Genomic DNA, 67,849 nt, shown 5'->3' with positions numbered 1-67,849 from the left:
AAGGACCACCATCCCTGTCGCCTGGGAGCGTTGCCCGAGTTCCGGCTCCTTTCTGCCCCTGTGGTCGTTACCCCAGCAGCATCAGCAGCGCCCAAGAACTTGTTTGAAAAGCAGAATCGCGGGCCCCAAACCAGACCTGCTGAATCAAAATCTGCATTTTGTCAAGAGCCCCAGGCAATTTGTGTGCACTTTAAAGTTTGAGGGGCACTCCAGCTCAGTGGTTCTCATCCTTGGCTGCTGTTAGAATCGCCCTAGGAGCTTTAAAAACTCCTGACAAGAGGATACCACCCCCTGGAGGTTCTGATTTGAACAATCCTGGGGTCCGGACTGTTAAAAGGTCTCCTGACGATTTGAATGTGCAGCTAGCATTCAGAATCGCTGCGAGTCTAGCTCATTCCACACTGTAGGAACCTTGCGTATCAATGGAGCTGTGCAATGGTACCGTTCCACAGCCCCCGGGTGTAGACACTGGAGAAGGACATAGAGCCCCACCGTCAGGGATTTTCCCGGAACGCAAGACCCCAGACCTTAGGGGCCTCCCGGTTATGGTAAATCAGGACAAATGTGAGGATGTGAAACACTGAGGGGATGTTACCTCATAGTCAAAGCGCTTCAAAGACCCAGGTCCCACACCCACTCATCACACAGACATTCTAGTTCCCCCGCCCCAGGCGCCCTGATAGTGCTCCCTGGTTCGTGGGTGATGGTGCTCCCTGGCAGGGCAGGTGATGGTGCCCCCTGATCTCCACCTGGGCTCCTCGAGAGCAGCAACTGTGTTAACTCTCCCCTGTAGACAATTGGCTCCAAGAAGCCGCCTCCACAGCTGCTACACGACCCAGGCAGAGTCTAGCCGGTGGTGGAGCCGGCGAGCCAAACTTCAAGAAAGAAGGCCTGGACGACAGAGGAACTCAGCAGTGTCAGGAGAGACTTTAAAAATGTTCATTCTTCCCCATTTATATAGCACTTTGCAGTTCCCAATGCACTTTGCTGTGCATGATTTCACTTCCACAGTCCTCGTCTGCATTAGAGCAGACTGGCACAGACATGGAAAACCGAGTGACAGGGAGGCAATGGTTATGTTGAATTTACAGGATGAGTCAGGCAGAATCAGAACAAGAAATGGCTTTCCTAAATCCTCTGATTTTCCAAGTGCCATTTCCAGGATGTGGCAACATCCATTTCTGACCGCTTTTTCCTCACTGTTTGGGCACATTTCTGGGGATTTTGTGTTTGTTCTTTTTTCTCCGTTCTCCTTCCGAAGCTGAGGCTTTGTTTTGTCATTCTGGAATTCTCATCTCCTACCAGACGTCCACTGACTTACACAACTTCTCATTTTCCATAGAAGATTCACCAGGTATGGAGTAAATTCTCAGTATGTGCCGGCAATGATAATGATTTCACTATACTGTATGTCTCTTGAACGCAAGGAACTTATGTCCTGTGGTTTCTCTAGCACTTAAACAAAATATTTGTGGAATGAATGAATCACGAACAAAGTGAAGGGATTTGCCACGTTATGTCCGAGGGAAGAAGGAGGCAGGCGCAGAAGATGGACCAGCTGCGAGTCTGCGGCGGTGCCATGGGCACGGCTCTAACCTCTGAACCTAGAGCTGTGGAAGGTGATGAGAAACACCTCCAGCACCAGGGGACGGAGTTGGGCTTATCTTCTCAAATGATGGCCGACTCCCCGGCCTCCCATTCCCTCTTCCTGCCCCCCTGTGTGGTGCAGGAGGAGGAAGTGCGAGTCTGGATGTACTTCCTGCTCCAGTGAAATGCTGTATTGGTCTTTGAAGAAGTCAATGAACCCCCAGATGCTGCCTCTCCTCCCCGCTTTCTGCTGTCAAGTGCCCTTACTCCTGTGGGCTCAGAAACCCCTCCTTCCTGGCCCCCAGCAACGCTCCTCCCCCGCTGAGGTGCGGGAAGGCTGTGGCACGACGCGCTCCGCCTTCCGCTCAGTGCCTCTGCCCCACTGCCCCCTCGGGAGGAGCCCGTCCCAGGCCCACCCTCCCTGACCAGCGACCCCTGCGCGCTCTCCGCTTTCCTCCCACCATCGCCCACTTGCTTCCTTGACACCCGGCCGAGGGAGGGCCTGCAGCGCCTGTCCAGGGTGGAGGCCAAGGGGCCCGGCTCCTGCGCAGCCCACTCTGGCCCCGGCACCGAGGATCGGTGTCCGGCATCCACGGCGCAGGAGGCTGTTTACTCTCGTCCACACTTAGGGCCTCGCGAGGGGCAGGCGATGGCGGGGAAGAGGCTGCCACCTGTGGGCGCTCGGGACTGGCGACAGGCAGGCCGAGGGACCGTGAGGGTGACCGGTTGGAGTGCTTCAGGACCTGCGTCCCGCGTAAAGGGAAGGACGACTTCCTTTCTCCATTCTCAGAGCACAGGGAAGAAACCTTCCTGGGTGCGTGGATCAAAAGGAAGAGTGTTCCGACCGGATAAGTTGAGGCCAGTTTGGGGCTGGGCCCCAGGAAAGTGAAGAGGCCATAAGAGACCAAATCTTCCCCTTCATGTTGCCCGCAGGGTATTTAAAATCTGCTTCTTCACCGCCAAGGCCCCTCCCTCAGCTCCTCTGGATCCCATCCCAACGAGGCAGGAGACGTGCATTCAGGATTTTTATACACAACACTCTGGCCACAGGGGAACTTCTGGGGGTCATAGTAGCTACATTTGTCAAAAGTCACTGAAGTGTACACTCAAAACAAGTACCTTTTATTGTGCGTGAATTATACCCCAATAAGTTGATGTTTTTTAAAACTGCATCAGAAGATTGGCAAGAATATTGATAACTGGCAAAGCTGGGTGATGTACACATGACAGTTCATTACGTCTTCTTTGGGGAATATTTGAAAGTATCCATAATAAAATGTGCTAGACACAGTTCAGGGAAACAAAGTCACACTTTAGTTCTTGAATTTAACAAGCAATTTATTGAGCTTCAACTGTGTGTCACACATTGTGCCGGCACCAGGGCTCCGGTCACCAGGGCATTCCTGTCCCTGCCTTGTGGCACAGCCCAGCGGGAGAGACGGGCACTCAGTAAAGAACTGCCCAGATAAACGTTGACTTTCATAACCAAGACAGACTTTTTAAATCCGAATTTTGATCAAAGTTAAACACACACATACTACAAAAGGTTGAATAATTCAACAAACACTCATGTTCTCCACCCCATGCCTTCTCATCCTTGATTCTACTCCCAGAACAGCCTCTCTCTCTTTTCGTGGCTACTTCTATTTTAATCTTCACGATTACAGATAGTAGCTTCATATATAATCTTGGTTCTTCAGTTTTATATGTTAACAGTTACATTTTACTAGATGATGATGAGTTAGCTCCCACCCTTTTCTCCCCCAGACACATTTCCTTCCCCTCCAGCCATCCTCCCAAAGTTATTTCACGATTTTGGTTGAAGCAGTGTTAAGTGGTTATATTATTATTATTATTCAGAAAATATTAGTCAGAGCTGAGCTATACAGTGTGCTGTGATTTGCATTTTTTCTCATGCAATCTTTCTGTTTTTCTTTACAACTGGAGCTAAAATTTGCCTTTTTTCGCTGTGAATAATTTAACCCCCAATATCTCTGTTTTCTGCTCCAATCTGGACTGGCTACTCTTTAAGCCAGCTGCTGAATTCTTAGGCTGGGACTTCTCTTCACCGTGTTATGTTGAGTCCCCCACTTTCTCTCTCCTGGTTTAGTCCCTCGTTTTTTGTCGAAAATATCTTCCAGGAGCTTCTGGAGAAAGAGTGCTTGGGAGGCAATTTTTTGAGACATTGTAGTCTGAAAACATCTATAGCTTAATGTTGGGGACACGTTCTGAGAATCACATCATTAGGTGAATTCATCATTATTCGAACATCATAGAGTGACTTACACAAACCTAGATGGTCTAGCTTACTACACACCTAGGCTCTATGGTACTAGTCTTAGGGGACCACCGTCGTATATGCACCCTGTCGTTGACTGAAACATCGTTATTCGGAGCGTGACTGTAATCTTGTTCCATTTGATTGATAGTTTGATAGAAGTTTAGGTTAAATAGCACTTTTTCCAGAGCTTCCAGTGTCCTTCCAACTATGATCCTTTAACTGTGATTTTTTTTTCTTTCTGGAATCTTTTAGAACTGATTGTTCTGAAGTATCATCATCATATTTTAACAATCATGCTGGACACTTCATAGGCCTCTTCCAATTTCCAGTTTGGGGATTTTTCTTGTAATATTTCTTTAATACTTCCTTCACTACTATGTTTTCTGTTTCCCCTTTTTTGGAACTTCTAGTTTATCTTCTAATTTTCTTATCTTTTCTCTTCTTATCCATTTTGTCTTGTTTGCTACTTTCTAGGATTTTTCTTTTCAGTTTAACACTTTTAGTGCATATACCATCTATCAGTTAAAGGAAACACTCTTCTGTTTCTAGTTTGCTAGGAGTTTTTAATCATGAATCAATATTAAATTTTTTAGAATGCTTTTTTGCATCTTTCAATCTGTTAATAGGTTGAATTACATTTCTTGATTTTCTATGTTAAACCATCCTTGCATTCCTGGCCTAAACCCAACTGCAAGATTCAGTCTGCTGACACTCTGTTTAGGATTTTTTGCATCTATGCTTATGAGTATAATTTTCCTTTCTCATAATGAGATTGTATATTTTGATATCGAGGTAATGCCAGCCTTATGAAATGAGTTGGGAGATCTTCCCTCACTTTTCTTTCTGGAAAACAGTTTGTATAACATTGGAATTACTTTTTCATTGTATGTTTGGCAGAACTCCCTGTTAAAAACCTTTTGTTTTGTGTTTTTGTGTGTATAGTGTGATGGGGGAGCTCAGGGAGCAGAATTTTTAACCAGTAATTCAACTTACTTGATTCACGTGTTATATGACATTTATATTTTGTATTTCTTCTTTACTCCATTGTGGTAAATTATATTTTTTTCCTAGGAATTGGTTTATTGCATCTAAATTTTCAAATATATTGACAAAAGGTTGATCATAATATGCTCGAATTGTCGTTTTAGTATCTGTAGCATCTGTATGTTGGTCTCATTTATTCATTTTTACTTTGGTATGTTTGTGCCTTCTCTTTCTTTTTAAACTTGACCAATCTTTCCAAAGTTTTGTCCATTCACCTTTTCCAAGAACCAACTTTTGACTTTTCCAATCTTCTCTATATCGATATCTTGGTTTTCTACTTTGTTATTTTCTGCTCTTATCGCTACTATTTCCTTCATTGTGTATTCTTAGAATTTATTCTTCTATCCCTTTTCTACCTTTCTAATTTGGTTGCTTACTTCTTTACATAGCATTTAAGGCTATAAGTTTCCTTCAAGTTTTGTAAATGGCATTTTAATTATTGTTAGTCTCATATAGTTTCTAATTTCTATTATGATTTCTTCTTGGACTCACGAGTTATTTAGAAGTGTTTTTTTTTTTTTGAGGAAGATTGGCCCTGAGCTAACATCTGTTGCCAATCTTCCTTCTTTTTCGTTTTTTCTCCCCAAAGCCCCAGTAGATAGCTGTATGTCACAGCTGTACATCCTTCTAGTTGCTGTATGTGGGACTCCGCCTCAGCATGGCTTGATGAGCGGTGTGTAGGTCCGCGCCCAGGATCTGAACCAGCAAACCCAGGGCTGCCGAAGAAGCAGAGCATGCGAACTTAACCACTACGCCACTAGCCTGGCCCCCTAGAAGTATGTTTCTTTTCTTTTCTTTTTTTTTTTTTTGTGAGGAAGATCACCCCTGAGCTAACATCTGCCAGTCCTCCTCTTTTTGCTGAGGAAGACTGGCCCTGGGCTAACATCCGTGCCCATCTTCCTCCACTTTATATGGGATGCTGCCACAGCATGGCTTGAGAAGCGGTGTGTCAGTCCGCGCCCGGATCCGAACCCCGGGCTGCTGCAGCGGAGTGCGCGCACTTAACCGCTATGCCACTGTGCCGGCCCTAGAAGTGTGTTTCTTAACTTCCAAACATGAGTTTTTCTAGTAATCTTTTTGTTATTGATTTCTGACTTAATTTTTTTGTGATCAGAGGATACATGTGTTTGCCATCAAAACCTTTAACAATGCATTGACACTTTCTTTATAGCCTCAACTGTGATGAAATTTTGTAAATATTCCATGTGTGCTTCAAAGAATGCATATTCTTTTCTTATTGGGTACAGTTTGTTCATTAGAGCATGCAAGCTTAGAACTATTACATTTTCCTGGTGACTCGAACTTTTATATTGTTAGGTCATGGCTGTCTTTACCTTTAAAACTTCTCTCAACACCCATTGAGGTGGGCCATAACATTTTCCACACTTCACAGATGAGGGCTGTAAGCTCACCGACCACGGGGACTGTGTCTATCTGTCTGTAGCTCAATTCCCATTTTTCTAGAAGAGCAGCCAACAACGTGTATGTCAGTGGCAAAAGAGACAGCCTAGAAAATCATGATGGTTTATCAAGAGGCTCCCTACCATCACTGCTGAAATGAAGCCTCTAACATCTAGATCCTTGAAGGATTCCCACTCTGTGTGAAATACTGGACGGAAGTTCCACTGGGCATCCTAGAATCTCCAAAACAATTATTTTCTACAAAAAAAAAGTTATGTTTGTTTCTGACAGGTCCTTGTAGAAATGAACTCAGTCAAAAAAAAGTGATTCTTTAGCTTTTGAGAAGCAGAACAGGCCATCCTTTCTTAGACTATGTCTTGGGCACTTCCTTGCAGTTTTTAGGGTGGGAATAAAATACATAAAATTAGAAGGCAAACAGAAAAGCACGTGTGGGGAAGGAACCTGGGTGAAGGAAGAAACCTTTGGGAGGCCCAATCTTGAATGCTCTGGTTGACAAAATGCAAAAAGCCCATCTTCATCCCTCCTGCCCTGTATTTGTCAAGGTGCTGATTCTTTGGGCAACTCAAGGTACGCCAAGCTTTCTCCCCAGACAGCCCCAAGTTTAAGGGCAGGAAATGGTCTTGGACTGGGGTCTTTGCTCTGAGAGCAGTAGCACTAACAAGTTGATCCAAGACGGTGGAGAGACAAAGCAGAATGTCATGAGAAACAGGCCCAACAGCACTCAGTCTGGGAGATCGAGAGGGTGGCTGGGAGGGACCTAACCAACTTGCCCCACAGACAGCCGTTAGCACCTGGGAACGCATCTGTTTTGTAGAAATACAGCTCAGTCTAGCCCAAAGGGAGAATTCTCAGGATGCAAACAAGCAATTGAAGGCGAGGACATCAGAGAAGTGGGGACTTTCCAGGGTGGAGAGTGTGGGAAGGGATTTGTTAAAATCAGACACACTTGGGGAAGAAATCTTATGCATACAGAGAGTGTGGGCGAGATTTGGTAGGAAGTCAAACTTACCAGACCCACGTGGACACTCAGAGAAGAAACCAGAAGTCACAGTTCATTGGAAACAGAAAGATATAGTCAGAAAATCTTGAAGTATCTGGGGAGTGCAAATATCACATTATTGCTCATTGTTTGTCAGAAACACATAAGCCCACACTCTCTTGAGCACCCACACAGAGAGGAAAGTGGAACAGTCAGCACAGACTCTATCTGTGCATTAACTCTTCACACGAAAAAATGCTACAGAAACAGCACAAAATCTGTACTCTTCAACCCACCACTCCACCCCAGCTGGAAGGAGACTCCAGTGGGCAGTCTCATGACCCTGCTACTCCTCGAATGAGGGGAAGGCAAAAATAACGGAATAAGAGACAGGTGGTTTTCGATCCACAGAGCTTTTAGGACAGGGAAACTGGGGGCCTTCAAATGGGGGCCTCACATGGAGCATTCTTAGGCAGCCCTGCTCCGTTTGAGATTCCATTTCCACACACCAGCCCTTCCCATGTTTCCAAGGACCTTAGGTCATAATGAGTTTACTTCTCTCCGCAGCCCTAACGCCAGCCATGATCTTTACTCAGAAATCTGTCCGCAAAGGCAGAGAGCAGAAAAGGTAAAGACAACCCTGACCGTAAGCCCAGTGCCCCATATAACTCAACTCCCAAGGAAGAATCTGGAGTCAACCTTGATGTTTCTTGAAGATAATACTCCTGTTCAGGGAGAGAAGGGTGCGTTCTGGGAAAAGATGTGCCACGTGAGGTGAGGGACATCTTGACAGCTAGACACCTTGGGGTGGGTGATCACCATCAACATGACCAGGACCGCCAGGGCCAGCCCTGATCTCTGTTTGGCCACTTGCCTACTGGACCTCTCCATCTGGAGATTCCATAAGTGCCTCCAACAAGTTTTCCTAAATAGAACTCTTGACGTTTTTCTGCAAAACATTTTCTTCCGTCAGTCTTCCACTGCCCCCCAAGTTGTTAAACCACAGGCTTAGCCTCATTCCCCAGTCCTAAATCCTTGCCCCACTAACAGGCAAGGATCATGCACCTTTGAGGAAAGCCTCTAACATGAAATGCCAAGAGAGTCTTAAAGAAGAGCAAGGTGGGAGGATTTTCCATCCCAGATATCAAGACTAATTGTAAACCCATATATATATAAATTAGGTATATATAATTAGGATAGTGTGGTTTTGTACAAGAGTAGACAAATAGACCAATGAAGCTCTGAAACACCCATGGATGGATGGATAGATGGAGGGATGGATAGATGGAGGGATGGAAAGACAGAGAGATGGATGGATGGATGGATGGATGGATACTTGATGTGCGACAGAGAGGAACACAAGGAGACATGTAAAAGAATGTTCACAGCAACACTATTTTTAACAGTTCAAACTGGGAAGCCGTCAAATGTCCATCCACATAATCGATAAGTAAACAGTGGTATTCATCTACAATTCATTTCATCAGTGGGATACTATACGATATTAAAAATAAACAGATTTCAGTTACACACAATAAAGTGGATGATTCACAGACATCATGTTAAATGGAAAAGGCCAAATACGAAAGAATCAAAGTGTGTTATTCTATTTATATGAAGTTCAGAAACAGGCAAAACTAAACTAGGATGTTGGGGAATACGCACTCAAGTAGTAAAACTCTGAAGAAAAGCAAAGAAGGGATGATCACGGAAGCCAGGGTGCTCTTGTCTTTGGAGGGGAGGAGGGTTTGCAGAGGAGACACTTGGGGCCTCTGGTGTGCCAGCAACGTGCTTTTCCTTGACCGACCTGGGTGGTGGCCCATGGGTGTTTCCTTTCTGTGTTAAGCTGTACATTTATATTTTACTCTCTTTCCTGTATATATTATCTGTCACAAAAAGGTTTTTTAAAAACGTGAAATACCAAAGGAGAAAATCCAACAAAAGATAGGAAAAAACTTTTCAAGAAACTTTATTTTTCAAAAGGACCTGGTGGTGATGGTTGCACAACAGTGTGAATGTACTTAACACGACTGCACTGTACACTTAAACTTGGATACGATGGTAACTTGTATGTTATGTGTATTTTACCACAACATTAAAAAATACCTAAACACACAGAGAGTGACGTTAAAACATACCCAAGTAAATGGAGAGTGACCCGCTGTGGACATTTTGGAAAACTCAAGATCGTAAAGATATCGATTGTTGGTTACAGCATAACAATTCAATTCCCATTGTTGACTTTTCCCCCTGGGAGCTTGACAAGCTGGCTCTGGTGGAAGAGGAACAAGACAGGAAGACTTGCCTCACCAGATATCAAGACTTACTTGAAGGCTGAAGAAATTGAGGCAGAATCCTATAGACCCAGGACAAGACAGACCCATGGAACCAAGCTGAGCACTGAGAGGCAGACCCGCGCAGGTGAGGCACAGGTGGGTGGCCGGCATCAGTGGGACGCCGGCCACCCCAGGATTTACCTGAGAAGCACACCCAGGAACATTCAGGGCAGCTCCGTTCATCGGAGCAGAGAACGGGAAACAACCCCGGGGCAAATGGACAGACAAATTGTGGTATATTCCCACAATGGAATATTGTACAGCAGCAAAAATTGATGGAGTGTAACCACCTGTGCCCCTATGGATGAATCTCAGAAACAATGTTGAGTAGAAAAAGCAACTCATACAACATGACACACGGTATAATTCCATTTTGTAAAGCTCAAAAGCAAGTACAACTAAAAAATATGTTGTTTAGGGATACATACCAATGCGATTAAAAAAAACTATTAAAATGTGAGAGAATGATAACTGACAAATGGTGGTGATGGAAACTTCTGGAAAGGAGGAAGGGTTAGGATGGGGGGGGCCTAAGGCAGTCATGGGGCACTTACCAGTGATGTGTTGGTTCTCAAACTAAGTGTGTGTTGGGGTTACGGGTTCATTTTATTGGTATACTTTGTAATTCACATCTACGATACAGACATCCTTTAGTATATGTCAATTATTATGTAGTAAACACGGAAAAATAAGAGAAAAGTGACAGGACCTAAGCCATAGGGAATACCAGCTTCTACAGATCACTAGAGGAGATGGCGCTGGGCACAAAAGCGAGATGGTGCTGTCAGTGAGTGGCAGGAGAGCCAGAGACTGGGGCATCTCAGAGGCTGAGAGAACCTTCCGGAAGAAAGAGGGGTCTCCCAGCATCAGGCTTCCAAGAACAAAGGGGGCAGATGAGGACTGAAACGTGCCTCGGACTTGGCCACCAGGGGTGACCTCTGGGCTCAGAGGAGCAGTTCTGGGGGAGCAGAGAGGACCGAAGCTACGTGTGGCTGGCTGCCGGCCAGCAGGAGCCGTGGCCAGTGGGGGCCTAGGTGAGGACAGCCCCTTCCTCAACAGGGCAGTCAAGAGGGAAGGACGAGGCTCAGACCTCAGCCCCCACCCCCACCCTGTCCTCTCCCAGGAACAGCTGGCCAGAGGGGAACGCGACTCCAGCGGACATGGACATGCTATTCCTGCTGGCAAGGTCGTGACCCCTGGGTGCAGCCAGGCCTCCTGGGGGGAGGGAAGGCCTGCTCTCCAGCCCTGACGCTGGACGTCCAGACTCCGTGAGGACAGAAGGAGGAGGGAGCCATAAGGTAGGGGTATTGGGGTCCAGGCCTGGCCTGTAAGGGTCAGGGTCTTCCCCAAACCAGGGGAAACCCTCACTGGGTCCCACAGGCCCTCCTTCCCTATTGCCCCGCAGCGGGGCGCCGAGAAGCCCTTGCCGTGTTCTGCTGCGCAGACAGACAGACACTAATCTGATCTCCCCAGACCCGGATGGCCTCCAGTATCAGGCGGCAGCAGCAGGAACCTGCCTGGCTCCCTCCCAGCTGAGCAGGCCGCCCAGCCACCCCACTTTGTTTGTCCTGGGAGGGGCAACTGCCGAGCAAACAGGGAGGGGGAATCCTGGATTCTGCCTCTCTTCTCCGCTTGATCTGCTGTTACCCAGGCCAGAGACCTCTGGGGCCCACACAGGCCTGGTCCCTTCCTGGCAGTGGTGTGGAAGGGAGCTGGGGTGGTGGCGTATAGAAAACCCAGAAGAAATAAACCCCAGCCCAGGGGCTTGAGCAGATGTTCACTGACCACCCACTGAGTGCTGGGCCCCAGCCTCGGTGCTCCACATGTCAGAGTTCTCTGACACCGCCCCGCCGCCCCAGGATGTCAGCATCAGGATCTCCTGTGTCCAGAAGAGGAAACTGAGGCTCAGGGTCATGAGGGAGGACGTTGGCAGAGGTGGGAATCCCACCCAGACCTCTCTGACCCGCACACCGTGCTCTGAACCTCAGCTCCTCTCTCTTCTTGGTGGAGCAGCAGGGGGAGGGGGTGAGGGGCAGGTCATGGACAGGGGCTCTCCCCCTCACCTCTCTTTTTTCTCCCCTAGAGACCTCGCTGCTGCCCAAGGACCCCAGCCAGGGAGGCGGACCCTCCTCATGGCTGAGCTCCTGCCCCTGCTGCCATGGGCGCCCCCGCTGACCGAGGGCAGTGCCCAGGACTCACCTGTCCCCCCAGCCGAGTGGCAGAGCCAGCAGCCACAGGGTGGCAGTGTCAAGGGCCTGGCCCCTGAGCCCTGGAGGCTCCTGGAGGTGCCCTCCATCCTGATAACGCCATCTAGTGATGGGGAGTCACCCCCTGGAACCCCGACCCCCCGGCGCCTGCAGCTGCTGAGGACCCCAGACCTGGAGAGTGTGCCCCAGGACAGGTCAGACCCGGGCGGTGCATTGGGAAAGGGGTTCTCTCTCGCTGGCGACCCATGGTCCAGGGTGGGTTCCTTGTGGCTGTCACTGTCCAGGTCGGGGGCTGAAGGTCAGTTAGAATGTGGCCTCAGCCCCACAGGGGCAGGACTGGAAGTTGAGAAATAGATGCCCAAACAAAAACAAGCAACTAGGAGTCTGCGTGAGGCCAACCTACTCTGAGCTCAGCTGAGCATGGCCCACGGAGCCTGGAGGCGGACACCCCTCCACCCAGCCTGTGTTTTTCAAACAGCGGGTCGTGACCCCTTTAAGGGCCAAGAAACTAACCTCGAGCATTGCAATCAGCACTTTTTTTCAAACAACACTAGGACAGAATTGAAAATAACACAGTGTCTGAGGCATAGCGAATAAGTGTGGTTTCCTGCAACTTTTGTGAGGCTACACGTATTTCTAAGTGTGCCGGAAGCCGATGTGAAAGGTATTTCCTGCTGCAGCTCACAGGCAGCAAAAACAACAAAAAAACTTCTGCAAAGAAACACTGCCTCTGGCACAAGAAGACAGGAACTGGGAGGTTCAAGGTTACGGGGAGCAAGAGGAAAGAACCACGTTGGCCCTGAATAGAAATATCCATTGTGGTTTCTTCCAACAATGATCCTGATAAGTTTACAAAATAAAGCTCTGAATGTCAACGTGGAGAAATCGCGGAAACAGTGACGATGGAGAAAGCGGGTTGCAAAATGATACAGTAGGAGCCTAATTGTGTATCCTTTTAAAAGACATTGGACAATAGGATATATTGTTGGTAGGTGCATTCTTAGGTAGAAAAAGGATAGAAGAGTGCACAGGAAGAACACACACCAACTTCAGGGCCGTGGGTACCTCGGGGGGCAGAGGCAGGGAAAGGAGGGATGGGGAGTTGGCTGAAACTGTATTAGTTTATTTCTCTAAAAACAAAAACAGAAAAAGGATCTGAAGCAAAAATGTTCACATCTGTTATATATGGGTGCTGGGGACATAGATGACTGTTATATTTTTTACTGTTTGAAAGAAATATTCCCTAATTAAAAATTCAAAAGTATTTTAAAAGAAGAAACAGGCGAAGAGAAATATAAAGAAAGAGAGCAGTGAGACATAAAGAGAGTGGAAGGAGGCCTCTTTGAGCTCTGGGAGAGAGGCAGTCAGGCGAAGAACTGGGGGAAGAGCTTCCATGCAGAGGTAACAGCAAGTGCAAAGGCCCTGGGGCAGTAATGTACCTGGGTGAGCTAGAGGGATAGCAGGGAGGCCGGTGGCTGGAGGGAGTGAGCAAGGGGGAGTCTGACAGGAGAGGTCAGAGTGGTGCCCTGGGCACCAAGCTGAGAACTTGGCTTTTACCAGGAATGAGGTGCAGCCAGGGGAGGCTCTGAGCCCGGAGGGCCCTGACCTGACTAGGGTTCACAGGCTCCTTCTGGCTGCGATGGGGAGCGGACTGCAGGGGATGGGGGCAGGAGCAGGGAGACCAAGTGGGAGGCTGCTGTGATGGTCCAGGAGGCAAAGGAAGGATGCTGGAACTGGTTGGGGGCAGTGGGGGAGAAGACTTTAGAGTCTGGATAGATTTTGTAGGTGGCGCCCACAGGGTTTGCTGAGACTGGATGTGGGTGTGAAGGAAAGAGAGGGATCAAGAAAGATTGAAGTTGGGGGCCTGCCATCCACCAAAATGGAGAAGTCGAGGGGGTTTTTTGGAGGGAGAGGGTGTAAGGTGGGGAGAGAGGTGGGAATGGAGTTTTTCAAGAGGCAGGAACAGCCTGTCCTGGAGAGGGGGAGGATCAAATCTGTGCGGGGTGGGGGGCGCCTCCGGCCGGGAGCTGTGAGGCGGGACTCAGTTCTGCGTTCTGGGAGAGGAGTCCAGGACACCGACAGACTCAGGCGGCCCCTGCAGAGACAGGCGTGGGCTATGGCATCAGAGCAGGGTTGCGTCCAGCTCTGCAGCCTAGCGGCTGGGTGACCTCCCAGCAAGTCACTTCCCCTCTCTGAGGCCGGGCTCCCCCGTCTGCAGAAGGGCTGCAGCCGCCCTCCCCGCTGTCCCGTGGGAAAGCCCTGACCACGCAGTTAGTGGGAGCCCAGCTCTGGGGTAGCGTGCCCAAGGTCACAGCACAGACAGGCGCGGGGAGGCTGGCTTCCACCTTGGTCTGGCTGACAGGGACTGGGGCCCCAGAGAGCCGGGCACTGGGACCTCCTGCGGCCGACGGGGGCTCAGAGACGGGGACGGGGAGGGGGGCGGCCTCCGGGCCCCACCCGCTGCCCCTTCCCGCCGGCCGGGGTCCCTCCGGTAACACAGCCCGGCACCTCCGTCCGCTTCCCAGAACCTCCGTCCCACCCCAGCTCCGCCCCCCGCTCAGGGTGGCCGCGGGCGCAGTCGGAGCTAAGGACCCCTTCCCGGTACCAGGGAGAGGGTCGCAGCCCGTGCCAGGGAGCCGCCATGGCGGAGTTCTGTTTTCATCGAGTCTGTCTGTCTCTCTCTGTGTCTCCCTCTCCCCTGTTTCTCTCTCTCGTTAGACTCTCTCTCTCCCTGCATCTCTGGCGTCCCAGCCGCCCCTCTGGATTTCTGGGTCCGGCTCTCCCTCCCCTGCGCCCTCGTCTCTAACCCTCCTCCTGCCTCCTCTCCCCGGGGCCGCACTGTCCCCGCCGCCCCTCCTCTGTCCTGCCCCCCACCCCGTGCGCCCCTGCGCCCCCATGTGTCTCCCTGTCCCCTCCTCCTCCCTGTCCCCGCACCCGACTCCGTCCATCCGGGCCGCCCGGTGCCCGCCGTCCCTCCCCCCTCCCCGGCAGGGGCGGCGCCGTGACGCGCGGGGCGGGCGCGGGGCGCGGGGCGGGGGGCGCTGACGCCGCGGCGGCTCCGGCGGCTCCGGCCTTTTGTGCGGGCGGCGCGGCAGGGGCCCTGCGGGGACGCGGTCAGCCCAGCGCCTCAGCCGGGCCGGCCCTGCCCTGCGGCCGGGCGCGCCCTCCGCGCCGCATCCATGTTCGAGTAAGGCCCGGGCCGGGGCGGGGGCCCGGGGGGGCGCGGCCGGAGCCGGGGTCGGGGAGTCTGTGCACGTGGGGCGGCCGGGGCCTCGGGGACAGGGGCGGCCGGGGCTGAGCGCCGACGGCGGGCCGGCTCGTCACTGCGGGGCGCGGGGCGCGGGGCGCCGGCGTGGCGGGGCTTTGGCCGGGGGTCCCGGCTCATCCCGCGGGGAGCGCGGCCTGGCTCGCCCCGCCCGGGAGCCGAGGTGGGCGCGAGGCTGAGCGGGTCTTCGGGCCCGGGGTGGAGGCCGCGCGGAGACGAGCCCCCGCCGGCCGGCTCGCAGGCCGCGGAGCCCGGGCAGGCCCGGAGCAGCCCCGCCGGGCCGGCCCCCTCCCGCCGACCGCGCCTGTCGCGACTCTGGGGGCTCCTGGGGGTGGGTGCTTGTGCGAGGCCGGCCGACCCCGAGCCTGAGACCCTCTGGGGCCCTGGGCGCCGACTTGACCTCCTACCCGTTTCCTGGGCCCGCTGTGTTTTCTGTTATGAATATGGTGTCTTGGAAGTGTGTGTACGCGTGCCTCCTAGTGTGCAGGCAGCTGTGATCCTTCTTGTCTGTGTGTGTGTCATTTACCTCTGATTCCATCTGTGGCTCCAAGTGTCACTGTAAGTTGCCTGGTGTCCAGCTGGGACTTTACAGTGTGTGTCCATATGTCTGCAGCTCTGTTTGCTCCATGACACTCTGCCTGGGTATGTGCCTGTAATTTACCTCTGAACCTGTTAGCTGTGTGCAAATGTAAGTTACCTGTGTGTGTCCGTGTGTGACGCTGTTGTGTGTCAGGGGCTCAGCATGGGTGACTGAGACCCTGTGGGCTTGTGCCTGTGGTTTACCTCGGATTCCATTTTTGTGTGAGTTCTGCTGTGTGTCCATTTGTGGTGGTGGTGTATGTGCCTGGGCTTCCATGTGTGCAGCTTGGACCCCCTGGGGCTTTGTGTGTGTGAAGAACAAGAGAGAGAGACCCCTTGTGGCTCTTCGTGGGCCTGGGACCTCCCTCCTGGGACCTTGGCTGCACCCTCGACTTTGGAGCAATAATCACAGTTGATATTGTTCCCCTGTCACAGTTTACACAGCATGTCCCATGCATTGTTTCAGTACCTGTCCACTGTGTTGTGGAGGTGTGTCTACACGCCCCTGGGGCTGTGTTATTCCCGAGTCCTTCGTGGCCATGCGAGTGTCCGGGTTCTCTGTCAGCCACTGCAGCCGGCACCTCCATCCCTTCCACGCTGGCACGGGCCTTTGCTTTGTCTTCGCTGCCGTACGGTGACACCACGAGAGCCGAGCTGGCCCTGTGACTTAGTTTGCCTGGGTCGTGCGTGTGTCCCCTGGGGTGCTCTGTGCCTCTTCTGTCGCTGTGTCTCTCTCTGTAGCTGTGGGAATGTTATTTGCTTTCAGTTCTTCTCTGAGACTTTCTTGTGGCTGTAAGTGTGCATGTAATGTATCTGGGACTTTCTGTGTGTTTCTGTGACTCTGCAGCTGCACGTGTGACTGTAACATACCTGTGATACTACTGCTGGGTGTGTGTGGGGGTGTGTGTGGGGGGGAGACTTCTTGCAAACGTGGGGACCTCCAGTTTGCCTGTGACACTGGCTGTGCGTGACCAACACCATTTCCTTTTTATGCCCACCTGTGTGTGCGTCTGCCCGTCTCTGACCAGAGGGAGCTCTGGGCCTCTGCAGGCCCAGGAAGCCGGAGGTGAGGTGTACAGGGTGGCAAACCCCATTCTCTTCCGAGTCCCCGCCCCCCGTAACGGTCCTCCAGCCAGCGTGGGCTCCTCCCTTCCTCCCTTCCCTCTGCGGCAGCCTGCCCGGTTGGGCAGCCTCAGGGCTGGGCCTGCCCTTGAGGACTTCCTCTTCGTCCTGCCAAGGAGTGAGACCTCAGGGTGCGGGCCCTGCCCTGCCCGTGTGCTCGCCCTGTCCTCAGGCGCCCTCCCCCAGACCCACGGCTGCAGGGGAGTGGGACAGGTGGAGGAGGGGTCTGCCTTTCAGGCTAGAGGGGCGGAGGATGTGGTCACCCCCTCCTTCAGAACCCTTCCATAGCTCACCAGTGCCCTCAGGGTGAGGCCCAGATGCCTGGCCAGGGCCCACAGGGCCTGCGGAGGGCCTGTGCCCTCCTGTCCTCCTTCCCCAGCCCCACTGGCCACCTCACTCCTCCTCGGACCTGCCAAGTCAGTCCTGTCCCTGAACTTGCTGTTCCTGCCGGTCTTCCGCCCTTTGCCAGATCTGTGCTTTGTCCTCGGGGCTCAGCTTAAGCGTGCCCTGCGTGCCACCCACCCACCCAGCCATCCTTTGTCTCCATGGTCCTCCAACTTGAGCTTGCTTCCGAACCTCCTGGGCCCGCCCCCAGGGGCTGATTCAGGAGGTCTGCAGTGGGGCCGGAGTCTGCACGTCTGACGGCTTCCGGGGGCTGCTGCTGTGTGAGCAGCCGTAGGGTCCTGACCCGTCCTGAGATCCTCCTCCTCGTGGATGGGTTCTCTTATTGATTATCTCTGTTCCCCACCCGAGTGTCGGGTCCCCGAGGGCGGGGAGCGTGTCTGTCTGGCTCACTTCTGCCAGGCAGGTGCTTGTGCGTACTTAGAGGTAAATGACTGGGGTTTGGGGTCAGTATGGGCTCCGTATGCCAGGCCGAGGTGTCTGGGGTGCCTGTCGGGGTCGGCGTAGGGGTGTGGACACGGGTGCGCTGGGACAGTGCAGGGCCGGGTACTCCGTTTCCGTCTGGCAGCCCCTAGTCCAGCCAGAGTGCCTCCGTGTGCTGGGCTCTGTGTGTATCACCTCACTTTCCCCTCTAGACAGCCCTGTGACTCCATTATGCTCAAGAAGAAACTGAGGCACAGAAAGCCTCAGACACTTGCCCAAGGTCACACAGGGAGGAAGTGGCTGCACTGAGTCCCGGCCCCCTGAGGGTCGGCAAGTCACAGGCCTGGCTGAATCCAAGTTCTGTGAGGGGAGGGGTGGAGGGTCAATCGTTTATTCAGTCCCCAGGACATTCAGTCGCCAGGAGCAAATGCTCGTGGAGCACCTACTGTGTGCCAGGCCCGTTCTAGACCATGGGGATGCAGCGGGGATCAAAACCTCTTCCCATGTGGAGCTCACCCCTGGTGCAGGAGGATAAGAAATGATAACAGAGAGAGGGGCAGGTGGGGAGTGAAGAGAAGGCAGGTTGGGGAGGGGGATCGGGAGAGTGGGTGGTGTGGTTTAAATAGGGGAGTGAGGGAAGGCATCTTGGAGAAGTGTCCCTTGAGCAGAGACCTGAAGGAGTTGAGGGAGCCCCGGAGACTTCTGGGAGGAAGGGCATTTGGGCAGAGGGCACGGCCAGGGCAGGAACCGGGGGAGGGTGAGTGAGGGGCCCTGGGAGGGTCCGACCCTGGGCCATTCCCTGGAGTGAGTGCAGCCAGGGAGGGCTCACCAGGAGGGCCCAACCTGACTGGGTCACAGGCTCCCCGGCTGCGTGTGGAGAGCAGACAGACCAAGGGGGCCAGGGACAGGAGCAGGGGTCCAGGGAGACGTGGACCTTCCATAGTCCAGGGGAGTGGCAGGGGCCCGGGTCACCATCTATTTCATTTGTTTATTTTATTTCACAAAGTATTTATTTCACAAGTATGACATGAATGCCCACCCTGGCATTGTCCTGAGCAATACTGGGGACGGAGCAGTGACCAAGACAACACCAAGCGTGCCACCAGGGAGCTCACAGACCAGTGGGGCAATGGAGTTGTCACCAGACAGTGACTGCCCAGAGCAGTCAGGTCTGGTCGGGGCAGCCTCGGCCGAGTGGTGGCCGAGGGGTTAGGGATGGGCTGGGCGCTGCCTGGGAACGTGGGCACCCACAGAAGGGAGCTGGTGTCCCGGAGGGAGGCGGTGTGCGAGCAAGGGTCCTGAAGGATGCAGAAGAATTTGCTGGACAAGGAAGAAAAAGGCCAGTCTGGACAGAGGGCACAGCCTGTGCTAAAGCTCGGAGGCGAGAGAGATATGTGGGTGGCCCCGAGTGCCCGAGGGACTCCTGCCTCCGCCCCAGAGGAGCTCACGGCCCCCAGTTTGTAATAAAACCAGCCATGCATCCTGGACAAGTGGCTCAGGGCTTTGCGCCTCAGTTTCCTCGTCTGTAAAGCAGGAATGGTAATAGTATCAGATGCACAGGAGTGTGTAAGAAATAAGACTGATCAGAGGGAGAGCTTGCCACAGTTCCCAGTATAGTCAACAATGAATGTCCCCTTCAAGTTCCCGATACTTACCCCACGGCCCTATTACACTTCATGTTATTCAGTCCTCTGAGTGTTCTGTTGTTCCTGTCTGCCTTCCCACCTGAAGCTGGGTTCCCCAAGGCAAGAGTCGTGTCTGGTGGCCTCTGTTGCTCCCAGCTGGGACTAGCGCACGGATGATTCCTGTGGCCACCAGTGTTCACTGAGCGTCCACTGCGCGCCAGGTGCAGTGTTGGGTGCTGGGAACTCGTGGCAGCCAGGACCTCCTAAAGTTCACAATCTGGGGCAGACAGTAAACCGAAGAAGTCAACAGGATGAATTGAGATGGTGTGAGGTGGGACTGGTGGCTGGGGGGCTCCTTCAGGCTGAGGACCAGGCTGGGAGAAGCATTTGAGCTGAATGAGATGGAGCCCGTCATGCTGGGGCTGTGGAAGGACATCCTGGCAGAGGGACAGCAAGTGGAGAGGCCTTGGTGCAGGAGTGCAGCTCGTGAGCTTAAGGGACAAAAGGAGGCTGGAATGGCTGGAGTGGAGAGAGTGACGAAGAGAGAGGGCATGAGGTCACAGTGGGGATGGGGGCCACACGAGGGCCTTGGGCGCCCAGGTGAAGACTTTGCTTCTACAGGAGCGAGGTGCAGCCAGGGGAGGCTCTGAGCCAGGAGGGCCTGACCTGACTCGGGTTCACAGGCTCCCTCTGGCTGTGCGTGGAGCGGACTGTAGGGGGCGGGGACGGGAGCAGGGAGACTGGGAGGAGGCTGCTGAGATGGTCCAGGAGGCAGAGGATGGAGGCCGGGCCAGGGCACTGGAGCAGGGGAGGTGGGTGTAATAGAAACAATGGAAATAGATTTGGGAGGTGGAGCGGGTGGGACTTGCTAACAGGCTAGAAATGAGGGATGAGGGAAGGAAAGACATTAGGAAGATACAAGCTCAAGCAACTAAGTGGGAAGTGGCTGCTCGATAAATATTTATTGTATGAGTGAATTAATAAGTGAGCTTAAAAAACAGCAGGCACTGGGGCCGGCCCCATGGCCTAGTGGTTAAGTTTGGCATGCTCCGCTTCAGTGGCCTGGGTTTGGTTCCTGGGCATGGACCTACACCACTTGTCAGTAGCCATGCTGTGGCGGCAGCCCACACACAAAATAGAGGAAGATTCGCACAGTTGTTAGCTCAGGGCGAATTTTTCTCAGCAAAAACAAAAAAACCCCAGCAGGCATTACTGAGAGCTCGCTATACGCAGGCTCTGTGAGAAGCACTTTCCACGCACTGATTTGTTTAACTCTCCAAACAACAGATGGGGACCTGTACTCATCACCCCCCGGCTTACAGAGGAAGTACTCGGGGACTGAGAGTCAGGGACGCTGCTCCGGCCACACTGCTAGGAAATGGAGTAGAACGGGTGGGTGGGGATCAGTGGGCTGATGCGTGGGCCTCCCAAAATAGGCCTGTCACCATGCCCCAGCCTGATTTCCCATAATGCCCCTCCTCTCCCCCCAGCACCACCCCCCACTCTGGCCGGAGCACGCCGAGCAGCTCCCCATCTCTCCGTAAGCGGCTGCAGCTCTTGCCCACAAGCCGACCGCCGCCTGAGCCAGAACCGGGCACCATGGTAGAGAAGGGGTCGGACAGCTCCTCAGAGAAGGGCGGGGTGCCCGGGACACCCAGCACCCAGAGCCTGGGCAGCCGGAACTTCATCCGCAACAGCAAGGTTGGTGCATGCCCAGGTGGAGTGGGTGGGGGAGATGTGGGGAGGGGTAGGGGGGTCGGGGGTGGGAAGAGGGATGAGGGTGGCATAGCGGGGTGGGAGGTCAGGGGACCCAGGGGCTTGTGCTGACTCCACTCTTTTCCCTTGCAGAAGATGCAGAGCTGGTACAGTGTAAGTGTCTGGACAGGGGGGGCTGCTGGAGGGGCGAGGGAGAGGAATAGTGCTGGGCTAGCAGCCCCGGCAGTAGCAGTCAAGGGGGGGTTCCAGGGTCAGCAGACCTAGGGTCACATCCTGTGCTGCTACTTATGTGCTGTGTGACCTTGAGTGAGTTGCTTAACCTCTCTGGGCCTCTCTCTCTTCTTGAGACTCAGTCCTGACCTTATAAGGCTGAAGGCAACCTCACTAAGAGTCAGCGATGCTGGTGGGTACTTGGCCAGGGGCCTGGCTTATGTAGAAATCAGTAAGTGGCAGCTCTCGTCACGGGTTCTCTTGCGTTAGCGGCAGTGGGAGCCAGAAGTGAGTAGACACTGAGGCCTCAGAGAGCCTGAGGGGTCCTGGGTGCTTGTGGGGCAGAATTAGGGGTGTGAGCTCCCGTCCGGGTTCTCACCTCCCAAACGCCCCCAGATGCTGAGCCCCACGTACAAGCAGCGGAATGAGGACTTCCGGAAGCTGTTCAACAAACTCCCTGAAGCTGAACGCCTCATCGTGGGTGAGCCCTGACCCAGACCCAGGCCTGGAGCTGCCCTGACCCTCCCCGCCGTGGCCGGCCAGGCCGCGTGACTGCTGTCTGCTCTCTCCCGCCGCCTCAGATTACTCGTGTGCCCTGCAGCGGGAGATCCTCCTCCAGGGGCGCCTCTATCTCTCCGAGAACTGGATCTGCTTCTACAGCAACATCTTCCGCTGGGAGACAACGGTGAGCCGCGGGACGCGGCAGGGCCCCGGGGCGGGCAGGGCCCTGGCCCCTCTGACCGGCCTCTGGTCCTCAGATTTCCATCCAGCTGAAGGAAGTGACGTGTCTGAAGAAGGAGAAGACGGCCAAGCTGATCCCCAACGCCATCCAGATCTGCACGGAGAGCGAGAAGGTGGGCGCCAGGCCTGCCCACGGCGGGTGGTCGCGGTCTGAGCCGCTCCTCCCTCCGCCCCCACCTGAAGCCCCGTCTGTTCTGCGCCCAGAACTTCTCCCAGATCTGTCGCTTTCTCCTTCCCCTCCCGGCCCCTGCCCTGGCCCAGGCTCCCATCCTGTCTAACCTGGGTCCACCACCAGCCTCCTGTCTCGGTCCCTGCAGTCTGTCCCCTCCCTCCCACAGCTGCTCAGGGATAGTAGTAATAGTAAAATTCCTCCCTTTGTCACCTCGGATGTCCCCTCCCCATGGAAGCCTTCCCTGATGCTCCATTCTGTCCCCATCATTGTTGCCTCATGGTCCCAAGATGGCTGCTCACACCAGCGGCCCAGACGGGAGGGAGGGAATGGGGGGAGACTTCCCAGCACACTTCCCTTTGTGTTTTCTTGGCCAAAAGTGGGTCAGCTGACCATCCCTAGTGGGCAAAGGAGACTGGAAAAGTGCCCTGGGCTACCCCCCTCACAGCCTGACCACTCTGGGCTGCCCCTGTCTGGAGGTGTGCCTGTTCCCTGCCCTGGATGTGAGCTCCGGGGACAGGGCCGGGGCCGTCTCCTCATCACGGTGACTCCAGCCTCGTCCAGTGGTGGGTGGGCACAGGATAAACATTCTGTGGAAGGAATGAAGGGGTGAATGAATAGATACACGAGGATGGAGATCTGGGAACAAGTGTGGGTGGGGAGGGAGCCTCCCTCCCTCTGGCCGTGCTCTCCCCACCGCTCACACCCCTGTCTCTCCTGCAGCATTTCTTCACCTCCTTCGGGGCCAGGGACCGCTGCTTCCTCCTCATCTTCCGTCTCTGGCAGAACGCGCTGCTTGAAAAGGTGGGCCTGGAGCAGACCTGGGTGGGGGATTTTGGGGGTAGGCCAGGGGGACCATGGAGCCAGGGGTGCCAGAACTCAAGGAATGGGGGGACCCCCAGCTCTTCTCCATGGGCACCAGGCCAACACACCTGCAGCTACCTCTGTGGGCCCCACCAGGGGGCCGCCACGGGCTGCAGCCCCAGCCCCTGCCCACAGGAGATGCCTATCTGTGGCCCTCATTCCCCATCTGCAAATCCAGAATGCTCTGAGAATGAGGAGGTTTTTTTATATGTGTGGCAACAAAATCTAACATGAGCTAACACGGTTATTTATCGTCTGCATCAGCATGTCCGGTAGAACTTTCTGCTGTGGTGGAAGTGCTCTCTATCTGTGCTGGCCGCTACAGCAGCCAGTGGCCACCTGTGCCTGCTGGACTCTTGACAAGTGGCTAGTGGGACTGAGGATCTGCATTCTTCATTTCATTCCATTTTAATTAATTTAAACTTAATTGGCCACATATGCTTCTTGTATAGCACAAGTCTGTATCTCAATTAATGTGACTATTCATACGTTTCAGGACAAAAAATATTAATGTTTATGACTTGGGTAAATCTTAGATATAATTGTAATTCAACATAAAGTCAGAGTGTCCGGAATAGACTATACCAGGGATTCTCAAACTTTATAGTTCCAGGAACCCTTTCACTCTTTAAAGCACTTGTAGCCTCAAAAAGCTTTTGTGTAAGTGGGTGATATCTACCAATAGTTATTGCATTAGGAATTGAGACTGGGACATTTTTAAACATGAGATACACAGGCACACACTGCATTAGCCGCCAGAAGGACAGCGTCACATGTCTCGGAGCTTCTGGAAAACTCCACTGTACTCTCATGAGGGAAGAGAATTGAAAAGGGCGAGTGACATCTTATCCTACCAGGAACACTTGTTGTACTGAGGAAAACGATCTTGAGCTCATGGACCCCCAAAAGGGTCTAGGGGACCCCCAGGAGTCCTTGGACCACACCCTGAGAACCTCTGGTCTACACTGGACTGGAGACTAAATTATTATTGGTGCTGTGTTACAGCATACAGTATAGGCACTGATTATCCTTCTTAAATCCCCAGATTTCTTAATTTTGAATCATGTCTCGCCCAGAGGTTTTGAGTAAGAGTCTTGAGACTTTGATGTATCGCATTCTGATAGTCCCCCGTGCCCCCGCGCCGAGCGACTCTCCTGGAAATACCTGCTAGTGTTGCGTGAGTTGATGTAGGATGCATTCGACTGCAAGCCACTGAAAACCCAACCACACAATGGTTTAAGCAAACAGACCCTGAATTATTGCAGAAGGCAATAATAATAGCTAACATTTATGGTGCCACTGGGTGCCAGGCCTGTTCTGAGCATTTCATGAATTCACAACCATCCTGTGAGGCAGTATGGTTAGTACCTTTATTCACCAGAGAGGCAGGAGGGATAGACTTGCCCATGGTCACACAGGCTCTTATGTGGCAGAGCTGGGTTCTGACCCATTGCACTCAGGTTCTGGAGTCCACTCAACCCCTGCGTCATATTGATACTCATGTGACAAGAGGTCTGGAGGCAGGCAGTCAAGGTGGGTTTGATGGCTCCCCTGTGTCATCAAGGACCCAATCTCTTGTCCATTCTTCCACACTGTCCGCCTCTGCATATTGATGTTTTGTCCACATGCTTGTTGCTTCATGGTTGCCAGATGGCTGCTACAGCTCCAGGTGTCATGCCCTCACATAAGTATCCCAAACATGAAGCAGGAAAGGGGTGGATAGAAAGTGAGCTTTCTTTATCAGGGAGGGAAAGCCTCCTTTAGCCGACTTCACTGTGTGTTACTTTGGCTAGAACTGGGTCACATGACCACCGTTGGTTGCAAAGATTGCTGGGTATGTGGCACAGGAAAGATTGGGGCTGGGGAAGATTTTCACCCCAAACAAATCAGGGGTCTGCTGGCAGGGAGGGAGGGTAGATAGAGACCGGGCAGGCATGGCACAGCATCTGCTCCTGCTGGCCTCCAGCACCTCGGAAGGCCCAGACCCGCTCCCCAGGGCTGCGCCGCGTCCCGTCCTCTGGGGGCAGCTCCGGCTGTGGCCATCCTCGGGGGCAAGGGCACTGGAGCAGGAACCTGAGGGAAGGACAGTGCAGCCTCAGGGTCTCCAGGGAGGACGAGGGCAGAGGAGGGTTCAAACCCAGGCCCTGGGGCCAGACTGGGGGTTGGAGTTCCAGCCCCACCACTGAGAAGCTGAGAGACCCAGGGAAATCACCAAACCCCATCGGTCCACTGGGGACCGTGCCTACTCCTAGCACCCAGGGCCGGCCCAGAGTAAGTGCTCAGAGCCAGGGTTGCCCAGTGGTTAGCCCCAGGGTGCTAGAGCAGCCCCCAGCTCACATCCCAGCACTGCCACTTCCTAGTGGATGGCCTCGGGCACGTTACTGCATCTCCGAGTCATTGTCTTAAAGTGCTGACTGTGTCGGCACCTCCTTCGCAGAGTTGTTCTGAAGACTGAGCCAGGTCGGGAGATGCCTGGCCCGTGGCAACAGCTCCGTGAATGGCTGCCGCTGCTGTTACTATTGTTACTGTTATATCCTCGTCGTCCAGCCACTCTGGCCGTGGTAGCTGAAAGTCCAGGGCTCTGAGGACACCTGGGAAGACAGCTGGGGCAGGACACACGGCGGGTGGGAGCACCGCCTCTGGAGTCTGGCCGGGTTTGAATCCCAGAGTTGCCTCTGGTCACCTCTGTGACCTTGAGCTCGTGACTTCCCCTCCTGGGGCCTCCTAGTCTCCTCTGTAAAACTGGGAACGGTAACTTGTAGCTCTGGGAGTGTTGAGAGGACCTAAGGGGGACATCCTGGGCAGGCTGGCTCCTAGGCAAGGGGCAGAGGGGATGCAGGGCGGTGCGGGGTGCAGAGCCACTGGGCGAGGTCTGGGATGGGAGAGCATGCTGCCCCCTGGTGGAAACCGGGGGGAACTGCTGAGGCTGAGGGCTTGTTGGGCCAGGGGCGGGAAGAGCTCTGGCCCCAGGGAGGTGGAGGCCAACCCCACGTCCTGCCCCCCCAGACGCTGAGTCCCCGCGAGCTCTGGCACCTGGTGCACCAGTGTTACGGCTCAGAGCTGGGCCTCACCAGCGAGGACGAGGACTATGTCTGCCCCCTGCAGCTGAACGGTCTGGGGTGAGTCGGAGATTGGCGGCTGGTTCCTGGGGTCAGGGAGACGCTGCCTGAGGAGCTCCTGGAGTCCCGAGTGGACTGAGGGGTATGTGGGGTCTGAAAGATACAGCGGTCCCCATCCTCCCTTTCACCACAGGACTCCCAAGGAAGTGGGAGATGTGATCGCGCTGAGTGACATCGCCCCCTCGGGGGCAGCTGACCACAGCCAGGAGCCGAGCCCAGTGGGTTCGCGCCGCGGCCGTATCACCCCCAACCTTTCCCGGGCCAGCAGCGATGCAGACCACGGGGTGAGCAGGAGGGCGGAAGAGAGAGGGTGCTTACGGGAAGAGGCAGAGGAAGGCTGGAGGTGGTGTCGGGGAGAGGGACAGACTGACAGGTAGAGGGGACAGGGGAGGGGATGGACAGAGGGACAGAGAAGAGGTGGATGGAGGGGTAAGGGAGGGGACAGTTGGAGGGATGAGACAGCTGGGAAGATGAGCAAGGAAAATAGGGACAGATAGGGAAAGACAGGGACAGGCAGAAGGGGGACACACAGACAGAAAGGGTGAGAGACAAAAGAGGCAAGAGCTGGAAGGAAGGATGGATGAGGTAGGAGACAGACAAGGCCTGGACAGGACAGACAGATGGAAAGGACAGGCATATGAAAGCTTACGGCCCAGGCATCCAAGACAGGCCCAGTAGGGGCCCCTCATAGCCAAAGCCCTCCGTCCACATGTGCCTCCCGGCATTGCTTTTCCTGCCATCTCGAGTCCTTCTGGCCGATGTGGACACACGGGGGCCCTCAGGCTGGGACGGAGGTGGGCCGAGGCTGGATCAAGCCTTTCTCTGCAGGTAGAGGAGGACAAGGAGGAGCAGACGGACAGCCAGCCAGACGCCTCCTCCAGCCAGACCGTGACCCCGGTGGCCGAACCCCCGAGCGCAGAGCCCACCCCGCCTGACGGGCCCACCACCCTGGGCCCCCTGGACCTGCTGCCCAATGACGAGCTGCTGACGGACACGAGTAACTCCTCCTCGTCCACGGGGGAGGAAGGTGAGGCGGTGCCCACACCACACACGACAAACCTCACTCGGACCTGAGTAAGCCAGGGATGTGCTGGCTCTTGGGACTAAAATATCCGGGAGGTGGGCAGGGGAGGCATTCAGACAGCAGGGTTAGAAGTCCGTCTGTCCTTGGCTCTGCTTTGAAGGCAGCAGGGCAGGGTGGATCAGAGCCCAGACTTGGAAGCCAGATTGCCGGGGTTCAAATTCTGGCCATCCTGCTTCCCAGCTGTGTAACTTGGGCAAGTTATTTAACCTCTCTGAGCCTCATTTTCCTCATCTGAAAAATGGAGTTAGCAATAATAATACCCACTTCATAGGGTTGTTGGTTGTTGTTAGAGAGTTAAATGGGTTAGTATGTGTAAAGTGCTTGGGCCAGTTAGTACATGTTGGCTATTATTATTATTATTTCCATTTTATGCAGAGAAACTTCATTCTCAGGTAGCCTCTACTCTTGAGGGAGCAGAGAGAGGCCCAGCTCTGCCCCAGACAAGCCCAGTGGGGAGAAAGCATGCTTTTCCCAGGGGCTGCACCAAAAGCTCTAGGGTTGGCCCTATTGGTCCAACTTGGAGAACAAGCCCACCCCTAAACCAGTCCCTGTGTCTGATTGGTCGACCCTGCGTCACTCACGCGCCCCTGAACCAATCACTGTGACCAAGAGCCACAGGCTGCTGAGCCTGGGAGCACGTGCCCGTCCTGTGGTCCTGTGGCCGCAGTTGGCTGGCCTAGGTGTGTGCTCCACCTTGAACCGCTGGTGGTGGCTCTGATCTGCTGGGCCTGGGCCGCACGCCCACCCTGAAGCCATCTCTGTGGCCGAGAGGGCCGAGTGGTGCTCCGTGTCGGTGTCCACTCCCGTCCAGGATGGGGCTGGGAGTGGGGAGGAGCGATCACCCGGAGGGAAATGGAAGAGCCTCGCTCAGGAGGGGGGACTGCAAGTGGCATCACCCAGCGTCCCTCTCTGTTGCCAGCGGACCTGGCCGCCCTGCTCCCCGATCTCTCTGGCCGTCTCCTCATCAACTCCGTCTTCCACGTGGGCGCCGAGCGGCTGCAGCAGATGCTCTTCTCGGACTCGCCCTTTCTGCAGGGCTTCCTGCAGCAGTGCAAGTTCACAGGTCAGCGGGCCGAGGTTACCCGGGGTCGGGGGGGGGGGGGCAGGGACACACGACACGGGACGACAGGGACAGCGCGGGGAGGGTGGGACGGGGCAGTAGTAAGCAGGGAAATGGGCAGGCCCTGCCGTGCGGATTAGGTGTGGCCGGCTGGGGGAGGTAAAAGCAGCATCAGCAAGACCAGAGCAGCTCTGCCTCTTACCAGCTGGGTCCTGAGCCTGTCTGTGCCTCAGTTTCCTCTTCTGTATAATGGGGGTGTGATAATGGACCTGCCTTGTCAGGGTCTCATGAGAACTAAATGAGGCAATACTAGAAAAGTGCCCAGGAGAGTAGCATACAGTCAACATTTAATAAATATGAGTTAATGATCACACATTTAGTGCCCACTCTGTCAGGCCCATGCAGAGACCAGGACAGACGAACTCCAGAATCTAGTGAGAACAACAGAATATAGATGCTCACACGAGGAGGTGTGAGTGTCAGGGGTATCTGTGATCTGGGGGTGTCAGGGGAGGCTGCTGGAAGGCTGTGAAGTTGAGGCCTGAGGAGGAGCTGAGGCTACCAGGGAAAGGAGGTGGGGGAGAGAAACCCGGGAGGCCAGCAGGGTCCCTGCAGCCAGGTGTGGAGGGGGCAGCCCCAGCACCAGATTCGGGGGGAAGAGTTGGCGGTGGGCCCAGCAGAGGAGCTCAGGAGGCTGCGAAAGAGATTGAAGTTGGGGGGGCTAGTCAGGTGGTCATTTTTATCTGTTCTTTTTTCTGTATTGATGAAAATGAACCACATAGAATCCTCTGCAGAATGAGTAAGATTGTGTCTTGTGTTGGGGACATACAAGTCCCCCAAACTATGTTTATATCCTGGAGAGACTGGCACTCAGACTGAGGAACTCAGACTCTGTCTGGGGGTACTGGGGAGCCATGGAGTATTCCAGGCAGATAAAGGATAGTGTCAGGGTTAGCTTTAAGAAGCTACCCCTGAGGTGGCTGAGGCCAGGAACTTGGGGGGAGGCTGGAGAGGGCCCTGGCCAGGCAAGGATAGGCAGAGCCAGAAGCCATGCTCAGGAGGTCGGATCAACAGACAGGGGAGGGAGTGTCCAGGCAAGGCCCAGGGCTCTGGGGGGAGCCTAGAGGACATGGGGCCCACTCTTGAGGTGGGGCCCCTAGATAAGGGGCTAGTTTGAGGAGATGCTGAGGCCCGTATGGGCCTGGTGTGAGAAGTCTGGGGGATTTCCAGGGGAAGGTGTTCAGGAGCCGAGGTCCGAGACTCAGGGGAGAAGTCAGGACTGGGACAGAGAGGGAAACTGAGGCTGCAGGAGAGGATGAGCCCCAGGAGGGCTGAGAAGTGTAGGGAAGAGAGCAGTCCCAGCTCTGAGTATCACCAACATCTCAAGTTTTATGCGTCCACAAGGAAGGTGGGCAGACACCGGAGTGTGGACACGAGGAGGGGCGGGTTTGGGGCCAAGTCTCCAGAGAACTAGAACCTTCTAAAGAAGCCGAGTCTCCTAGAGCCTGTGGGCAAAGGCCTGGAGAACGGTCTCCTCATTCTGCTCCTCCCTCCCCCAGACGTGACCTTGAGCCCCTGGAGCGGGGACAGCAAGTGCCACCAGCGCCGGGTGCTCACCTACACCATCCCCATCAGCAACCCGCTGGGTCCCAAGAGCGCCTCCGTGGTGGAGACGCAGGTGTGCGGGCGGGGCGGCCGGCGGGCGGGGCGGGTGGAGCCGGGGACGGGGGTGGGAGGGCCGGGGCAGCCCTGACCCCCGCCCGTCTGCGCAGACGCTGTTCCGGCGCGGCCCGCAGGCGGGCGGCTGCGTGGTGGACTCGGAGGTGCTGACGCAGGGCATCCCCTACCAGGACTACTTCTACACAGTCCACCGCTACTGCATCCTGGGCCTTGCCCGGAACAAGGCCCGCCTCCGGTGAGCCGGCCCGGCGGGGGGCCCCGGGCCCCGCCCACTCCCCGCGCCCGAGTCAGCGGCAGAGGAGAAGTGTTGGGGCCCCGAGGGGTCAGGGCCACCCTGAGGTGTTTGGCCTGACCCACTAGCAGGCCGGAGCCGCCGCTGGAGGACGGGGCAGGTGGGGGGCGGCGGGTGAGGGGATGGGAAGCTCGGTTGGGGCTGTCGGCTGTCGCTTAGAGCCCTGTGGGGCTGGGGCGCAGCTGCAGAGTGGAAGGGTGCGGGGCGAGGTGTGGCCTGAGCCGCCGGTGCGGGTGGGCAGCGCAGAGGGAGCACAGGCGGAGCCTCGCCCAGGTCGGGGGTCTGGACAGGGGGCCTAGGGCTGACGGCCGGCATTTGGGGTGACGGGGCCCTCTCTGAATTAGGGGGAGGAAAGCACCCTGGGGAATGGGGCAGCAAGGCTGCAGTCAGAGCCTGACCCCCCCGCCCCGTCCCCCCCAGGGTGTCCTCTGAGATCCGCTACCGGAAGCAGCCGTGGAGCCTCGTGAAGTCCCTCATCGAGAAGAACTCGTGGAGCGGCATCGAGGAATACTTCCACCACCTGGGTAGGCGCGCAGCCCGGCGGGGCCGGGGGGCCTGGCCTGGTCCGGCAGATGCGCAGAGCTCTGTCCTGTGTCCGCAGAGCGGGAGCTCGCCAAGGCTGAGAAGCTGTCCCTGGAGGAAGGTGGGAAGGACGGCCGGGGACTGCTGTCAGGCCTGCGGCGGCGGAAGCGGCCCCTGAGTTGGAGGGGTCACGGCGACGGGCCCCAGCACGCGGAGCCCGACCCCTGCACCCGCGCTGGCATGCACACCTCGGGTGCGTCCCATCGGGCCTGGGCAGGGCGGGCAGAAGAGCGGAGCCAGGGGGTGCACTGGGGTGTCTGTCTGACTGAGTTGCTCTCCTGCAGTCTCCCTCAGTTCCCGCTTCTCGGAACCGTCCGTGGACCAGGGCCCTGGGGCGGGCATCCCCAGCGCCCTGGTTCTCATCAGCATCGTGTGAGTACGGGGCCTGGCCTCTGGGTCAGACCGGCCTGGGTCTGCATCCTGGCTGTGTGACCTTGGGCAAGGGCTTGGCCTGTCTGGGCTTCTGGTTCTGCCAGACTGTGGGTTCACCTCATAGCAAGGGTTAAACAAAGTGGTATTTGGAATGCTCCCTGCAGAGCTCCTCGGCGCCCAGTGCCGATGCTAGGTTTGTCTTGGGGAAGTCTTCCCTGCTGGGACAGCGGATGCCCTGGAGGCTCCCGGGGTGGGGGGGCTGTGGGTGAAGGGAATAGAGGGGCCTGACCTCGCCCAGTGGGCAGGGGGCTTTCTGGAGGAGCAGGCACCCAAAGCATGTGGAATTAGGTGAACGAGGAGAGGGATGCAAAAGAAGCAATGTTATTTACACATTTCACTTATGCTTTCTGTGCCCAGCTGTAAGCTGGGTGTTCCTGGGGACATAGTAGTGACCAGTAGCCCTGGGGGAGACAGACCTGACACCAGGCTAAAATGATGGTGGCTGTGATAGGGGAAACACAGGCAAAGGGACAGAGCTGGGGTAGGGGAGGCACAGACAGAGGGAACAGGGCCAGGATGGGGGGGGCACAGACAGAGGGGACAGGGCCAGGATGGGGGACAGATGGGGGCAGAGGGGACAGGGCCGGGATGGTGGGGCACGGGCAGAGGGGACAGGGCCAGGATGGGGGGGCAGGGGCAGAGGGGACAGGGCTGGGATGGGGGGACAGGGGCAGAGGGAACAGGGACGGGATGGGAGAGACACGGAGGGGATAGGGCCGGGATGGGGGGGCAGGGGCAGAGGGGACAGGGCCGGGATGGTGGAGGCACAGGCAGAGGGGATATGGCCGGACAGGGGAGCCGTGGGAGGTCAGTGGAGGCTTCCTCCAGGCGGGACAGGCAGGCAGTCAGGGAGGGCTTCCTGGGAAAGCAGAGGCCTCCTGAGTGGAGACCCCGAGGGTTCAGGCAGGAAGACGGACGTGCACCAGGTCCTAGAGGTACGGGGGGCAGGGGGCGGCACAGGACGCTGTGAGGCGGTGGTGATAAAATCCGTGCTCCCAGCAGCCTCTGGGAGGTGCGAGTCAGATACACCGCACACTCAGCCTCTCTGAGCCTCGTTTCCCCAACGGGAGCCACGCAGCATGCTCTGCTGGGAGCCGCCAGCCGAGGGGGTGGGGGCCGGGATGGGCTGGGCAGCTCTCATCTCTCTCTCTCTCCCTCGCTGCCTTCTCAGGATCTGTGTGAGGTAGGGTCTTGGGTCCTTCCGCTCCTCGTCTCTCACCCCCAGAGCAGCCCCTTCCCCGTGCTCCAGGCCCGGCTTTCCCGGGGAGGTGGCCTGGCGTTGCGGTGACAGGTGCGGGCATCTGACAGGCCTGGGGTTGAACCCTGACTTTGCTGCCTATGGACTGTGTGACCCTAGGCATGTCGCTCAGGCTCTCTGGTCTTAGCTTCCTCCTCTGAAAAGGAAGATAATCCTGGTGCCCCTTTGGGGATGGTTGTGCGGGTGCCTGACTGGTGGGAGCATCCGTACCCCAACTCACGACCTCTGACCCTGCCCCCAGCCTCATCGTCCTCATCGCCCTCAATGTCCTCCTCTTTTACCGTCTCTGGTCCCTGGAGAGGACGGCCCACACTTTTGAGACGTGGCACAGTCTGGCCCTGGCCAAGGGGTGAGTGGGGAGCCTGAGGGGTTTGGGGGCTTGGGCAGGTCTGAGGGGCCAAGGCCCTGCTCAGGCCCTGCATCCCCACAGCAAGTTCCCGCAGACGGCCACGGAGTGGGCGGAGATCCTGGCTCTGCAGAAGCAGTTCCACAGCGTGGAGGTGCACAAGTGGAGGCAGATCCTGCGTGCCTCCGTGGAGCTCCTGGACGAGGTGCGGCTTTGAGGCTCCGGGCGCCCGCGTTCAGATCCCCAGAGGCAGCAGGTGCATCTGGGCCTCAGTTTCCTCCTCTGTAAAATGAGGAGGCCATTCATAGTCCCCACCTCCCAGGGGTGCTGGAAAAATCAGCAGGATGGAAGAAAGAATGTTTTGGCTCTCATCCTGGGAAAAAAGTTCAGGGTGTCTGACTTCAGGCGTGCTGGATGCAGCCACTCAACAGTAGTAAGAATCGGTCTCTCTGTCTCTTGACTCTGCCCACCCCCAGGGTTGGCTTTGTTGTGGGCATCCTCTCCCCCAGGATGACCAAGGTAGCACTTGGAGCTCCAGGCTAGCATCCAAAGAAAGAGCCCACCCTCACTGGCTGCTGGGGTCACATGCCCATCCCTGACCAGTCGCAGCGGTCAGGGGTAGGTGAAGCCTGCTCCCTGAACCCCTCCCCCACTTTGGGGTGACTAAGGGTCATATGAAGGTCAGAAAGGTTCTTCAAAGACTGTTGGGGTCTCATGTCCAGAAGGGATTGCCCCAGATACCCCCGTAGTTCAGGTGTAGCGTCTGTTCAGACAGCAGGTTCAAATTCTGGTGTGTGACCTTGTGCTGGTGACTTCACCCTTGCGGGCCTTGGCTTCCTCCTCAGTAAATGGGGTAACAATGGATGTGACCTCAAGGACCGTTGTGGGATTAAATGCATTAACATTTGAATAGCGCCAAGCTCGTAGTAAACACTGTGTGTGTTTGCTGTGAGCTCAGTGCCCGGTACTCAACGCACCAGGTGCTCAATAAATGTGGTCAGGCAGCACAAAGGGCAGGCACTGGGGTAAGTGCCTAAGGTGGGGAGGGGGTGCGGGAAGCTGGGGAGCCTTGGCTGGGTGCCCAAGTTGGTGGGTGACGGTGAAGGTCGCGTCTGGTCACCGTGGACCATCATGCCGAGGCCCAGCTTTAGGGGTCTCGTTGCTCCCTGAAGTCACACTCGGAGGGAGATGCTCAGGCCGGGAAGGGCCGTGCAGGACAGGGTGGGAGAGAGGGGACTGAGGCTGGGGCCCCATCACTCAGAGAGAGGAAAGGCAAGGCCCCCCCATCCTGAGTTAAATTCTTACTGTTTTCCTCTCTCAAACTGCCGAGGGCACAGAGTGGACTTCACAAATTGATGCTAACAGCAGACACCGATTGAGCCAGGCTGTTCCAAGTGCTAAAATGACCAGCTGGTTTGCTCCCCCTGGCCAGCCTGTGAGGGGTGCTCTTGTTAGCCCCCATTTAATAGACGGGACGCTGAGCTCTGAGGTCTTCAGACTTGCCCAAGGCTGCACAGCTAGGCGATTAAGGATAGCTGGCGTGCATTGAGCACTTCCCATGTGCCGGGTCCTGCTGTCCCCCTAGCAGACCCCTGAACTAACCCTCAGCTCAGGGACCTGCGACGGTTGAGGGGCTGGCCTGAGGTTACCTAGTAAGTAGGAAAGCGAGACTTGAGCTCAGGCCATCTGGGCCCCGTCCATCTGCTGCCTGTGAGAGTTAAACGGGGCGCAGTAGGGCCGGCTCTTGTTACAGGGTGACCTTGGGGGGGACGTGACCTCCCTGGATCTTCTCCAGTCCCTCAACTACGGGATGGGGGCGACGTCACCCTCCCAGCCCTGACCTCCCCCCTGCCCGCCTCTCCGCAGATGAAATTCTCACTGGAGAAGCTACATCAAGGCATCACTGTCCCAGACCCTCCTTTCGACTCCCAGCCACAGCCTGACGACAGCTTCTCTTGAGGACGCCTGGCCAAGCGGCTGTCCCCCCAAACCGACAGATGGACACAGAGCCTCGGTGGCCACTGCTGGCACGGTGTGAGCACCGGGAGCCTGCCGCCCACCCCTCCCAGTGGCCTGACCAGGGGCCACGCAGACTTGGGGACCACAGAAGATGCACTTTAGACCAGCGTGTGCGAGTCCAGCTGCCATCACCTGCCCAGCCAGGGAGCTGGCCTTGCTGTTGGCAGGCACCCCGCTAACTTATTTTGCCCAGCTGAGGTTGTGGGGGGCACCTCCTGGGGTGCACAGTTCCCTCAGCTCTGGGTTTAATGTATTATATTTATTTGGGGCTGACAGCCCCAATAAAGGGTTGGAAATGGCTGTGACTGTGGCTGTGCGTGTGGGGCCCTGGGAGCTGGTGGGAGCACTCAGATCCCACCGAGGCCAGGAGGGAGGGGCTGTCCATTTTCTGAGGCCACGGTCACTGGTGTGACCTGGAATTCTCCAGCATCTTACACAAGCTTCACATTATCAAGGTCCAGGGCAGGGGCTCCGAGGACAGACTCTGGTGCCTGGTGGCATGGGTTCAAATCACCTCTGATACTTAGCAGGCATGTAACCTAGAGCTGGTCCACCTCTCTGAGCTTCAGTTTGCTCTTCTGTACAATGGGCATAATTGTCTCCCGAGGGTGTTAGAAGCAAGTCTTCTCACACTTCAGCTGCGTCACAGTCTCCTGGAGGGCTCGTTAAAAAGCAGAGGGCAGACCCCCCCCCCGCCGGGTGTCTGACTCAGCAGGCGTGGGGTGGGCTGGGAACCCGCACTTCCAGCAAGGGCCCCGGTGATGCTGACACTGATGGTCCAGGGACCCCACTTTGAGAACTGCTTTATGAGGATTCAGGGAGTTAATAAATGTGGCTACTTAACAGGGCCTGGCACAGAGTAAGTAGTCAATAAACGTTATTCTTGTCGCAGAAAAATGAAGGGGAAGAAAGTAACTCACGTAATGGGTGCCGAGTGTGCCCCAGGCTCTGGGCCGAGGTCTGAGATTCATTTAATTCTCACAGTAGCTCCATGAAATGGAGACAAGGAGTTACATGCCTGAGGCCACCCAGCAGGGAGGCCAGGATGACAGGCCTGGCCCCTGGCATGTCCACATTTAATTGCAGGGTCCTGTCCCTTTCAGGACCCCAAAAGGGCCCATCCAGATTGAGGCCACTTGGACCCGTCTTACCTATGAGGAAGTGGGCTTAGAGGCAAAGTCTCTGTCCAGGTGGAGAGAGTAGGAGACAGGTAGAAGCCAGATCTGTCTCCCTAACCCTGTGCTGGTCCCGGAGTGAGCGAGGGGTGAAGAGAGACCGTTGACATGTCCCAGTCAGGCTGGAAGCATCTTCTTCACTGATGGCTTGGGGCAGAGGGCTGGCTGGCTGGCTGGATGCAGGATGGACCATAAGTGGCAAAGGGCAGAGCCAGCCTGTCCTGTCCTCTAGTTGTGTGGTTGTGGCAAGTTACCCACACTGAGCCTTGGTTTCCCATTTCTGTAAAATGAGCATCATGGTAATGCCCTCCTTGTAGGAAGGATTAAATGGTTAACATCAGCAAAGTGCTTAGAACGGCACCAAGCCTGTGCCAGGTGCTCAGAGAATATCAGCGCGTAGGGCTGGCGGGAGGCGCCCCCGCCTGGTGCCTAAGGCCTGTCTTCACCGCGGCTCCGCCTTCCACCCACTGCCAGAGGGAGGGTCAGAACAGCAAGAGGGTTATTTTCTGCAGGGGAATTTCACAGCCCAGGAGGTGCTGGCACAGAGGCCCAGACCACAAAGGTGTCCGGTGTCCCTGGCTTCTTGTCCCTCTGCCCCGGGCCTGCCCCACACCCTGCTTCCTCTGGCCCAGCAGGGCTCGGCCAGGGGCATTCTGGAACCTCACCCCACCCAGAACTGGTGGCCAAGACCTGAGCAGTGACCCACAGCCCAAAGTCTCCCTCCCACCCTGGTCCTGACCGTCCAGAGCTGCCACTCCCATCCTCGCCATTTGGCAGAAGAATCAACTGACAGGACAGGCCACTTGCAGTTGGGGGAGACAGGATTCCAGATCCACCTGAGGCCAGCTGTGTGACCCTAGGCCAGGGAGTGACTCAGCCTCAGTTTCCTCTTTTGTAATAAAAACTTGGGGCCAATGTTGGGAGGCAGCAGTGGATCCAGCGTTAACACTTATTTATGCATTTGACCTGACAGCTTTCTCGAGCCCTCCAAGTGCCAGGCCCAGTTCATGGTGCTGGAGACACGGGGGTGCACAGGACAAAGGCCTCACCCTGGAGGAGCTTGTAGTCCAGGGCTGGGGACCCAGGCCATGATGGGGACTATGACGTCAGGTAGGGACACTGCTGTGGAAGAAAACCAGAAAGGGTAAAGGAGGTCAGGTGGGGGGGGGCAGTTTCCCTGGGCTGGACGGACGCCCTGACTAAGGTGACGTCGTCGGAGCCAAGAGCCACAGGAGGAGAGGGAGCCAGCCCCTGGGCACCTGGGGAGCGGCGGGCCAGGTGGAGGAAGGGGAGGGCCAAGGCCCTGAGGCAGGAGTGAGCTCCCAGGGCTGGGACAGCAGGGGCCTGGTGGACTGCGGGGGAGGGGGGGGGCAGGTAGAAGATGACGTGGGAGACAGAGAAGGGGGTCAAGCAGGCCCTGCTCCTGAAACGTGGCACCCCCAAACCCAGAGCAGCCTCTCTGGTTTGGATCCAGGCTGCCCCTCCTGCTTGGGTGGGGTCTGGAGTATCATCTGCAGCCCTAGCCTGACCCCCCCCTTGCCTACTTGGAGTCCCGCATAGTGACCTCCAGGCTGGATGCCAGGGATCTGAGAGGCAGGTCACTTGGAGGTCCCAGCCAAGTCCCCTCCATCCCATGAGGATGACCTCCATAATTTGACAGCGGAAGCCCTGCCCCCAAACCGCCCTCTAGGCCGTCTTGTGCCTCTGGGGGTGACATGTCCCAGACCCGATGCTGGAGGTTCCCAGAGTCTGGAGGGGTCGGACGCCCAGACCAGCCGCCCCGTGCCCAGAAGCCGCGGTCCCTGCGCCACAGAGAGAGGCCGGGGCAGCGGGCGCCTCCTGGGCCGCTGCGGCAAAGGCTGGGCGGCCGCGCCCTCCCCCCGCGGTGATTCATCCTGCCCCCTCCCTCTCCCCCTCCCTCCCCAGGCCGCCGCCGCTGCAGTGCGCAGGAGACGGCGCCCCAGCGCCCGAGCCCGACCGGAGCCGGGCCGGGGTCCGCGCACCTGGCGGATGCGCCCGCGGCGCTCTCCAGCGCAGCAGCCCGAGCAGCGGCCGCCGCCCGCGCGGCGGGGATGCCCGGACGCCGGGCCCCGGGGCTGGGCCCCCGGCGGTAACCGGAGCGGGGGGGCCGGGCCCCCCCCCCTCCCCCCGTCGCCGGTCCCAGAGCTGCAGCTGCTGCGCCCGCGCGCTCCCGGGGACATTCTAACCGCCGCCGGGTCCCGCCGCCTCTCGCCCGGCTATTAATACCGACGGCCCGGGAGGGGGGCGCAGCGTGCGCAGCGCAGCCATGGGGACGCTGCTGGCCTTCGTGGTCGGCGCGGCACTGGGTGAGTGCGCGGGGGGCGCGCGCGGCGGGGGGCACGGCTGGGCGCTGGCCGGGCGGCGGGATTCGCGCTCGGGAGCCGGGACGGCGGGGCGAGGGCACCCCCGGCCCATCCCCCGGCCCGGCTAAGTCTGCTTCAGAAGTTGTGCGCGCGGGGAGCGGGGCTAGGGAGGGCGGTGGAGGTGCGGGTGGGCAAGAGCGGGCGGGGGCCGGGCTGGCACAGCTTCGCGGCTGCGGGCGCCCAGCCGGGGGCGAGGAAACGCGGAGTCAGCTGCTCCCGGAGCCCCGCAGGCTGCAATGTGACACCCACAGCCGCGGGAGGGGGTGGGGGGAAGGCGGCGCCCGGAGACTGGGACGGGAGAGACTGAGAGACAGGGAGAGATGGAGACGGGAGAGAAGGGGCGAGAGACACAAGACTCAGAACTCCTGAGTGCTCTGCTGGGAGATGGGGAGGTGGCAATAAAGGCGAACCAGAGACAGAGAGAGGCATGCAGAGTGTGCCAGGGAGAGAGACTGAGGAGAGAGTTAAGAATCCAAGCGGTGGAGAGAGGGAAACTTGAGAGAGGCAGAAAGAGATGGAGACACAGGTAGACACGGGGAGACATGGAGTTTTAAAAGGGATAGGGAAAGGGGGAGAGGGAGACCAGAGAGGGTGTCTGAGCCTGGAAAGAGGACACAAAGTGGTGGGACTGTCAGAGAGACCCCTAAGAGAGAGAAAGAAGGGGAGACAGAGACAGCAGCGCTCAAGGAGGCGGAAAGAGCTGAGGAGGAGGACAAGAAGCCCCCAAGATAGGTAGAGGAAGAGACTCCAGAACACAGAAAAAGACCCCAAGCTGGAGCTGGAGAGACACAGCATTAGCAGTTAGTGCTGGGGGACAGGAAGGAGGTGGCAGGTGAGAATGTGGAGGAGGGACTGGGATCCAGTGGGGGCGCAAAGGCCCTGAGGCAGGAAAGAGTTTTGAGAAGCTGATAGGAGGTGGGATAGGGGCCTGGAGGTGAGGGAGCCTGGGAGCAGAGGGGATGGAGGCAGGAGAACTTGGGGAGGGGGTGGATGACACAGGAACTTGGGAGACTGGGGAGCAGGGCTGGAGTGTGGGTCTGCCCTGGTTCCAGCGCCCACCTCCCACTCTGAGGCCTTGCCTTCCTCCATCCCATTTCTCCGGGGCTGGCAGGTTGTACAGAGCAGTAATGGTAGAAGTGACTGCCGCCTTGAACTTCTAATGCAGCTGGAATTCTAGTCCCGCCACCTAGATGCTGCAGTACCTTGGGCAAGTGACATTCTGAAGAAGGGGTACTTGGGTAACAAAGACCCCGAGTTACTGACAACGTTGACAGCCCTATTGATTGGGGGCCTCCTGTGTACCAGGGCCCCTCTGGGCCTCCCCTAACTTATGGAATCTGCCCAGCAACCTCCAGAAGCAAAGATATCATGGCCCTCAGTGTTCACAGAGGGAAACTGAGGCTCAGAGAAGATGAGTGACTTGCCAAGGGCACACAGCACGTGGCAGGGCCAGGTTTGGTGTCCGGTTCTGTCCCTTCATAATCATTATTGAGAGGAAACAGATGATTTCCAGGGGGCCCGCGAGCCAACAGCCAGTGAGCCTGGCCTTGCCCAGGGTGACGGGTGCTCCTGCCCGGCCTGAGTCTGCTGTCTCCACAGTGTCCTCAGCCTGGGGGGGCTGCGTGGAGGTGGACTCAGAGACTGAGGCCGTGTACGGGATGACCTTCAAAATTCTGTGCATCTCCTGCAAGCGGCGCAGCGAGACCACTGCCGAGACCTTCACGGAGTGGACCTTCCGCCAGAAGGGCACGGAGGAGTTCGTCAAGGTGCGGGGCACCCGGCACGGGTGTGGAGCGTGGGCGTCTGTGCGGAGTTAGGGGCCGGGTTCCCGGAGGGGTTGTTTGTTCGCTTTCAATAATGTGCTACTACTGATGACCAGCTCCCCCCCCGCCGTGACCAGCCTGTGAGCTTGGGCTGGTCGCTGAGCCGCTCTGAGCCTTAGTGTCCTCCTCTGTAAAGATGGGGTGGCGATGGTCCCCAGCTCAGGTTTGCGTGAGCACTGAGTCGATGCACCTGGCACGTGGTTGGCACAAAATAAATACCATTGGAATTATTTAGTACCAGCAGAAACGTCTCGGACAGTCATCCTGGGAGAATAGCAGGATTCGTTTGAGCCCCTGTACACTGTGTGTGTTTTGAGTTACATCTGAGGGGCGCCGTAGACTTTTAGGGCCTGCTGGAGAATGGGAGTCTACAGCAGCTGGGATCGGGCTGCCTCTGTCCCTGCCTGAGGAGTGTGCCTGGTGGCCGGGGATGAACTGTAGAGACTGGAGGCCAGGAAGGCAGAACGGGCGCCCGGGAGGTGACTGAGGAATGTGTGAGTGTGTGTCTCAGGGCGGGGGGCACAGTCGGGGTCCGGGGGAGGCGCAGGCATGATCCCGGCCCCCTGGGCCCTCCCGCCTGAGGTCACGGGGCCTGAGTCCCTGCGTGTGTCCGTCTGTTTCTCCGTGTGTCAGGGCGAGGGACAGGATAGAGGTCTGGGTGGGGGGACGGGCGCAGGCAGTGACCCCAGCCCCACCGCCCCCAGATCCTGCGCTACGAGAACGAGGTGCTGCAGCTGGAGGAGGACGAGCGCTTTGAGGGCCGCGTGGTGTGGAACGGCAGCCGGGGCACCAAGGACCTGCAGGACCTGTCCATCTTCATCACTAACGTCACCTACAACCACTCGGGCGACTACGAGTGCCACGTCTACCGCCTCCTCTTCTTCGAGAACTACGAGCACAACACCAGCGTCGTCAAAAAGATCCACCTTGAGGTGGTGGACAAGGGTGAGTCAGGCCCTGCTGCCCACCGGCGGCCAGATGGAGGCACAGATGGCAGGGAGAGGACAGGTTGGCTCCACGCCTGGGCCGGCCAGCCGCCCACGGCAGCCGGGGAGCAGCAGCTCCTTCCCCAGCTCCAGCTCTGGCCTCCGTTTCTCCCCAACCACGGAGAGGTCACCGTGGGCCTCTCCGGTGAAGTTCTGGGTGCAGAACTCGGCTCTGCCGCTTGTGCTGTGTGACCTCCGGCAGGTGCCTTTCTGTCTCTGGGCCAAAGGATTGTCCTGTAGGAAACAGGATGAAAGGTCTCAGGGTGTTGTTTGAACCGTTCTCGTGGCCTGGGAAGGTTGGGGGCATCAGGCAGTTTGCTGGCTGTCAGCTCCTGGAGCATGGCTGGCTCAGAGCGGGGCCTCCGGACGTGGGGGCGATGGATGGTGGTGGTGCTGATGGTCGAGTAGCCCGAGCCCTCCTCCCTCTGTCCTGGTGTGAGTGTGTCACCCAGAGCAGTGCTCCTCCAACTCCGCTGTGCACACGAACTCCCAGGAAGCTTGCTGATGTGCAGTCCTGACTCAGCAGATCTGGGTGCGCCCGGGGTTCCTTTCTAACAAGCTCTCAGGTGAGGCGATGCTTCGGGTCTGGGGCCGCACTGAGCAGCCAGGATCTAAAGTGTTTTTGAAACTTTCCACCATTTTGGCTTTAGCTGCCTCGACCCCTTCTCTGAACCATCTTCTGATCGGTGTAAATTGGAATTTTCCAGGCCCTACAGGCCATTGGCTCAGAGAGTCAGGGAGAGATCCCTGACCTCGGGCCAGCAAAGAGCCATGGCAGGTACGTCCCGCGGGGCCCGCAGCGCACACACGTCACGGGCAACACTCGGGGTCCTTCCTTTCCCCAGGACGGAGTGGGGAAGTGTGGAGTCCCTCCTCGAATCCTCCCCCACCCTCTGGGGCAGGGGACATCCCCATTTTACTGTGGGGGAGACCAGGCTCAGGGAGGTTAGGTTACGTGGCCAGGGTCACAGAGCTGGGACCTGGATGTGAACCCGACCGCACCTGTGCGACGGCCGTTTCTGTTAGCATGATTCACTCTGCTCTGTTGTCAGCCAGAGCCTGTGGGTTTCTTTTTATAATTAACATTTTTACGTTTATTGTCAAAGTGATCCCACAGAATTCAATGCAGGAGACGCGTCTGAGCGACTTGTAGGTCATGATGCTGGGTGGGCGGCCACCCACAGACATAGAGGATGGAGCCCCACCTGTGTGAGTGGGGGGAAGTGGAGTCACTGTAACAAAGACGCCCCCAAATCCCATGGCTTAAGAAAATCTGAGTCAGTCCTGTCCCCCGAATCAGTGCTGCGGTGAGGGGTCAGCAGGGGGGGCGCTCCGTGAGGCCCTCGGGCACCCAGGTTCTTTCCATCTTGTGGCTCGGCCCTTGCTCAGAACGCTGCCCTCGTCTGTGTGGTGGAGGCTGAGGCCGGGCATCCCGGGACCCAATAGGGCCTCTCTTTCAGCATTGTCTACATGTTACACCACCTCCCAGAGCCTGTGTTCTGAGCAACAGTTATCGTGGTATATTGTCTTCCCAGAGCCTGTGGCCTCAGCGCTATCTGCCACGCTCTAGTGTTTTATCCACCAGATTGTAGTATTGCCTTTTTAACATCACCCACGAGAGTATAGTATTTTATATCATATTCCAAACTATACTATATTAACATTACCAAACATATGACAGTATTTTTATAATAACCCATCATACTAGAGTATTTTTAACATTATCCACCATACTATCATATTTTTATCATTACCCACCATGCTATAGTATTTTAATATTATCAATCATATTGTAGTATTTTAAAATTTTCCTCTTTACATTATAATATGTTCATCATTGCCCATCATACTGTAGTATTTTTAACATTACTCGTCATACTACAGTACTTATTTCATTACCCGTAATATTATTGTCTGGTTTGCGTTGCTGGCCGTACCATATTCTTTTTTATTATAACCCACCATCTTACTGTGGTTTCAGTGTTACTCATCAACCTGTATTGCCTCCTGGTGATAACCCCCAGGGAATGAACTGAGTCTTTCCAAAGGAGGGGCAGTGGGTGTTGGTGGCAAGACCCCCTCCGCCCTGGCAGAGGTTCAGAAGATGGTGGGAAGCACCTGGGGTCCCCCACCAGGACTGGGGCCGGCACACGGGGACAAAAGGGCTGATTCTGTTTGGGGTGTCCTCCGTATGAGTGGAAGATGTCTTAAGGGAAAGCGGTGTCTGGGGCTGTGAGAAATCAGCTGCAGGGGTGCAGGCTGGGGCCTCAGACCTGGGGCTGCCTGTGCGGGCAGGCAGGTGGAGCTCTTAGGAGAGCTGGCATTTTTGAAGACATCAAAGGTCTCCCCAGAGAAGGTGCCTCTGACCCTCTGTGTGATCCTCTGCCTCGGTTCCTCATCTGTAAGGTGGGAACGACAGGCCCACCCCCAAGGTGTTTGTGTGGGTTGATGGAGGCTGCACTCGATATACGGCAGCTATTGCTAGGTCTTTCTTTGGCTGTGGAAGCTTTACTGCACAGCTCAGACCCTGCAGTCACTTACACTTGGGGTTGAACCCAGGCCACGAGTGGAATCTTGGCTGTTCATCCTTGGCCCAGCACCTTCTCCACTCTGGGCCTCAGGGTCCTTGTCTGGAAAACGGGCTACAGAGCAGTGCCTGTCACTGTCCTGATCTGATCCGGAGAGCAGGAGATTCCAGGTCACCTCAAGTCATGTGGGCATTGAGTTCCAGGAGCAGGGCTGAGAATTCCAATGAGGTGACCTTTATCCAACATACACCCAGCTCAGTGTCTTCCTGAGTCCTCCCAAGCTGACTTGGGAGCCAGGACAGTCTCCATCCCTGGGCTAGTTTGGAAGAGTCAGGGAGATGCTCGGATAAAGCACAGAGTCTGGCTGAGAGCAGTCACCGCCTGAGACGCATTGTGATATCTTTTGAGCGAAAGAACGAATGAATGAATGAACGAATGAATGAACGAGGTGTGGAATCCCGTCCCGGCTCCTCCTGCAGGGAAGCGAGGAGAAGCATCCAGTCCTGCACCCCCACCTCCCTCTGGCCGGGAAAGCATCGGTGCCATCTGCACCAGGGCGGGGGTGGGGTGCTCCCTCATGGGGGAGGATGACCCGTGCGGACGGCGGAAATGAGATCCGGCCTCGGAGAGGAGGGGCCGGGATGCGGAGGGGACACCTGCGAGGGCAGGCGAGGACGCCGCGATTGCCTTCCGCTCTGGTCCCTTGGCTGAACTGCTGCCTTTGCAGTTTAAATTTAGGCCCAGTGAGAGGAAGCTGGCGATGACAAGGGCTAGCGCTGCGGGATGGCTGGAGGTTTCCAGAAATGACAGCAAATAGCCATCTTAGTGCTGATTGCGCGCGCATCCCGAGCACGTTAGGAGTGTTAACTCGTTTTCTCTTCCAGCAGCCTTGTGAGAGGGCAGGAGTATTATCGTCCCCATTTTACAGAGGGGGAATGAGGCCGAGAGGTGGAGTCATTTGCCTGAGGTCACACAGCTAGTAAGAGGCAGAGCCTGGATTTGAACCCTGGCAGTCTGGCCCCAGCGCCCCTGCTCTTTACTACTATGCTGTATTGCCCCGATAATAACAGTAATAATTATGTTAATAATAGCAAACATTTATCGAGTGCTGTTTATATGTCCAGCACTAGTCTAAGGATTTTTAAAGCTGATTTAATTCTCACAACTCCCCCCTTCCCCCCATGAAGGAGATATTGTGATTATTGACTTCTTACAGATGGAGAAACTGAGACCCAGAGAGGTTGAGTCACTTGCCCAAGGCCACACAAGTGGCAAGCGGCACAGGCAGGACTGGAACCTGAGCCCTCTGGTGGCAGAGCTACAGCTCTGGGGCACCTGTAGCCACTTGGATGACACAGATGCGCCCCCAAGTTACACAGGGAGGCAGGGTGAGGGTGACCCCGAGGCCCATGTGAAGCTGTGTATTAAGGGTCACAGTAACCAGGATGGCTCCGGGGAAGCAGCATGTTCCCATTTGCAGACTGGGCCCAGGGAGGTCCAGCCACTTGCCCAAGCTCGCACAGCAAGCTGGAGGCCGGCTCAGGCTGTCGTGGCTCCTGAGCCTGGCCTCGGCTGCCCCCTGACTCTGCCGGGGCCCCTGCAGCCAACAGAGACATGGCGTCCATCGTGTCGGAGATTATGATGTATGTGCTCATTGTGGTGTTGACCATATGGCTCGTGGCAGAGATGGTGTACTGCTACAAGAAGATCGCGGCTGCCACAGAGGCCGCTGCACAGGAGAACGCGTGAGTGGGGTTGGGGGTGGAGCAGGCACCCCAGGGCACCCAGGACTTCCCCAAGGGGGGCAAGGCCGTGGTCAGGTCCAGCCCCCTCCTCCCTCACACTCTCAGCCCCTACTTGTCTTGGGACCCAGAGTTCAGGCCCAGCATCCTCTCCCCCAAGGATATAGGAATCCAGGCCCCCAGCCCCTGTCTCCCCCAGGACCCGGGAGTCTGAGCCCCTGGTTCCCTCCTCCCTCAGACTTAGGACTCCAGGCCCCCGGCCTGGACTTCTTGGGGACCCCTAGGGGTCCAGCCCGCAGCCCCCTCCTCTAACTGGAGCCCTGTGCACCTGGGGCAGAGACCTCAGCCCTCCTCAGCCTTCTGGGGTGGGGGTGGGGGTGGGGGAGCAGACTGATGATGGGGTACCTGTACACCTGGCCTTTGCCACCACAGCTCGGAATACCTGGCCATCACCTCAGAAAGCAAAGAGAACTGTACGGGCGTCCAGGTGGCCGAATAGCCCTGGTAAGGTGGGTGGGTGGGCAGGGCCTGGAGGGTCTGGGAGGCGTCAGCCCCCTCGGTCCCTGATCCCTTGTTTCTCCCTCACCTTCAGGCCCTGGGCTCCACCTCAAGGAAGAGCCGGCCCTAATGGGGAACATCCGGGCACAGCCTACCCCCAGTGGGGGTTGGCCATCCCGGGCCTCCACAAGCCTCAGAGTCCTGCCGACGGAGCCACCAGGGTGGGAGGGGCAGGGGGCTTGGCTCACACCCCAATCCAGCCTTCTTCCTCCTGCCCCATCACCCACCCGAGTCGTGCATGATGGGTAAAGCAATACTGCCGCTGCCCCCACCCCTGCTTCTGCTGCCTGTTTGCGGGGGGGGCGGTGAGGTGGGGGCAGCGGCCCCGCACCCTCCTTCTTGCTGATTTGCACACACTGGCCGCTTCAGACACGCACCAGGGGGCCCAGCCCCTCCCTGCCCCCTCCCTGCCCAGAGAGGGTCACGATGGGCCAGCACGGTTTGGGGCGGGGGGTTCTGGGACCCACTCCGACCCTAGCCACATTTCCCCTCCGGCTTCCTCTGGCTGGACCTGGGGTCCCTGCTCCCTGTGATGCACTCCTGCCCTGGCCCCACCTGCCCTCTCTCACCAGCCTTGGATTGTGGCCACTTAGAAAGGGGCCCATTCAGCCTCGTCTCTCTTTACACAAATAGTTTTGTTCATGAAATAAAGATTCTTGGACTTGATTCATAGTCTCTCTCGTGAGCCCAGACACCCTCTACCCACCCCCCAAAATCCAAGGGCCTCAGTTTTCTTGGGGACCCTCCCTGGAGTCATTAGCTCCAAGGGACTGTGAGTGGCGAGGGAGCCAGATGGGAGCCAAGAGGCGGCCCTGGAGCGGGGATGGGGATGCTGTGGAGAGAAGAGAGGCAGGACAGAGCTTTGGGGTTTGCTGTGCTCCTAGCAGTGTGGGTCTCTGGAGAGGTGGGAGCTGGGGAGAGGCGGAGGGAAGGAGCAAGGGGGATATGAATGGAGAGAGGAAGAGAGGCGGAGATCTAGGGCTGAGCAACACCAAGGCCACACAGTGTGTCCCCGTGGGGGGCCGTGGCTCTGAGTGGAGGGGGCGGCCTGGGGTGATTGTAGGGGGATGGCCTGTCTGAGGTGAGCAGCTGTGGTCTGACTGTGTGTGGGTGCATGCTGTCCACAGGCAAGTGTCTGCTGGTGACCCTTGTGTGTCCGGCTGTTTATCTGGTCCTGGGGTCTGATGTGGATCGCTCTTGGCTGCTGGCAGGACAGTGTGTATCTGCCTGGACACTTCCGGCCACTTGGCCTGGGCCTCAGCCCTGAGTGTGGCCTTTTCCCGGCCCAACCCCCCATCCCCCTGTTGAGGACTTCCCAGCCCCAGAGGTCATTGCTGCAGGCGGAGAGGCTGCCAAAGCAAACCAGCCCCCGTGACTTGTAGGAAAGCGGCTGGGGGAGGGGGCTGGGGGGTAGAGCGGGCAAGGCAAAGCAGACAGGGGCTGGGGCCATGGAAGGGGCCGAGGCTGGAGCCGGAGTTGAGTGGGGAGGGCCTAGAAGTGGGCAGGGGTAGGGGTGCAGGAAATGGCAGGGGCAGTGGCTGGCCTGGGGCTGGGCACGGGGTGCTGGAAGGGGCAGGGGTGGACAAGGGCAGAGTTAGGCTGGAGCTGGGGTGGGTGGGGGCTGGGCAGGAGGCAGGAGAGGTGGCAGGGGCAGGGTGGGCTAGGGCAGCTGGGGCCCTCCATCTGATGTCCCATCCTTCACTCCTTGTAGGCAGCCCCTAGCCTGCTCTGTCTCCTCAAACCCCTGGCCCTCAGGCTGAGCCTGTCGCCGCTCCCACCTCCCCTCACACTGGCACACCTGGGCCCCCTCCTGGCCAGAGGCGAGGCAGGTTGCTGAGCTGGCCCGGTCCAGCCCCTGCAAACCCTGCCCCTCCAGCCAGGTGGCCTGCGATGCTGCCAATCCTTTTGCCCGGCCCCTCCCCGCCCCTTCCCCCGCCCCTCGCCCAGCCCCCTCCTCCTCAGGTGAGGCAGCCAGGCCTAGCAGGCCTCACGCCGCTGGCCGCTGCCTCTGCCTCCTGGGCCGCCGCTGCTGCGGGGCCACCATGCCCCTGCCCAGGCCTGGAGACTGACCCCAAGCCGGCACCATCTCTCAGCTTGGCCCCCACCTGCCGGACCCCAGGGTAAGGACCAGGCCCCTCAATGACAGTGCCCAGGACATGGGTCCCCTCACCCCCACCCGACCTAGTGCCACCTCCCAAGAGAGGGGCTCCCAGGGACCCCAAGAATGGGCTCTCTGGCTTCTCTCCAAGCGCCTCAGAGCTGCGGCCCCCTCTTCTTCAGACTCAGAGATTGGGCCCCAGGCCCCTCCGCCCTCAGACCCAGGAGCCTGGGCCCTATGCCCCTCCTCCCTCATGCTAAGGAGTCCTGGTCCCCAAACTCCTTTTCCCCAGGACCCGGGAGATCAGGCCCCCAGCTCTCTCCTCCCTCAGATCCAGGAGTGCAGACCCTCAGTCCCCTCCTCCCCCAGGCCGGGCGTGGGGGCCCCCAGCCCTGCAAATCCACGCGTCCCCCTGGCCGCTGGTCAGACACTGACCCCATCCTTGAACCCAGCCCAGTCTGCAGCCGTGATCACGGCGTGCTCTGGCCAGGGCCCAGTCCCTGCAGCCTCCCTGGATGGGCGCCTGGAACTGGGGGGACCAGGGCTAGGCTGGGCTCCCCTGGGTCCTGCCTCCCCGTTCGTCTCCCCACAGGTCCCGCCCCGGCCCAGGAGGTCAGCCGGGGAATCATTAACGAGAGGCCGTGACATGGCGGAGAAGGACGGTGAGTCCCCCTTTCCCTGACCCCCGACTTTGGCTCTGCCTGGCACCCCTCCTTCCGTGCTCTCTTCCGCACCCTCCACCCCCAGGGAGCCCCCTCTCTCTGGCAGCCCTCCTGGGCCGATCCCCACCCCCTTCTGAAGCCACCTCCACGCGTTAACTATTAACCAAATCTGTGGGGCTGTGCCACCACCTCCCTGCTGCCCCACATGACTTTCCTGGCTCCTTGCCTCAGTTTCCCCTTGCCCCTCAGTGAGTTCTCAGCTGACCCTGGACCTGTCCTCTACCTGGGGCTAAGGTGGGGAGACTAGCTTCCATGGTTAAGGACACAGAGTCTGGGGTCGAATGCGCAGGCCTGCGTTTGAATCTGCGTCGGCCGCTTCTTTGCTGTGTGATCCTGTGCGAGTGACACCATCTCTCTGGGCCTCAGTTTCTCCCTGAGTCAAGCGTGGATCCTAGTGCTATCTACCTACCTACCTACCCACGTGAGGTTGTTGGGAGCACGGAACACACACCAGACACCAACATGGGCCTTAGCATGTGAGGCACGTGCCATGAACCAGCGCTGTCACGACAGGGTGGCTGCCCGGAGTCCCAGGGACCCCAGACCCCCAGCAATTCCAGACATTCCTCCCTCTTCCTCGTGCTGTGGGCAAAAGAGCAGAGGGAGGACTTTGGACTTGGCCAGGATGGATGGAGAGGGGGAGACAGCAGGGAAACCAGCAGGGGGACGGGGGAAACTGCTGGCCCAAGTGGCTGGGACTTAGGGACTCTTGGTGGCCCCTGGCAGGGGCTCCAGACAGCCTGGCTCCCTTAGCCTCTTCCTGGGAGCCAGCTAGAGGGGTGCGATGAGGGGCGGCCTTTCCTTCCTGCCTCCCTCTCTTCTTCCTGGAACCAGGCTGGCTAGGTTCAGTCCTAAGCGGTAGCTCTTTCCAGCTGTGAGGCCCTGGGCAAGCAGCTCACCCTCTCTGGGCCTCAGTTTCTTCATCTGTAAAATGGAGATGGTCCTAGCGCCCCCCCTTACGGGGTGGTGTGAGGATTTAAATGCCATGGCAGGCAGGAAGCGCTGAGTGTGGGGGCTGAAATGATCAGCGTGGCTCGATGGCCTCCTGGGGGCTCAGTGCAGTTAGCAAATCAGACCCCAAGCCATTCAGCTATGGCCCCAGCAAACCCAGGCTCCCAGGGGCTCGAGAGAGGGCACTGTGCCCTTGCTCAGCAGGTGGCCGGCGGAGCCCTGCGCCTTCCGGATGAGTTCCTGGAGCCAACTGAAGGGAGTCACCAGGGCTGGGGCCTGCGGGTGAAAGAACCAGGGAGAGAAAGCAGAGCCGGCCCAGAAGGATGGCCAGAGACGGGTCTGGGTGCAGAGAGAACCGAGGCAGAGTGGGCTCCAGTGCCTCCCCAGGCAGCTTGGCCCGGGCTCAGGGGGCAGTCCTATGTCAGGGCTGGAGGGGGTGGTCCAGCCTGGGCAGATGCTTGCTTGATGGTGACCTGGGGTAGGTGGCTGCGCCTCTCTGGGCCTCCTTTCCCCGTCTGTAAACCGGGGGTGATGATAATGATGCCTTCCTCATTAAGAGTTGCAAAAGTTTAAGGAAACCACAGGACAGGGTTAGGATTGGGCTGTGAGTCGGCCTGCGATTCTGCTGCTGGTGTTTGAGCCGCCATCGTGCTGTGGAAGTCCACCCAAGGCCAGGCTAGGGGACTTGGAATTGGAAGAGGGGGTATCCGAATTGATACTCAGGATGGACAGGGAGTAGGTAGGGTGTGCCGGGCAGAGGGAAGAGCGTGGCTAAGGCGGGAGGTGGGGGGTGGCACCCTGCCAGGTGTGCAGGGGCACAGAGCTACTCCGGGTGTTTCTGGAGGTGGAGCTGGAAATGGACCTGGGAGGTGAGGAGGCGTGCGTGCCCGAACGGGTCTGTTAGGACCCTCGGGTGAGGGGCAGGCCAGGGCCTGGGCAGTGCCGGGTCTCTCCACAAGATGGTGCTGGAGGTCACTCTGTTTCTTATTCTAACTTGTATTTTACGAGTTCTGTGGTTTTGGTTGCTTTCTGGAAGCTCTGTCAATTGTCTGGTAATGACCCATCTGGCTGTCTGAGAATATGGGGGAACATATGTTCAGCCCCCAAATCTCTAACAGCCATGCTTCTATCCTGAGGGGCTGGCACCGCAGGGCTGAGGGCCTTAGACTGTCCTGGGGGATCCTGGGGAGTCGTGGAGAGTCCTAGGTAAAGAAGGGACAGGCTGGACTGGGTCTTTAGGAAGATCCCCCAGGCGTCCATGAAGAGGCTGACAGCAGGGGTCCTGAGCCCTGAGTTGGATGGGGCTGGGGGCAGGGAAGGACAGGGGGACAGGAGACACTGGGGAGGCCTCCGGGCTGTGGAGCTGACAAGCTGGTGGGGAGGGAGGCACCCTGCGGATGAGGGAGGGTCCTGAGGATGTGGGCCTCTGAGACGGGACATGGTGTTTGGAGAGACATTGAGACGAGATGGGACCTGGAGGTGTGAAGGATCTAGGGGATTCCAGGGGGAGGCATCTAAGAGGCTGCAGGACCCCTGATCTGGGACTAAGGAGAGTCCAGGGCTGGGGATAGAAAAGGGAAACTGAGGCTGTGGAGGTGGGTGAGACAGACGTGAGAGGGAGGAGGCGTGAGGGGGAGGGGGTCCTGGCCCGCCCTGTGAACTCCAGGTGTCAGGGAGTCAGAAGGCAGGGAGGGCGCCGGCGGAGGAGGAGAAGGGAAGTCAGGCGCGTGTTGTGTCCCGGAAGTCAAATGAGGAGGGACTTTTGTTCGGGAAGCTGGAGTCGGTCCAGTGAGGACTAAGGCAGGGAGCTGTCAATTGAGGGGAGTTTTAGAGACAAGGAGCCAAAGGTGTCACCTGTGAGGGTTTTGCAGCTGAATGGTGGGGGCAGAGCTGTCCTGTGAGGAGAGGAGGGCAGCCCAGTGGCCCCTGGAGGGGCAGAGCCTCTGGGAGGAGTAGGAGCGTGGCTGGCTTAGGAAGGCAAAGGCTCCTGAGCAATCACATGAGGATGCGGCCCCTCACACAGGAGGAGACACTTCCTGCGTCGGCAAAGATAGGCGGTGAGGGGGTCTTCACACGAGGACCCAGAGTGAGGCCGCTGCCTGTCCCACCAGAGGCACCTGCTTTGGGGTCCCTGAACCAGAGGGCGTGGAAGGAGGTTCTTCCTCTCTCCCTGAGAGACGCGGGGTGGCAGTGCTTCCCTCCCCAGAGATACACCAGAGCCTCGGAGTGGCCCACAGCCCCACAGGCACTTCTGAGAACAAGGACCCAGGACCAGCCCGATGGCCACAGGGAGCCAAGACCTCCCACTGGACCAAGAAGATGGCAGGGGCAGAGCTGGGGGCGGGGAGGGTCTGCCAGCAGGGCTGGGCTGGCCTGGCCCCCTGGGCCCTCTCTGGAGGGAGCGAGTGTTCCCTCCTGCCTTGACGGGAACTGCTGGGCTCTCAATTCTTAAGACGCCCAGATAATGGCCACCCAGGAGGGTCCTGGACCCCTCTGTGCTCCGTTCCGGGTGCCGGCTGGCCCTGTGCCCACCGCCCAGCCCTGGGGGAGCCTTGCAGACGGCAAGGGCAGTGGGGTGCCCACCAGGCCGCTGGAGACTTTGAGCGGCCTTTTCTCTTTGGTCCTCCCACCATCCCCAGTGAAGGGGTTGGCTTCTAATCCCAGGACCCCCGTTGCACTGGGAATAAAGTCCCTCTTCTCCTCGGGCCACCAGGCTTCCCCAGGCGGCTTGCCCTTGGCCCACTGCCTTCCCCCAACTCATGCCGTTCTGGCCGTGTTGATGGCCTCTCTCACGCTAACAGACTGTGCTCATCGCTCTTGCCTCGAGGCCTCTGCTTGTGCTGTCCCCTCGGCCCCAGTGCTCTGCCCTGAGGCCTCTGCGTGGCTGGCCTCTCCCTTCAGGTCCCAGCTCAGAGGTCACTTCTTGGGGAGGCCCTCCCTGAGCGCCCTATAGATGCCACCTGCTGCCCCGACCTGCATTCTTTTCTTCACAGACTTGGCCACAATCTGGAAATTATCATGGTCATTTACTCGTTTACTTATTTACATCTGCCCCTCGCCTTACACACATGAGAACGTGAGCCCCAGGAGAGCCTGAATCTCATCTGTCTTGTTTTGGGTGTGTCCCCGAAGCCTAGAATGGAGCCAGGTCCACAGTAGATGCTCCATAGACAATGAATGAACAAAGCTCCATTTTACAGTGAGAAAACCGAGGCCCAGAGAGGGGAAGGCAGTTGCCCGGGACCACACAGCTCTAATGATTTGCAAGCATTTATTGAGAACTTGCTGTATGCTGGGCCCTACAGCATCGAGAGGGGTAGTGTGGCTTAATGGTTATGCATGTGGGCCCAGGGTTCAGGGCTCAGCACTGCCTCTTCCTGGCTGAGTCACTTTGGGCACATGACTCCACTCTCTGTGCCCTGGTTTTCCCTGTCTGAAAAAGGGGCCTCATAACTGAGACAGGCACTGAATACATTAATGCATTTAGAGCAGCGCGGGACCCATCGGGAGCATCTGAGAAGAGCTGGGCTCTTAGTATGATGATGATGATGATTTAAAAGAACTGTAAAGTATTGTATTTAGAGGTGAGTGCTGGGTGGATGCCCATTAAATAGATGAGGAAGCTGAGGCTCCGAGAGGCGATGCCACCTGCCCAAGGCCCCAGCTAGGAAGGGCTAAGGCCAGTCTTTTTAAGTGAGGCTGACAATTTCCAAACTTAGGTTCCTAACCTCCAGGGGCAGATTTGACGGTGGAGCGCGATCCTGTGGGAGAGGTCTGGTGTTGGGGTTACCCAGGGACAGAGGTCTGGAGCAGAAGGGAGAAACGAGGCAGCGACAAAAAGCCAAACAGCAGGGAAGAGAGCTGCCGAGAGGGCAAAGGTCAGGGGTCATAGCCGCTGAGAGGCTCCAAGAACCTCTGGGAAAGTTAGCAGAAGTGAGAGGTCCAAGAAAAGATGGCACCGCGTGACGAGGGAGATGCAGAAGCGCAGCATCATTGGGAAGGAGAGGTCCCAGGAGTGCAGGCAGGGAGGGTAGCAGCTGTCCCCACCACGCCCCTTCCCGGCTGGAGCCCTTGGGAGGCTGGACACCTGGCTGGCCATGCCATGGGGAGGAACCTGGGCCCAGGCCATGGCAGACTTCGGCATGCCAAGCTAGCCCTGGGGGAGCTGGGCGAGGCTGGCCCCATGCCCAGACCCTGCCACGGAGAGAGCAGCCTGGCGGGGGCCCAGCATGTGTGTGTTGCAGGTGGCCGGACTGTGCCCTGCTGCTCCGGACCCAAGGTGGCAGCTCTCACTGCGGGGACCCTCCTGCTCCTGACAGGCATCGGGGCGGCGTCCTGGGCCATTGGTGAGCATGGGCCCAGCACCTCTACCCTCCTTGGCCCCCTGCAGCCCCCAGCCTCCCGTCCTCACCTCTGCCTTCTCTGCAGTGACCGTTCTGCTCAGGAGTGATCAGGAGCCGCTGTATCCAGGTGAGTAAAGCAGGCTGGGGCCCTCTGGGGAGCCTGGAGGAGACCTGTGCCTGGTGGGGGCTCAGGGAAAGGATTTTTGGAACGATTGCACGAACACATGCAGAAATGTTGGTATAATAGTGTGCTCATGTTGAGCCGCCTGCTGGACCAGGTGCTGTTCTAAGCTCTTCATTTGTCTCATCCAGTGTTTATCAGACTGTACGTGTGTGACCCATTATTGCATCATGACATTAAATTCGCGAGTTGTAAACCACATTTTTAAAAGCATGAAATAGATTAGAAAATATCAGAGTGCATCTCGCTCAGTAAGAAAAAGTTTTGTTAATCTTCTGTTTTGGTTTTATGAGAGTAGGACTGTTAGTCTCTCCATTTTACAGATGGGGAAACTGAGGCTCAGAGCAATGTGATGTCTTACTGCAGAAAACAGAAACTCAGGGCTACGTGATAATGTAAAAATGTGTATCTTACTGTGGGGTGTGAAACATGTTTGGGAGGTGCTGTGTGAATTTGGGGAAACTTTAGCTCTCCCAGGGTGCAGCTGCTATTGTTACCCCCATTTACAGATGTGGAAAGTGAGGACAGGCAGCTGGTGAATGACGGGGCCAGGAATAGCTCTTAGACTAGCCTGGTAGGGACGTGTCTGCGGGTGGGTGGGAATGCGTGGCCACGCTAATAAAAAGATGCAGGAACTAATTGTGGAATGAACGAACAAAATCTTCCCAAATTTCAACTCCCAGGTGCCATGCCGTGGCTCAGGGCAGCCGGAAGAAAGGGGCAGCTGGGTGATGGGCTGTGTTTTTTACGCCCAAGAGCCTCATCTAATTCCATAAGGGACTGAGCTCACTTCAGGAGAAGAAATGCAAGTGCAGACAAGGAAAGCCACCATCACTGCTAGTCATCATGGCCGCCCTAAGAGCATTTACTCACGTTCCAGGCGCGGGCCTCGGGGCTGCACAGGTGTCAATCATTCAGTCCTCACCACAGTCCATTTTAATAGGGGGAAACTGAGGTGCAGAAGGCCAAGGGACTTGCCGCAGGTCACAGAGCTAGTGAGTGGCAGGTCCGGGATCTGAACCCAGCGGCCTGGATCCAGTCCTGTGGAGAACTACCACACTACTGTTTTCTTGAGAAACAGCCAGGAGAGTTGCCATAGTGACAGCTAACATGTGCCAGGCCCTGGCTGCCGCCTTTGCACAATAGCCCTGTGAAGGTGGGGCTGTTATCGTCACCCCGTTTTGCAGATGGAGGAAACTGAGGCCCAGTGGAGTGAACTGACTTGCCCAAGAACACATGCAGAATAAGTGGCAGGGCAGAGGGGTCATGCCCCACCAGCTGCCCCTCCAGGGCTCCCTGCTCCCACTGGGCTGAAATTCCAACCCTCACAGGCCCCGGCTCCCACCTCACGCTTGCTCCCGGCGCCCTCCAGCCCTCGCCGGACCCTCCTGGCACCACAGCCTTTGCTCACCCCCCTCTTTCCACTCACACCTGGAGGCAGGATTCGGTTCTGGACCGTCCCGGCTGAGCTGTGGGACCCCCCGCAGCCCTGCCTCTGAGCAGCAGTGTCCTCATCTGAAGCCAGGGTGGGAGTTAGAGGAGATGATGGTTGCAGCGCCTCCCTAAACGTTGGCTTTTGTGTCCCAGCCGTCAAGCTGTGACTGATGGCTCCCCTCACACTCACAGCTCCTTACTCCCTAACGGGTGAGTTGCCCGAGGGCAGGGGCATTTTGTTTACCGCCCCAGGCAGTGTCCGTCACATGGTGCGTGCTCAGGAAGTCTTTGCTTAATGAAGAAGCGTGAAGACAAGTCACCGGGATGAACTAACTCGTCCCCACCTCCAGCGGGACAGTAGCTACGCCACGATTCCCACGCGGCCTGGCCAGCTCCGCTACCCTTCCCTTCAGTTACACGTGGGTTTCTCCAAAACGTTGGGAAATTACAAAACAAACAACAACAACCCAAAAACTATATCCCACCTCATTCTTCTGGGAAATTCACACCTCTAAATATATTAGACGATTTGGTAAGCAAACAAGGTGACCTGGAACACTCTTCTCGCATTGCTTAAAATAATGCCAACAAGAATAACAAGTTTAACAGTGAGAGGCAGTGGCACAGAATGTGGCTTTAAAAATAATTGGAGGAGGGGCCGGCCCAGTGGCGCAAGCAGTTAAGTGCACGCTCTCTGCTGTGGCGGCCCGGGGTTCTCAGGTTCGGATCCCGGGCGTGCACCGACGTACCGCTTGTCAAGCCATGCTGTGGCGGCGTCCCATATAAAGTGGAGGAAGATGGGCACGGATGTTAGACCAGGGCCAATCTTCTTCAGTAAAAAAGAGGAGGATTGGTGACAGATGTTAGCTTAGGGCTGGTCTTCCTCACAAGAAAAACAAAAATAATTGGAGGGGGCATTTGACATCCCGTCCCCCCCATCTGTGTCCCCCAACACGCTTACATAAAGTGATCATTTTTTCCTAAAACCTCACACTTTCTGGAAGTCAGTTTTCTGGAGCCCTTAGAAGTCATTTTAAAATGAGAATTCACCTCTGCCCCCAGTTGGTGTTTCAAACCCCAAGTCTTGGTCTTGGGACTCAGGGGGTGGTGGGTACCAACCAGCAGAGGTTCCAGGCACCCCCTGGCCCCACCGTGGAGCAGGAGGCCATGAAGGAAGCTCTTAGTCTGGGCCGTGGGTGAGCGTACTCGGGGTGGGGACAGGGAATGGGCTGTGTGAGACCCTCAGAGGGAGCAGGGAGAGTGTAGGTCGGCAGACCGGGGTTCTTAACCGTATGCCCCTGGGCAAGTATATCCTCACCAAGCCTCAATTTTCCCATCTGCAAGATGAGCATAGAAATGGTCTCTACTTCCCAGGATAGTTGGATTCAAATATGACACATAGCAGGGGGCCAGCCCACTGACATCCCCAGGAAACCTGGCCAGTGTTATTATTACCGTGCTAGTGTTTTTAACCCCAGGAGGGAAGGTCACTTGAGAGGCTGCCTAGGATAACGTTGAAAGCTTGGGGTTTGGAGCCGCTCGAGCCTGATCCTCTCTCTGCCTCTCACTCACTTGGTGATGTTGGGCAGGTCAGCCGCCTCCCCAGGCTTCAGCTTTCCCATCTGCAAAATGGGGTGATCTTTGTGGCCTCTGGGAGAGGGTGGCCAGGCCCTGGTCAGAGGTGGGACAGGGCGGGTGTGCAGCATGGCACTGGGCACACAGCCGGTCCTCAGCAGGACAGGGTTCCCTCTGGAAGCCCTGCCTCCCCTCGTCCAGATCTGCGGGGCGGCAGGTAGACCGCTCAGTTGGGCGTGGCCTCGCCAGCTTTCTCCTGGTGAGTTTGCACCAGATTCCGTTTCCTCGAATGTGCTCTCAGAACACCAGCCATGCAGGAGGCTCAGGAGAGTGGGACCAAGGAGTTCACGCTGACCTTTCCCCAGACCTTCTCCTCCCCACCTTCCCCGTCCCGGTCAAGGTCAGCCCCGTCCTTCTGTGGCTCAGGCCAGACACCCTGGACTTGTCCTTGGCCCGTCTCTTTCCTTCACTCCCACATCCAGTCTCTCAGCAAACCCTGTCGGCTCCACCCACAACATCTGTCCAGAATCTAAACTCTTCTCCCCCACTGCCCCACCTGGTCCAGCCTCCATCCTCCGCCTCCTGGACCATCTCAGCAGCCTCCTCCCGGTCTCCCTGCTCCCGTCCCCGACCCCTGCGATCTGCTCCACTCGCAGCCAGAAGGAGCCTGTGAACCCGAGTCAGGTCAGGCCCTCCTGGCTCAGAGCCTCCCCTGGCTGCACCTCGCTCCTGGTGAAAGGCAAGTCCTCGTGTTCTGGTCTATCTCCCACCTCATCTACCCCTCACTCCCTCTGCTCCCGCCTCCTTGCTGTTCCTCAGACACCCCGCCCCAGCCTTGGGATCTCGGAGGTTTCCTTGGCCTAGATCTCTGTTCCCCTCTGTCTTCACGGCTCTCTTTCTCACCTCCTTCAGATCTTGGTTTGGGTACCACCTTCTCGGTGAAGCTGTCCCTGCCTCTGTCAAGCCTGATTTCTCTCCCTTGTGACACGTGATATATTTTGCTTATTTGTCCTGTTCAGTCTCCTTTGAGCTGTTGGCCCTTTGAGCCTCACAGGGCAGAGGGTTTGGTCTGATTTGTTCATTGCCCAGAATAGAGCCTGGCACGTCCCGAGTATCTGGTGATGTAAATAACACACATAAGGGCCGTGACCTGGCTCAGGTGTGAACAGGGCTCCTCTGACCAGGTGTGGGGAGCAGCCTGTGGGGGGCACAGGAGTGTCAGTTCTCAACACAACTAGCCCCAGGCAGGAGGAATCCCCTCTAAGCTCTCTCCAGCCCTCCTGTACATCTCCCTGCCCCAACTCAGTTGGTGATGATGTGTTTGGTTGGGTGACTTTTTTATTGCTGTCTGTTTCCCCCACCCCCAGACTTTGTCTGTTGAGGGCACAGTCTAGGACCGTCTTGGTCATCTTTGTGTTCCCAGCATTGCCCCACACAGGACTGGGCATGGAGTATGTGTCTAGTTAACGCTCGTTGAATGAATGAATGCTGCATCCTCTGTTTGGAGAATTATCGTGCACATTATTATATTCAAGGTCTGATAAGTCTTACAGAAAAGATAGCATTCTTCTCTTTTTCTTTAGAGACTATAGGCTATCTATTTAAATATTTTGGCAATCTGATGTATTAGTCAAGGGTCTTCAGGCTGCAAAAGACAAAAAGAAAAAATAAAGAAATTGGCTAAACAAAATGGGAAATGGTTAGCTTATGTAACCAACGATTCTGGGGTTTCTTCAAGCCTGACTCCATCAAGGGGCTTTAAAAATGTCATCAGAAGTCTCTTGGCTTTCCCCTACATTGTCTTATTCTTCCCTTCATGGGGGCAGAGAGGGGCCCCAGCAGGTCCAGCCTCACACGCTGTTCTCTTGGGAGCTGGGTTAAAACAGTTTGCCTCTTCGAAAATGTCCCAGCAAAGTTCCTGACTTATAGCTCGTGAACAACCGGCTTAGGAATCCCAGTGGCGAGAGAGAGTCCCCTGGGTCCCAGCAGGGCCAGCCGAGGTCCCAGGGCCCCCGTTCGTGGGTCCACTGGGTCATGTGCCCTTGCAGACCAGTCACGGATGCAGGGCATGGGGTGCTCCGATTGGGCTGCGGGGACTCAGGACCAGAGCCGCACGGCTGGAGAGCCGGCCAGGAGGGGCCGGGGAGGGTGACCGGGCGGCCGTCCTGTTGTCCTGCAGTGCAGGTCAGCCCGGCAGACGAGCGGCTCACCGTGTTTGATGAGACGGAGGGGGCCTGGCGGCTGCTCTGCTCCTCACGCTCCAACGCCAGGGTGGCGGGCCTCAGCTGCGAGGAGATGGGCTTCCTCAGGTAGCAGGGTGCCCCAGGAGGGGGGAGCCGGGGGCGGGAGGACAGGCCTGACCGCTGCCCTGCCCAGGGCTCTGAGGCACGCGGAGCTGGACGTGCGGACGGCGGGTGCCAACGGCACGTCGGGCTTCTTCTGCGTGGACGAGGGCAGGCTGCCGCATGCCAGGAGGCTGCTTGAGGTCATCTCCGTGTGGTGAGGAGGGCAGTGCCGGGGGAGTGGGGGCACACCCCGGCCCCCGGCTCCCAATGCGCCCCACGCCCACTCTCCCTCCTTTTCCCTTCATCTGTCTGAACTGGCCCCACTTTTTGTTTCTCTGTGTCCCCGTCCCTGTGTCCCTTGCAGTGACTGTCCCAGGGGCCGTTTCCTGACTGCTGTCTGCCAAGGTGAGACCTTGACATCAGAACTCTCCTCCTTAGACACCCTAGGGCAGGGCCCCATAGGTTGCCCAAGGATGGGGCTCTGTCCCCTTCAGATCTCCCCAGGGCAAGACCACGTCCCGTCACATGTCCCCAGGCAGGCCATATCCTCTCAGATCCTACAAGAATGGGGCTGCATCCTCTCAGACTCCCCCAGGGTGGTGGGGCCATCTCCCTTCAGACCCCCAAGGCAGGGACATGTCCCCATACGTCCCCAAGGATGGGCCTATGTTTCCTCTGATCCCTCAGGTTGGGGTCATGTTCCCTCACACTCCCCAGAGTGGGTGTGTCCTCTCAGACCCCCTAGGGTTCCAGGCCCCCCGCTGCCCCTGACTGCCCCCCGCACCCCACAGACTGTGGCCACAGGAAGCTGCCTGTAGACCGCATTGTGGGAGGCCGGGACACCAGCCTGGGCAGGTGGCCGTGGCAAGTCAGTCTTCGCTATGATGGCGCGCACCTCTGCGGGGGGTCCCTGCTCTCCAGAGACTGGGTGCTGACAGCTGCCCACTGCTTCCCTGAGTGAGTGTGCCCCACGGCGCTGGGGAGGCAGGGGAGTGGCGAGGCAGGGGAGTGGCGAGGCAGGGGGGCTGTGCCCCGGCAGGCTGCCACCATCCCCTCCTGTCCCCTGGTAGGCGGAACCGGGTTCTATCCCGCTGGCGCGTGTTTGCTGGCGCTGTGGCCCAGGCCTCACCCCACGGCTTGCAGCTGGGGGTGCAGGCCGTGGTCTACCACGGGGCCTATCTCCCCTTTCGAGACCCCAGCAGTGAGGAGAACAGCAACGATATCGCCCTGGTCCGCCTCTCCAGCTCCCTGACCCTCACAGGTAAGTCTGGGGCCGAGCCTTGGCCTGGGGATCCCTGAGGCAGGAGGATCCCGGGCAGGGGCCCGGGGCATAGACTTCATGGTGGGAAAGGAAACAATATTGAGGGGCACAAGCTGGGCGTTCATCAAATAGGAATGAGTGGTGCAGCCACTTTGGAAAACCACCTGGCATTTCTTCAAAAAGTTAACCGTGGAATTGCCATTTGACCCAGCATTCCAGTCCTGGCGTAGGTAGCCAAAAGAAATGAAAACACACGTCCACACAAAAACTTGTATACAAGTGTTCATAGCAGCATTATCCCAATAGTCAAAAGATGGAAACCACCCAGGTGTCTCATCTGACACACGGATCAACACAACGTGGTCAATTCACACAATAGAATAATACTTGGCCGTAAAAAGGAATGAAGTACTGATTCATGATACACAATGGATGACCCTTGAAAACGTTGTGCTGAGTGAAAGAAGCCAGACACAAAAGGCCACATACTGTATGGCTCCATGGATATGAAATGTCCACAATAAGCACATCTGTAGAGATAGGAAGTGGACTGTGGTTGCTGGGGGCTGGGTGGCATGGGGTCAGGGTGGGATGGGGAGGTTGGGAGGTGATAGGAAAGGATACAGCGTTTCTTTTAGGGGTGATGAAAATGTTCTAGAATTGCCTGTGGTGGTGGCCGCCCCCTCCTATCGCCAGACATGCTACGTGACTGTTATCTGTGAACCCACTAAAAACCATTGACTTGTACACTTTAAGTGGGTGGACTGTAGGTATGTGAATTATATCTCAAAGAAGCTGTTACCAAAAAAAGTAATGAAATGAAATGAAAAATATTTTTAAATCTATGAACAAATCAGAGAGGAAGTTGGGAGTGCTCCCTCCGCAGCCCTCTGGAGCATTTCCTTGCTCTCCATGAGAAAGACTCACTGGGAGGGCCATATGCCTTTAACACTTCTCCAGTGCACGCCTTTTGGGTTAAGAGCAGGCCACAGTGCCATAACAATAACACAAATAGTGTCATAGTGACAATGATGCAATAAAACAGTAAAATGTTACCATAGTGATGAGATAGTGAACCCCAGCACCGGCCCTGTTTCCGGCGTGTCCTGAGCGTGCATGCACGTGGTCTCAGCAGCCTGGGGAGGGCGGTCCTCCTATGATCCTGTTTTCCCCCATGGGGAGAGGTCCCAACACAGAAAAGGTCAATATGCCCAAATCCCTGCAGCTGGCAAGCGGCAAAGATTTGAGCCCAGGCCACCTGGCGCTGGAATCCGCCTGTAACCTGCAGGCTGTGCCCTGGGGCAGTCAGTACCATTTTGTGGTTTGCATTATACTTATTTTTATGGTTATTTTCTTTTTAATGATCCGTGATACTGGTTTTCCACTTAGAGGAGCAATACATGTTTTTATTGAAAACAAAACAACCCTTCTCTTTAGTGAAAAGAGCAAGGGGGTTAAAATATTGAAGTAAGGGAGAATCCGTAGAATCACAGGTGGATGGGGTGGGAGGGGCTCAGATCTGAGACGCATGGCTGAGGCGACAGCGTGGGCTTTGGGGTCAGATTCAGGTCCTTGCCAGCTGTATGATCTCGGGTGTGTGCCTTCACCTGTCTGTGCCTCAGTTTCTCCATCTGTTAAATGACTTCCTAGGGTTATGGAGATGGTTAAAAGGGTTAATGTGAGTAAAGGGTTTAGAGCAATGCTAGCACAGAGTGAGCACTCGGTTAATGTCAGCTGTCATTGCTATTGTTGTTTGTTACTATTACTAGTTATGTGAGCACTTCCTGTCTGCCAGTTTTGATTTGCATTTCCCTAAAATTTAGTAGTGTTAACATCTTTTCATATGCCTGCCCTAATAATTAGTGATGTTGAGCATCTTTTCATGTGTCTGTTGGCCATCTGTATACTTTCTTTGGAAAAATATCTGTTCATATCCTCTTCCCATTTTTTGATTGAGTTGTTTGTCTTTTTGTTGTTGAGTTGTGTGAGTTCTCTATATATTATGGAGGTTAACTCCTTGTCGGATATATGGTTTGCAAATATTTTCTCCCAGTTGATGGGTTGTCTTTTTATTTTGATCCTGGTTTCCTTTGCCTTGCAGAAGCTCTTTAGTCTGACGAAGTCCCACTTGTTTATTTTTTCTTTTGTTTCCCTTGCCTGAGTAGACATGGTATTCAAAAAGATGCTTCTAAGACTAATGTCAAAGAGTGCACTGCCTGTGTTTTCTTCTAGGAGTTTTATGGTTTCAGGTCTTACATTCAAGTCTTTGATCCATTTTGAGTTAATTTTTGTGTGTGGCGAAAGATAACGATCTGCTTTCGTTCTTTTGCACCTGGCTGTCCGGTTTCCCCAGCACCATTTACTGAAGCGACTTGCCTTTCTCCATTGTGTGTTCTTGGCTCCTCTGTCGAAGACTAGCTGTCCATGGGTGTGTGCAGGGTGGCTTTTTCTCTTTCTCACAAAGGTGCCCTCTAGGCGGGGTGTGGCCCTGTGGGTCATGGTTAAAAACACAGGCTTGGGAATTGGGCCAGCCTGGGGTCAAATTCTGGCTCTGCCATTGACTCGTTCTGGGACTTTGGACAAGTGACTTGGCCTTATTTCCCTCCTCTGTGAAATGGGCTAATCGTAGCCCCTACCTCCCTGGCTGATGGGAGATCAGAGGAACTGACACAAGAGGCGCCTGGTACATAGAGAGCTCTTGGTCGACGGCAGCGTCTGCTATGGTTGTTAGAAGAGAGCAGAGGAAGGGGGTGCCGGGGCCCTGGAGACAGCTGGACAGAGGTTTGTCCCGGGGGCAGCCGGGGGGGCTGGACCGGCGTGCTCTCTCTCATAGAGTACATCCAGCCCGTGTGCCTCCCGGCCGCCGGCCAGGCCCTGGTGGATGGCAAGATCTGCACGGTGACCGGCTGGGGCAACACGCAGTACTACGGTGAGTCCTGACCCTCCTGGGACGCCGCCACAGGGAGACTCTGACCTGGGCTGGCGCGGGCAGTGGGGCTGGTTGAATGCCTCTTGGCCCTGGGCCATAGGGACACGGAGGAGCCCGGGGTGGGCACCAGGAGGGTGGGGGGTGTGCGTGCTCCCCAGCTTCGGCCAGCCTTGCCCACACACCCCCAGGCCAACAGGCTGGGGTGCTCCAGGAGGCCCGAGTCCCCATAATCAGCAATGATGTCTGCAACGGCCCCGACTTCTATGGGAACCAGATCAAGCCCAAGATGTTCTGTGCCGGCTACCCCGAGGGCGGCATTGATGCCTGCCAGGTGAGGGACTGTGAGGGGCAGCCCCGGCCCCTGCCACTCAGGGATGGGGACCCCGGCCAGTGGGCGGTCGGGCTCCCCGTTTCAGCCTGCGGCTCCGCCAGGGCCTCCTGGCCAGCCGTCTCGGCCTCCAGCGGGCCTCCCCTCCCCCACCAGGGCGACAGTGGTGGCCCCTTCGTGTGTGAGGACAGCATCTCTCGGACGCCACGTTGGCGGCTGTGCGGCATCGTGAGCTGGGGCACCGGCTGTGCCCTGGCCCGGAAGCCGGGTGTCTACACCAAAGTCAGTGACTTCCGAGAGTGGATCTTCCAGTCCATAAAGGTGACAGTCGGGCTCAGGTGGGAGCCAGAGGGCGGGGGTGTTTGGGACTCTCCTGGGGGGAAGGGAGGTGGGGGTGTTCTGGAAACCGACACCCAGGCCTAGAAGAGGGCGCCCTGGGAGCAGATGGATTTCAGAGGGCTTCTGGGGAGGGAGGGGCTCCGCAGAAGCCTCTCAGACCTTGGAAGCCTCCAGCTGTCTTTCCCCAGACTCACTCCGAAGCCAGCGGCATGGTGACCCAGCTCTGACCTGTGGCTGCTCCTCGCTGCGCGCGCCTCCAGGGCCCAGATTGATCCAGCTGGCTCCAGCCCCACAAGGTGGGGTCCACCCTGGGCCTGGGATGGAACATTTTTCTTCTTGGGCCCAGCCCACAGGCCCAAGGATACCCTCCCTCCGGGGTCATTTCTTCCACAGTGGCGGGCCCACTCAGCCCTGGGACCACCCGAACCTCACCCTGCTGACCCCCATGTAAATATTGTTCTGCCATCTGGGGATCCCCATCTCAGTGCCCCCTGGTGACAGGATGCTCTTTAAATAATAAAGATGGTTTTGATTAATGTGGCCTCTGAATTTGTAAATGTAAGTAGCTATAAGGATATTTTTGGGGGTGAGAAGAGAAGAGAAGACTTGGGGCCTGCTACAAATCAGGCAAGGAGGATGATCCCCGGATTCCCGCTGGCTTAAGACAAAAGATTTTAATTGGTTCACTTAACTGGAAATGCCCTGGAATATCTGCTTCAGGTACTGCTGGATCCAGCTGCTCAAATATTTTTCATTAGGACCGTGCTTCATTTCCTCTTTCATATCTGCTTTTCTCTGTGTCAGCTGTATTTCCAAGCAGCTTCTCCTACAACCGGAGACAGAGATGTCCCCCCCACCAAACTCGAGGCATATATGCCATGGACCACTTAGCATCCCCAGTGGAAGGGGAACGCTTCTTTCCCAGTAGCTACAGCAAAAGAAGTCCCAGGCCTGGCTCTCTTGGGTCATGTGCTCATCTCTCATCAAGTCACTGTGCACCTGATGCGTGGGGTTTGGGGGAGGGGAGGTTAGACCCTCAAGAACCACAGGACTTTGAGGGGGTCCCCAAAGGAAAATGTACTGTTTCCAGAAAAAAACGAGTATGGCTGCCCAGTGAGAAAAAACGACATCCACCTTGGGCCACAGGAAACAGGCCCTGTAGGATGGAGACAGGAGGGCCAGGCCCAGTGAGCACAGCCTGAGACCTCCACCTCTGCCTTCATCTGGGCTGGAGGTTGAATCCCAGCTTCCCCTGGGACCCACTCTGCTCCCCAGAGCATCTGCAGGTCTTGTGGGGTCCCGATGGCCACCAGGGGGTGCTGCTGCCCCTAAGCTAGGGGAAATGAAGGTGTTTCCCGCCCAGCCTTGTCCACGCGTTGCTGAAAACCAGATGGTCTTCAGGAAAACCCTCACTGGGTGCCTGTTTCCTGTGAGTTTCAATGATAAAAATTATAATACGTCGCCCATTAACTGCAAGCCCCAAACAATTCTCTAAAACATAAACAGCCTTTGAATAACGTACAGACTATCCATTTGGAAAACGCTCCCAGCATCCCTCCCTGGACACCAAACCCTTCACACCGTTGAGCCCACCATCGCTTTGCCCAGCGGGGGCACCCCAGCCCACATCTGGTTTGCAGAGCTCCACGCAGTTTTCCTAAACGTCTGTGTGTGGCTGCGCTGTCCTACCTGTCCTCTTGAGATGTGACCAGGGACTCGCCGCACACAGCGCTTTGTCAGCAATGTATAGAGTGACGGGGACGTGACTGTAAATTGTCCTTTGCATTGTCAGCTGGAAAATGTACTGTACATGTGTTCTATGAAGTTCGGGGACTCTGAGAGCACGTGGCCCACCCTGGGGTTCTGAACAGATAGGACCATGTCCAGGAGGGTCGGAGGGGACACAGCTTACCCTGGGGGGGAGGGGGCCGGTCTGAGCAGATATGAGCCTGCTCTGGGGGACTGAAGAGGGAATGGCCCTGCTCTGGGGGATTTGGGGGGATGCAGCCCTATTCTGGGGGATCTGGCAGGATTTTGGACATTAGAAGCCAGTAGGCGGTCTGCTGGGAAAATGTCACCCCGGAGGCCACTCTGGGTTCTGTCGGCATTATTGCTGTCCTGGAGAGGGGGAGGGGGAGGGGAGGTTGTGATCCACTCAACAGCCATTCACTAGTTTCCTTTGTTGCTAGGGGGTGGTTGCCTCAGTTTCTCCTCCTGCTCCCACCAGCCTTGCCACCCACCCCAAGGAGCCACGCAGATATTAGAAAAATAATAATAACAATCCCAGGGGTGCTCTGAAGTTCTGCTAGGATCTTGGTCTTCAGAAAGGCTATCAAAACTCATTCTTCCATGTCATCGCTCTGCGTTCCCGAGCCAGAATTACTTGGCTCTTCTCTAATAAATGTGACCACCTCGGGAACACAAGCAGGCTCTGCATTTGCAGTTAGTGTTTGTATCTGAACGTATAGACAGGCCTCTGGATGTAACTGGGAATGAAAGCTCAGCTTGTGGCTTATAAGTTGGCATTTGCCCAGTCGAGGTGAAGGAGGAATTCTCGCTCAAGGGTCACTCTACAGGTAAAAGGCTGCCGTGATTAAGAGTGACTGTGAGGGCCATTAATTTTATATTCAGAAATAACTATTGTGAACATTCAAATAGCGGGTAAGCAGGGAAATGGATTCTAGTTTCTGCAGACAGAGTCGTGCTATTTAAGCACTGCAGTTATTAAGGGGGCGTCTCTTCCAGTTCTCTTGCTGCATGGGACAGCACCCCAAACTCAGCAATGGGAAAGAGCGACCACCTTATCATGCTCGTGGAGTCTGCGGCTCAGAAAGTTGGATAGGGAGCAGCAGGCACAGTTGGTGTCTGCTCCGCGATGTCCATTCCTCAGCTGGAGGACTTGAAAGGGGGAGTGACTTGGGGGAGAGGGGCTGGAAGAGGGAGCCTTTGTTACTCGCAAGTCTGGTGCCTGGGCTGGAGTGGCCCCGAGGCTGCGCTTAGCTGGGACTACCCACTCATTGTCTGTCCAAGTGGCTTGGCTTCCTTCCAGCATGGCTGCCCCAGGACATTTGGACTTACGTGGTGGCTCAGGGCTCCAGAGTGAGCATTCCAGCAAACACCGCCTTATACACTCCAGCCTTACTTCCGCTCTACCCCATCAGTTGAACAGTCACAAACCTGCCCAGACCCGAGGAGAGGCGACAGAGACAGACCCCCACCTCTCGGTCTGTCGAGAAAATTCGGGGCCATGTTTTAGAACTGCCACGGGACCTATTGACTGCGGGAGCACATGGGCTGCTGATATAGTGGGGAAATGACCCCTCGCAAAAGGGTTCAATAATAAAATTGTGACAGTCATAAATT

The 67,849-nt window shown here is 56.7% G+C and overlaps 3 protein-coding genes across 9 annotated transcripts; all 3 read left to right on the top strand.

Moving 5' to 3' along the window:
* The first annotated feature begins 12,587 nt into the window (after nt 1–12,587).
* GRAMD1A (GRAM domain containing 1A) lies at nt 12,588–35,144 on the top strand. Of its 4 annotated transcripts, none has more exons than XM_058530829.1 (19): nt 12,588–12,787; nt 20,763–20,973; nt 21,121–21,141; nt 21,595–21,679; nt 21,780–21,883; nt 21,957–22,052; nt 22,832–22,912; nt 25,979–26,091; nt 26,225–26,375; nt 26,920–27,118; nt 28,095–28,238; nt 29,795–29,913; nt 30,008–30,150; nt 30,628–30,731; nt 30,809–30,982; nt 31,074–31,161; nt 32,721–32,828; nt 32,910–33,030; nt 34,692–35,144. In XM_058530829.1, the coding sequence occupies exons 1-19, from the start codon at nt 12,759–12,761 to the stop codon at nt 34,782–34,784; spliced, it is 2,184 nt and encodes a 727-aa protein (XP_058386812.1). In that variant the 5' UTR covers nt 12,588–12,758; the 3' UTR covers nt 34,785–35,144. The 4 variants fall into 4 exon arrangements, with proteins under 4 accessions (XP_058386812.1, XP_058386814.1, XP_058386813.1 ...); XM_058530831.1 differs by having other exon boundaries at nt 32,910–33,081; nt 34,692–34,777; XM_058530830.1 differs by lacking the exon at nt 12,588–12,787 and adding an exon at nt 14,948–15,043.
* Nucleotides 35,145–38,021: 2,877 nt separating this feature from the next.
* On the top strand, nt 38,022–46,720 carry SCN1B (sodium voltage-gated channel beta subunit 1). 2 transcript variants are annotated; one of them, XM_058530919.1, is made up of 6 exons: nt 38,022–38,346; nt 40,003–40,169; nt 40,931–41,171; nt 45,344–45,485; nt 45,915–45,991; nt 46,075–46,720. In XM_058530919.1, the coding sequence occupies exons 1-5, from the start codon at nt 38,307–38,309 to the stop codon at nt 45,979–45,981; spliced, it is 657 nt and encodes a 218-aa protein (XP_058386902.1). In that variant the 5' UTR covers nt 38,022–38,306; the 3' UTR covers nt 45,982–45,991; nt 46,075–46,720. The 2 variants fall into 2 exon arrangements, with proteins under 2 accessions (XP_058386902.1, XP_058386901.1); XM_058530918.1 differs by having other exon boundaries at nt 38,023–38,346; nt 45,915–45,986.
* Nucleotides 46,721–48,167: 1,447 nt separating this feature from the next.
* On the top strand, nt 48,168–65,026 carry HPN (hepsin). 3 transcript variants are annotated; one of them, XM_058530859.1, is made up of 12 exons: nt 48,168–48,800; nt 54,056–54,157; nt 54,240–54,281; nt 59,524–59,653; nt 59,721–59,843; nt 59,994–60,034; nt 60,421–60,586; nt 60,700–60,890; nt 63,724–63,819; nt 64,008–64,150; nt 64,304–64,468; nt 64,675–65,026. In XM_058530859.1, the coding sequence occupies exons 1-12, from the start codon at nt 48,197–48,199 to the stop codon at nt 64,711–64,713; spliced, it is 1,842 nt and encodes a 613-aa protein (XP_058386842.1). In that variant the 5' UTR covers nt 48,168–48,196; the 3' UTR covers nt 64,714–65,026. The 3 variants fall into 3 exon arrangements, with proteins under 3 accessions (XP_058386842.1, XP_058386841.1, XP_058386843.1); XM_058530858.1 differs by having other exon boundaries at nt 64,304–64,485; XM_058530860.1 differs by lacking the exon at nt 59,721–59,843 and having other exon boundaries at nt 64,304–64,485.
* The last annotated feature ends 2,823 nt before the right edge of the window (nt 65,027–67,849 follow it).

Source organism: Diceros bicornis, chromosome 34 (assembly GCF_020826845.1).
Source record: "Diceros bicornis minor isolate mBicDic1 chromosome 34, mDicBic1.mat.cur, whole genome shotgun sequence".
Taxonomy (NCBI): domain Eukaryota; kingdom Metazoa; phylum Chordata; class Mammalia; order Perissodactyla; family Rhinocerotidae; genus Diceros; species Diceros bicornis.
Note: the sequence above shows the minus strand (reverse complement) of the source record. Positions and strands in the feature narration are given on the sequence as shown.

Bases quoted from the DNA above. Each gene is read 5' to 3' on its own strand.
- GRAMD1A (XM_058530829.1), top strand. From the start codon at position 12,759: ATGGAGAAAGCGGGTTGCAAAATGATACA. The intron at 26,376-26,919 runs GTGAGCAGGAGG...CTTTCTCTGCAG, and splicing joins GCAGCGATGCAGACCACGGG to GTAGAGGAGGACAAGGAGGA. The intron at 28,239-29,794 runs GTCAGCGGGCCG...TCCCTCCCCCAG, and splicing joins GCAGCAGTGCAAGTTCACAG to ACGTGACCTTGAGCCCCTGG.
- HPN (XM_058530858.1), top strand. From the start codon at position 48,197: ATGGGTCCCCTCACCCCCACCCGACCTAGTGCCACCTCCCAAGAGAGG. The intron at 60,035-60,420 runs GTGAGACCTTGA...CGCACCCCACAG, and splicing joins CCTGACTGCTGTCTGCCAAG to ACTGTGGCCACAGGAAGCTG. The intron at 64,151-64,303 runs GTGAGGGACTGT...CTCCCCCACCAG, and splicing joins GCGGCATTGATGCCTGCCAG to GGCGACAGTGGTGGCCCCTT.
- SCN1B (XM_058530919.1), top strand. From the start codon at position 38,307: ATGGGGACGCTGCTGGCCTTCGTGGTCGGCGCGGCACTGG. The intron at 40,170-40,930 runs GTGCGGGGCACC...CACCGCCCCCAG, and splicing joins GCACGGAGGAGTTCGTCAAG to ATCCTGCGCTACGAGAACGA. The intron at 45,486-45,914 runs GTGAGTGGGGTT...TTGCCACCACAG, and splicing joins GCCGCTGCACAGGAGAACGC to CTCGGAATACCTGGCCATCA.